General features: G+C 37.5%; 2 protein-coding genes and 1 long non-coding RNA gene across 9 annotated transcripts in view; 2 read left to right on the top strand and 1 right to left on the bottom strand.

The window, feature by feature from the left end:
- The window catches only part of IRAK4 (interleukin 1 receptor associated kinase 4), a 28920-nt gene extending 15069 nt beyond the window's left edge, over positions 1-13851 (top strand). For all 6 annotated transcript variants that reach the window (XM_081247915.1, XM_081247918.1, XM_081247916.1 and 3 more), the window contains 6 exons: positions 5857-5971; positions 6394-6503; positions 9905-10088; positions 10993-11055; positions 13465-13623; positions 13753-13851. In XM_081247915.1, coding sequence (XP_081104041.1) covers positions 5857-5971; positions 6394-6503; positions 9905-10088; positions 10993-11055; positions 13465-13623; positions 13753-13788 — 667 coding nt within the window. In that variant the 3' untranslated portion in view covers positions 13789-13851. The remainder of the gene's footprint in view (positions 1-5856; positions 5972-6393; positions 6504-9904; positions 10089-10992; positions 11056-13464; positions 13624-13752) is intronic.
- A 7348-nt stretch (positions 13852-21199) lies between these two features.
- TWF1 (twinfilin actin binding protein 1) lies at positions 21200-35606 on the bottom strand. Of its 2 annotated transcripts, XR_014016983.1 has the most exons (10): positions 35486-35606; positions 33741-33818; positions 31524-31702; positions 30258-30353; positions 29005-29109; positions 27201-27326; positions 26786-26936; positions 26493-26614; positions 23076-25125; positions 21200-21308 (listed from the first exon to the last, which is right to left on the bottom strand). XR_014016983.1 is itself a non-coding variant. In XM_081247921.1 (9 exons), exons 1-9 carry the CDS (start codon positions 35508-35510, stop codon positions 24955-24957), a joined length of 1053 nt encoding a protein of 350 aa, XP_081104047.1. In that variant the 5' UTR covers positions 35511-35606; the 3' UTR covers positions 23049-24954. The 2 variants fall into 2 exon arrangements, 1 of the variants encoding a protein (XP_081104047.1); XM_081247921.1 differs by lacking the exon at positions 21200-21308 and having other exon boundaries at positions 23049-25125.
- An 8002-nt stretch (positions 35607-43608) lies between these two features.
- Positions 43609-53990, top strand: LOC308625214. Its single transcript, XR_014017070.1, has 2 exons — positions 43609-43719; positions 53583-53990. It is a non-coding gene; the product is annotated as an uncharacterized lncRNA (long non-coding RNA).
- Positions 53991-72089: the final 18099 nt, after the last annotated feature.

Raw genomic sequence — 72089 nt, 5'->3', positions numbered from 1 at the left:
ATTTTTGTGTATGGTGTTAGGGAGTGTTCTAATTTCATTCTTTTACATGTAGCTGTCCAGTTTTCCCAGCACCACTTATTGAAGAGACTGTCTTTTCTCCATTGTATATCGTTGCCTCCTTTGTCATAGAGTATGTGACCATAGGTGTGTGGGTTTATCTCTGGGCTTTCTATCCTGTTCCATTGATCTATATTTCTGTGTTTGTGCCAGTACCATATTGTATTGATTACTGTAGCTTTGTAGTATTGTCTGAAGTCAGGGGGTCTGATTCCCTTTTTTTCCTTCAAGACTGCTTTGGCTATTCAGGGTCCTTTGTGTCTCCATACAAATTTTAAGATTTTTTGTTCTAGTTATGTAAAAAATGCCACTGGTAATTTGATAGGGATTGTATTGAATCTGTAGATTGCTTTGGGTAGTATACTCATCTTCACAATATTGATTCTTCCAATCCAAGAACATGGTATATCTCTCCATCTGTTTGTGTCATCTTTGATTTCTTTCATCAGTGTCTTATAGTTTTCTGCATACAGGTCTTTTGTCTACCTAGGTAGGTTTATTCCTAGGTATTTTATTCTTTTTTTTGCAATGGTACTGGGAGTGTTTCCTTAATTTCTCTTTCTGATCTTTTGTTGTTAGTGGATAGGAAAACAAGAGATTACTGTGCATTAACTGTGTATCCTGCAACTTTACCAAATTCATTGATTAGCTCTAGTAGTTTTCTGGTGGCATCTTTAGGATTCTCTATGTATAGTATCATGTCACCTACAAACAGTGACAATTTTACTTCTTCTTTTCCAATTTGTATTCCATTTACTTCTTTTTCTTCTCTGATTGCCATGGCTAGGACTTCCAAAACTATGTTGAATAATAGTGGCGAGAGTAGACGTCCTTGTCTTGTTCCTGATCTTACAGAAAATGCTTTCAGTTTTCCACCATTGAGAATGATGCTTGCTGTGGGTTTGTCATATATGGCCTTTATTAAGTTGAGGTAGGTTCCCTCTATGCCCACTTTCTGGAGAGTTTTTATCATAAATGGGTGTTGAATTTTTTCAGAAGCTTTTTCTGCATCTATTGAGAGATCATATGGTTTTTCTTCTTCAACTTGTTAATATGGTGTATCACATTCATTGATTTGCATATATTGAAGAATCCTTTCATCCCTGGGATAAATCCCACTTGATCATGATGTATGATCCTTTTAATGTGTTGTTGGATTCTGTTTGCTAGTATTTTGTTGAGGATTTTTGCATCTATATTCATCATTGATATTGGTCTGTAATTTTCTTTTTTTTTAGTATCTTTGTCTGGTTTTGATATCAGGGTGATGGTGGCCTCATAGAAGGAGTTTGGGAGTGTTCCTTCCTCTACAGTTTTTTGGAAGAGTTTGAGAAGGATGGGTGTCAGCTCTTCTTTAAATGTTTGATAGCAGTCACCTGTGAAGCCATCTGGTCCTGGACTTTTGTTTGTTGGAAGACTTTCAATTACAGCTTCAATTTCATTACTTGTGATTGGTCTGTTCATATTTTCTGTTTCCTCCTGGTTCAGTCTTGGAAGGTCATATGTTTCTAAGAATTTGTCCATTTCTTCCAGGTTGTCCATTTTATTGGCCTAGAGTTGCTTGTAGTACTCTTATGATACTTTGTATTTCTGTGGTGTTCTTTGCAACTTCTCCTTTTTCATTTCTAATTTTATTAATTTGAGTCCTCTTCCTCTTTTTCTTGATGAGTCTGGCTAAAGGTTTATCAATTTTGTTTATCTTCTCAAAGAATCGGTTTTTAGTTTCATTGATCTTTGCTGTTGTTTTCTTTGTTTCTATTTCATTTATTTCTGCTCTTATCTTTATGATTTCTTTCCTTTTACTAACTTTGGGTCTTGCTTTTTCTTCTTTCTCTAGTCCCTTTAGGTGTAAGGTTAGACTGTTTATTTGAGATTTTTCTTGCTTCTTGAGGTAGGCTTGTATTGCTATAAACTTCTTTCTTAGAACTGCTTTTGCTGCATCCCATAGGTTTTGGATCATCGTGTTTTCATTGTAATTTGTCTCTAGGTATTTTTTGATTTCCACGTTGATTTCTTCAGTGATCTCTTGGTTATTTAGTAACGTATTGTTTAGCCCCCATGTGTTTGTGTTTTTTACATTTTTTTCCCTGTAATTGATTTCTAATCTAATAGCACTGTGGTCGGAAAAGATGCTTGATATGATTTCAATTTTCTTACATTTACTGAAGCTTGATTTGTGACCCAAGATGTGATCTATTTTGGAGAATATTCCATGCACACTTGAGAAGAAAGTGTATTCTGTTCTTTTTGGATGGAATGTCCTATAAATATCAAGTAAATCTATCTGTTCTATTGTGTCATTTAAAGCTTGTGTTTCCTTATTAATTTTCTGTCTGGATCTGTCCATTCGTGTATGTGAGATGTTATGTGGTCTATTGTGTCATTTAAAGCTTGTGTTTCCTTATTAATTTTCTGTCTGGATGATCTGTCCATTGGTGTATGTGAGATGTTAAAGTCCCCCATTATTACTGTGTTACTGTCGATTTCCTCTTTTATAGCTGTTAGCAGTTGCCTTATGTATTGAGGTGCTCCTAGGTTGGATGCATATATACTTATAATTGTTATATATTCTTCTTGGATTGATCCCTTGATCATTATGTAGTGTCCTTCCTTGTTTCTTGTAACATTCTTTATTTTAAAATCTCTTTTATCTGATATGAGTATTGCTACACCAGCTTTCTTTTGATTTCCATTTGCATGGAATAGCTTCCTCCATCCCCTCACTTTCAGTCTGTATGTGTCCCTAGGTCTGAAGAGGGTCTTTTGTAGACAGCATATGTATGGGTCTTGTTTTTGTATACATTCTTCGAGCCTGTGTCTTTTGGTTGGAGCATTTAATCCATTCATGTTTAAGGTAATTATCGATATGTACGTTCCTATTACCATTTTCATAATTGTTATGGTTTGTTTTTGTAGGTCATTTTCTTCTCTTGTGTTTCCCACTTAGAGAAGTTCCTTTAGCATTTTTTGTAGAGCTGGTTTGGTGGTGCTGAGTTCTGTTAGCTTTTGCTTGTCTGTAAAGCTTTTGATTTCTCCTTCGAATCTGAATGAGATCCTTGCCAGGTGGATTAATCTTGGTTGTAGATTCTTCCCTTTCATCACTTTAAATATATCGTGCTACTCCCTTCTGGCTTGCAGTTTCTGCTGAGAAGTCAGCTATTAACCTTATGGGAGTTCCCTTGTATGTTATTTGTCATTTTTCCCTTGTTGCTTTCAATAATTTTTCTTTGTCTTTACTTTTTGTCAGTTTGATTACTATGTGTCTCGGCGTGTTTCTCCTTGGGTTTATCCTGCCTGGGACTGTCTGTGCTTCCTGGACTTGGGTGGCTATTTCCTTTCCCATGTTAGGGAAGTTTTCGACTATAATCTCTTCAAATATTTTCTCCAGTCCTTTCTCTCTTCTCCTTCTGGAACCCCTATAATGCGAATATTGTTGCATTTAATATTGTCCCAAAAGTGTCTTAGGCTGTCTTCATTTCTTTTCATTCTTTTTTCTTTATTCTGTTCTGTGGCAGTGAATTCCACCATTCTGTCTTCCAGGTCACTTATCCGTTCTTCTGCCTCAGTTATTCTGCTATTGATTCCTTCTAGTGTAGTTTTCATTTCAGTTATTGTATTGTTCATCTCTGTTTGTTTGTTCTTTAATTCTTCTAGGTGTTTGTTCTTTAATTCTTCTAGGTGTTTGTTAACATTTCTTGCATCTTCTCGATCTTTGCCTCCATTCTTTTTCCAGGGTCCTGGATCATCTTCACTATCATTATTCTGAATTTTTTTTCTGGAAGGTTGCCTATCTCCACTTCATTTAGTTGTTTTTCTGGGGTTTTATGTTGTTCCTTCGTCTGGTACAAAGTCCTCTGCCTTTTGATTTTGTCTGTCTTTCTGTGAATGTGGTTTTCCTCCCACAGGCTGCAGAATTGTAGCTCTTCTTGCTTCTGCTGTCTGCCCTCTGGTGGATGAAGCTATCTAAGTGGCTTGTACAAGCTTCCTGATTGGAGGGACTGGTTCTGGGTGGAGCTCAGTAAAACTTTAATCTGCTTGTCTGCTGATGTGTGGGGCTGGATTCCCTCCCTGTTGGTTGTTTGGCCTGCAGCAACCCAGCACTGGAGCCTACCCAGCTCTTTGGTGGGGCTAAAGGCAGACTGTGGGAGGGCTCACACCAAGGAGTACTTCCCAGAACTCCTGCTGCCAGTGTCCTTGTCCTCATGGTGAGTCATAGTCACCCCCTGCCTCTGCAGGAGACCCTCCAACACTAGCAGGTAGGTTTTGTTCAGTCTCCTATGAGGTCACTGCTCCTTCCCCCTGGGTCCTGATGCACACATTACTTTTTGTGTGCCCTCCAAGTGTGGAGTCTCTGTTTCCTCCAGTCCTGTTGAAGTCCTGAGTCAAATCCCACTAGGCTTCAAAGTCTGATTCTCTAGGAATTCCTTCTCCTGTCGTCGGACCCCCAGGTTGGGAAACCTGACATGGGGCTCAGAACCTTCCCTCCAGTGGGTGGATCTGTGGTATAAGTGTTCTCCAGTTTGTGAGTCACCCACCCAGCAGTTATGGGATTTGATATTATTGTGATTGTGCCCCTCCTACCATCTCATTGCAACTTCTCCTTTGTCTTTGGACCTGGGGTATCTTTTTTGGTGAGTTCCAGTGTCTTCCTTTCATTGATTGTTCAGCAGTTACTTGTGATTCCAGTGCTCTCGCAAGGCGAAGTCTATTCATTCTTAACTTAACCAAGTTTCTTAACTGTCCATTCATTAGTTTTCTCATCTGTAAAATGGGATAATTATTTTAATAATGAAATACTTCATTAAGTTATTGTAAGGATTAAATAAAACAAAGCAGGTAAATCACCGCAGTGCCTTGTTAGTATAAATTCAGCAAATGTTATCTACTCATTTTTAAAATGTGCCAATTTGTTTGTTATAAAGCAAAAAAATAAATAAATAAAATAAAATAAAATAAAATGTGCCAATTTGGTGGAAAATGGAGCACTTACTATCTTAATTTGCACTTCATAAAATATTCCTGGGCTCTCATATATATTTGCTCATTTAATTCTCACAGCACTCATGTTACATAATACATATTATTATCCACATTTACCAGGTAAAGTTGTTGAGGCTCAGTGAGGCTGTTAACTTGTGAAAGGTCACATTTCCAGGAGGTGGCAGAACTGGACTTTAAACTTAGGACTTTGAACCCAGGTTTCTTTCTACTGTCCACAGATGCCTGCAGTTTTGTTATACTTCAGCTCTATTTAGTTTTATTACTCTCAAGTATATAAAGAACTCAAATTAGGTTGTAAATAATCAGACATGATTAAAGATCAAAAATATATAAATTAGATGTAATTAAAAATCAGATGTCTATAAATCAGTGCTTTGGATGTGTTAAAGAATTCTTGAAAGGACTGTCATACAAGTTTCAACAAACTTCTTGAAATCTTGTTTGTGCTATCACTGAAAATTATACAAAACAAAGGTAAACATCAGCCTAGTTCTTAACCAAACTATTACAAGTACCAGTGATCTGAATTATTGTGCTTTTGCTATAAAATCAAAAGCAGTTTTGCTTCTAATGTTGATTAATATTGACTGAAAGGAGAACTGTTTGCAGAAAATTATAAGCAGTTATAGTAAACATATATAAAGATGTTAGAAACATATGTATCATATTACAGTGATATATAGCATATAATTATTTCTTGCTGTTTATTTTTAAAGCTCTAAATTGAATAACTTATAACCTATAGCTAAATATATGTATGTATCATAATAATTTTGAGTGGAAAATTATTTGTCACAGGTGTCAACATGAAAACTTAGTAGAACTACTTGGTTTCTCAAGTGATGGAGATGACCTCTGCTTAGTGTATGTTTACATGCCCAATGGTTCATTGCTAGACAGACTGTCTTGCTTGGTAAGATGTTTGTTCATCACATTGTTAGGCTTTATGTTTCTGTGTTGGAATACTAATATTTACTTTGTGACAGGATCATTTAAACTGTATCAATCTTAATATTTTTCCTGGTCTGTGAAAACTATACAGTTGGTATGTAAACAACTGGAATTGCCTAGCAGTGATAATCTAAAATGTAAAAATATCAGTCAAGGCTAGACTTTGAAGATGCTCTTATATATTTTTATTGTTAAATAAGAAATACTAATCCCCATTTGATCTTATTTAGAAATTGTTTTTTAACAACTTAAAAAGTGATATTTGTAAATTCTTAGCAATGTAATATAATTGTCAGTAGCTGCTTAGAAAAAATCTTATATATTTTCATAGTTTTTTTTTATCCTCCTCTTTTTTTTTAATTGGTTTGTTTCTTACTTCATAAGGATGATACTCCACCACTCTCTTGGTGCATAAGATGCAAGATTGCTCAGGATGCAGCTAATGGCCTCAGTTATTTACATGAAAACCATCATATTCATAGAGATATTAAAAGGTAAATGCTACCTTTACAAAGCTTTAGGAAAACTGTCTTAAAGAATAATTTTCTCTCTCTTTCTATTCACTATTCACATGCACGTCTTAACCTGGAGCATTCCATGAAAGCTCTCATCACTAAGGATGTCTGTAATCTGCCTTATTTCAACCCCAGTGACCTATTTCCAGCCTTCATCCTAATTTACCTTTTTTAAAAGAATAGTACGTTTTTCTGTTTTTCTTGACCATTTTTGCCATGTCAAGATTATTTTCCTTCTTATTTTCTGGATCACTGCTCTTTTCTGAATCACTTTTATCCTCCATGGGTGCATTTCAGTTATCTTTCTTGTTATGTATTTAGTTAGTTAACAAATATTAGTTGAACACTTATGACATGATAGGTACTGTAGATGATATAGTTAGCAAAAGTAGCATTTGTAGCATCTGACAGCAATCAAATAATCACAAAATATTAACAGAACTTTAGTGTATAGTCTGTAGTATTAGTATAAAGAAGAGTTCCCTGAGGAAATGATATTTAAGCTGAGATCCAAAGAATGAACAGGAAATAAGTAGGCACAATTTGAGGGCAGCCATAGAAAATGGGGAGAGAGCCTTCTAGGAAGAAGGAACCACATATGTGAGACCAGTGTTGAAAGGGAACGTGGGAGCATGAAGAATTACAGGAAGTGAAATAAATGACTGTAGTGCGGAAATTCAAGGGGTGATTGATGTAAGATAAAGTTATGGAAGTAGGCAGAGAGCTAAGCCCTGTAGGACCTAATAGACCAAAATAAGGACATTATGTTTATCACAGGTGTAATCAGATGCCATTGAAACATTGTAAGTAAGAATGTGGCACCATATTTAAGTTTTGAGAAGATCATTTTGACTTGAGTATAGAGAACAGTTTGTAAGGAGGGGTAGCTTGGAGCCTGTCATAGAAGGCTTGGTGGTAGCAGTTCATATGAAGAGACGTGAACAGGTTTGAGAGCTTAAGATGGCAAGACTTACTGATTCTTGGCTGCAGGGGCGTCAGGGAGAGTGACATATCAGGAGTGACACCGGGATTTATGGCTTCCAGAACTACATTCTGGAATGATTGTGACATGGTTCACTTACAAAGAAAGCACTGAAATAGGACCAGGTTGGGGGTGGAAAATGTGAGTTCTCTTTTGTGCATGTTGTGTTAGAGGTTCCTTTAAGATATAGAAGTGAGTAGAGATGTTAATCAGTGTGATGTACATGTTGGAGCTGAAAGAAGTCTGAGCTGAAGACATCAATTTGTGTATTACTTGCATATGGGTGTTAATTGAAGAGCTATCATATGGCTGTCTTCACTTTAAGAGAGAACTAGATTAGGAAAAGTTCCCAAGATTTAGTCCTGAGGAACTTCAAGACTTAATGGCCAAGTAGAAGAGAATGAGTCTAAAAAGGAATCTAAGAAAGTATTGCAAGGAAGCTGAAAACCAGGAGAGTGTGGTATCCCTGAGAACAAGGAAAGAGAGTTTCCCAAGAAGGACTAGTCAAAAATGTCAATTGCTTTTTTAGAGGTCAGGATGAGGACTGAAAAATATGGCATTTTAAAAAAAAGTTTTTAATGAGGTATTTGATTAGTGCCATGAAGGTCATTAGTGACTTTATGGAGACCTACTTCCATGTAGTAATGGGTCAGAATTCAGGTTGTAGTTGAGCAGAGAGTGGGAGCGAGAGAACTGAGAGGTGAGTATAGACAGCCCGATAAGACGTTTAGCCCATGAAGAGGGATAACTGGAAATCAGTGTGTCATTCAGGAAGCTTCTTTTTTAAGATGGCAGAGACTAAAGCATGTTTTTGTGTCTACGGGAGGAAGGAGGTGATAGAACAGAAGAGAGAAATTAGATAATTTATAGCATAAGTTTCCTGAGAATGTAGAAAGGAGTCCAAGTAGAGGGACTGGCCTCAGATAAGAGAAGAGACACCGTCTCCCATCCTTTACACATTGGTGTATTCCAGTTGGTGTGTTCTTACCTCATCGTCTCTTTGGTTCATCCTACATATTCTTGCTGAGTGATATATTGACTTTAACTTCTACCTCTATGTGGGCAACTCTCAAATCGGTATCATTAGCCTCCAGTCCTATATTTTCAGTGTTGACAGACAAAATCACCCCACTGAGATGTCCCACAGCAGCCCCTAAGTCAACATGTCAGAAATCACTCATTCCTCTTTCAACCCAAGTTCTTCCTTCTGTATTTCTTTCCTAATCAAATGAAGTCAGTATTCATCCTGTCTCCCAAGCTAAAGACTTTCTCATTCCCCATATCATACAAATTACAAAGTTCTATTGAGTGTGCCTCAAAATTTGCACCTCCTTTTTCTCCCCAGCCTTTATTTACACTCTATCTCTTGTTTGCTTTATTACAAACTTTCCTGGTCATCCTTTAACCAGTCTGTACCAGTTCTCATCTATGCACTACTATACTGACAGGTTGTGGTCCTAAAAATCAAGTCTGATAACATCAATTCCCTACTACGAACCCATTAGCTGGTATCCTGCTGCTCACAGGATAAAGTTCAAGTTCTCCTCATGTTCCACTGACACCAGTTTCTTCAAATTGATCATACGTTTTTATGTTTTCATCACTGTGTTCATGTTGCTCCATTTGCCTGAGATGCCTTTCTTTCCTTCTTTTAACCTCAACTTGTAACAATCCTTCAAGACTATGCACACTTTTCACCTTGTACTTGGAATTTTCTGCAGTTCTTCCAGACACATGGTTGTTCTCTCAGCATTTTGTGCCTAATATCACCATTATGAATACTTAATGGATTTTAAATATTATTCCTTACCTTTGTTACAGACAAGATTCGAAGATAGCCCCCATGCCCAGCCCTGAGCTTAAATACTATAAAACATTGGGGGTCCTCAATAAAGTTTTGTTGAATGAAAGTATGAGTGTAGGAGCACATGCATAAAATGAATGAATGAAGATCTTTTAGCCATATTCTTTCCTCTTCAAAAGATTTCAGATAATACCCCCCCAAGAAATGAAATAAATAATTAAGATACTTTGGTTGAAAATTTGTTTTTAAATGAATTGGGATATTTTAGGGAAGGAATTAAGAAGGGTGCTTTAGGACACTTCGAGGGAAGTTACCTTGTAATAAATTATTTGTGAAATAATAAAAATGTCTCTCACTAATATCAACAGTTTTATTTCACTTTTACTCTCCTCAGATTTTCCCTCAAGAAACAATGAGGAAAAGAAGACAATTTTATTTCTCTTTAGCTTTAATCTGAAATTCTCATTTATTTACACAAATTTCAAGCTTTTATGATGTATATTGTAAAATGGGATACTGTATAAATACAAACATTCATACACCTACCTACCTAAGGAACTATTTGATTTGCTTGAAAAGAAAACTTTTTTTCAGTGCAAATATCTTACTAGACGAAGACTTTACAGCCAAAATATCTGACTTTGGGCTTGCACGGGCTTCTGAGAAGTTTGCCCAAACAGTCCTGACAAGCAGAATTGTGGGAACAACAGCTTATATGGCACCAGAAGCTTTGCGAGGAGAAATAACAGCCAAATCTGACATCTACAGCTTTGGTGTGGTAAGTTTCATATATATATATGTACATACACACACACACACACACACACATGTAAAATAATATATATATAATTAGTAACAATAATCATCCTGGCTGTACTTGTGAAATTGAAATAGAATATTTTGAATACACCTATGTTGCTTAGCTCTCGTATGTAAAGATTAAAATTGTTCACTTTAACCTCTAGTTACATGAGAAATTTATAAAAACTACTCTGAATTTGTAAAACTTTTGATTTCTGAAATTACTGCAAGAAATAATTTTTGCCACATGAATTAGTATGAAACTTGAATTAATGCATAAAACAAATTGTGTCATACAGTATGCACTTCAATTTCATGTTTTAAAAATGAAATATTTTTTGAAGGAAATATGCTTTGTCATTTTCTGATCTACCAGTCTGTTCCTAATAACTTTTATGATGATATGAGGAGTGGATGGGAGTGGTTGGAGAAATTGGATGCTTCTTTATCTTATTTATTCATATATGTTTCATTTATGGATATTTATCTTCATAGTACTGTGAAGTTAAGGCACAGGGTTTTAGGGTATGCCTGAGGTTTAGAAAATAATATTCGCCTAAGAACCAGATAAAATTATTCTTGTGAAAAATCCTCTGCAAGACAGGAAAAGCAGTGTCCAGAACACATGTTGAGGGGGTGCTGATTGTTTAGTAAGTTGCCAGTAGAAAAGAACTGCTTGTGGGTATGGGTGGGATCCGAGGTGTCTGGGAAGAAAGAGTGGTGAGAAATGACCACAGCTCATGTTCTTTCCGCTTTCATGCCTAAAGGGCATAATGCAGTGTGTGGAAATTGTTCGTCAGATTTCATAATCAAGAGCCATGTTCCTCCTAGTTTCTATATGTTGTCTTGAGTCATATTAATGGATTTTACTTTCTTCTTAGGTTTTACTAGAAATAATAACTGGACTTGCAGCTGTGGATGAACACCGTGAACCTCAGTTATTGGTAATTGAAAGATTTCATTTTTTCCAGTCCTTTTCTATTTGCATTTAGAATCTAAATTTCTGTGGGCAAATTTGGCATCTAGAAATATCATTTTCTATTGGCAGTCTTTCTGTTGGCAATTACATAGTGGCATATGGAAAGAGCATCAAATATTTCTAATCTCAGCTCTGCCTTGAAATATTTGTGAAGCTTGGAAAAGACACTTATATATTCTATGTTCTAGTTTCTTTGTGTCTAAAATCACAATAGAGCTATATGATTTCTGAGGTCTCCTCCAGTATATTTTTATTTTGTTACTTTCATGGTGATTACTAACAGCAGAGAGAAAAAGCAACATTTGCTTCCTTTGAAATTTATATCAGAATAGAATTGCTAATAAAATTCTTTATCCATTTCTATTATGGAGTATTTTTTAAATAAAGTTATCATAGAAAACTTTACCTGTGTGTTATATTAGGCATTCATTGACAATTATATAAATAGACTAACTGAAGCTAAGACTATAGGAAAATTATGCATGCCTTTTTTTCCTATATGTTAAATTTTAAGAACTTGGAGAGTCTTTTAATAAAATTAAAGACTTACAGAAATACCTAGTATTTATATATATACCTATATATGTTTTTCTTAAAATTAGTTAAATAACTACACTGACTTTATTCTAATTTATGTGTTCTAATGGAACAAACCAGTGTGACAAATTCAGACAACATGTGTATACCAGATTATTTCCCTAGAATGAGGATTAGAAAGTCAAGAGGTATAATATATTTGCTCAAAGGCTTGGTGTCATACTTTTAAGAAATACCATAAGTATAATATCTCTATATTACAATATTGCTACAAGTGTCTCTTATAAAACTATACATTATAAAGCTTTCCATGGGTTCCTGGATATGTAGTAATGAATATTACATACTATATAATATTTCACATTAAAATATATTTATAAAACATAGTTGTGAAAAGTTAATATTTTTGTAATATTTCATAATATTTTACAGTAGCACATAGTGAAATTTTTCTTATCAGAGAAATAAAATCCTCTGTCCCATTGGTTCTTGGAGGTCAGGAAAGAAGCCTGGGCTGGAGTTACAATTTTTGAGCTGTTCGTGTACAAGCATGCCAAAGCTTTGTGTGTTGATTGGATTGTACAGAGAAAGTGTGTAGATTAAAAATATAGGAAGAAAAAATTACCGCAAAGTAGAGTTTTAAATGACAGATTTATTCTCTCATAGTTCTGGAAGCCAGAAGTCTGGTTTGTCAGGGCTACATTCCCTCTGGAGACTAGATCTAGGGGAGAGTCTTCCCTTGCCTCTTCCAGCTTCCAGTGGCTGTTGACATTCCTTGACTTGTACACACATCCCTCCAGTTTCTGCCTCTGTGATCACATTGTCTTCTCCTTTGTCTTTTTTTTTTCTTCTTTCTGTCTCTTAAACAGATGCTTGTCATTGGACTTAGGGCCCACCTGGGTAATCCAAGATGATCTCATCTCAAAATGCTTAGCTTAATTACATCTGCAAAGACCTTTTCTCCAAATACAGTCACATTCACAGGTTCTGGGGATTAGGACTTGGACATATCTTTTGGGGGGCCACCGCTCAACCCACTACACCATCCTAGTCCTCCACCTCTCTCCCTATTGATTATCTTTTCATCGTGTCCCTGCCCCCTTTCTCCTCCTCCCTCTTTCTCTTTGATTCAACAGTGTGAGTACGCATAGAGAAGTGTGCCTGTGCAGGGAGGGGGTCTGCATTCAGAAGCTGGAATTGCATCATCAGAAGCACAGCAAGGAAGCAGACCTCCTTGTGCTGGCCGCCAGTAAACACTGCTGAGTACATGAGAGCAATTAGCTCAGTCACATAAAAAAAAAACAATAGGCGGGCTTCCCTGGTGGCGCAGTGGTTGAGAGTCCGCCTGCCGATACAGGGGACACGGGTTTGTGCCCCGGTCCGGGAAAATCCCACATGCCACGGAGCGGCGGGGCCCGTGAGCCGTGGCCGCTGAGCCTGTGCGTCCGGAGCCTGTGGTCTGCAACGGGAGAGGCCACAACAGTGAGAGGCCTGTGTACCGCAAAAAAAAAAAAAAAAAAAAAACCCAATAGGTAAATGGCTGAAAGTTTCTAGGAGGGAGATATATATGTATGCATAAGTAAGTAAGTAAATAAATAGAGTTTCTCCTAGGTGTCTTCAATTCTTAATAAGGTTACAATGGTAGATAATAAACTAAGAGTAAATGTTATTATCATGTAGATTAAATAATTAAAATGTATTATTTTATAATATAATTGATAATATAAGTTAATTATAATATAAATATAATTTATATTTATTTATAAATACATTTATAAATTTATCTGATTTGTTTCCCTTTTATTTGACACTCAAAGTTTTAACATTTGTCTTAAAGCTGGATATTAAAGAAGAAATTGAAGATGAAGAAAAGAGAATTGAAGATTATATTGATACGAAGATGAATGACATTGATTCCACTTCCATTGAAACTATGTACTCTGTTGCCAGTCAATGTCTGCATGAAAAGAAAAATAAAAGACCAGACATTAAGAAGGTAATTTTTTTTACATATATTTAAAAAGTGAAGGAGGTGGGGTGTGTCATTTTTTCCTAAGTGTACATTTCAAACCAACTATTTAATGTGGTTCTTTTTGTTTTTTCTATCTTTCTTTCTTTATAAAAGGTTCAACAACTGCTGCAAGAAATGACAGCTTCTTAAAACTTTACTGGAATAGACTCTTGGCTTTTTATATACAGCTATCTAAAACATTTTTTAAACTAAGATTTTTTTGTAAGCATTCTTCTTTACCTTTTACAAGGCAGCATGATGAAGTGCAGTGGTTTTTAAAGCTTGTGTAGAACCCCCAATATATAGAACAAACAAAAGTAGAGCCGCCGTAGCAACACTTAGCCCTACTTTCACTCTGAGGTCTTACCATAATCCCTGAGATCTCCTTGGAACCTCACCATACACAGTAAGAAAGCTCAGAATTAGCAAAAAAGAGGACTGAACTATAGGGTGAAAAGACCCTGGCCTGAAGCCCGACTGCACTACTAATTTTCGGTAAAGCTTTCAGCAACCTCTTAGCTGCTTTGAACCTTGGTTTTTTCACCTGTAACGTTGGACTAATTATCTACTGTGCCTCTCTGACAGGTAGTCATGAAAATCAAATGATGCAGAATATGTACAGGCACTTAGTAACTTGTAAAGTGATATAAAATTTTATGTTTACATAAATGATTATAAAATCCTATTACAGTCATTTGTTTATAGGGTCATGTTCACAGTGTGCTATTTTGAGCAATCATTAACCATACACCAGTTATGCCCTGATGATACTCCCATGATGATATGGCCATTGTTAGATTATGTTATATGGCAAATTTGAAAGCATTTTGCAGATGCAGTTATAGTCCCTCATCAGCTGACTTTGACTGTCAATAAGGAGATGCTGCTTTGGGGGCTGGACCTAATAAGGTGAGCTTAGAAGAGCTTACAAGAAGTCCAAGAGATTCTCCTGTAGGCCTTGAGGTAAGCTACCATGTTGTAGGAAGGCCACATTGGCTAAGATCTATGGGTGGCCTTTAGGAGATGAGAGCTACCTTCCAGCTATCAGCCAGCAAGAAAAATTTGGAAACTTCATTGTACAGCCTCAAGAAACTGAATTCTTCCAACAACCTAAATTAGCTTAAAGGAGTGCTCCAAACTTCAGATGATACCATAACCCCCGCTGACACCTAAATTTCGGCCTTTTGAGACCCTCAGTAGCAAACATGGACTTCTGTGCCTGGACATGCAGAATTGTGAGGTAATAAATAAGTTGCTATAAGCTACCAAGTTTGTGGTAATTTTTTATGCAGCAATAGAAAATGAATACAGATATTCTCATGATGATTCTCCCACAGGGATACCCCATCATGTTCACAGGTTCTGTCCACAATACCAAGTATCTGCAATTATTCATTCATTCAATAATCTTGGTATCATTAGTTTTTTCATTAACACACTCAAAACAAGAGTATGTAGAGTGAGCTATAGTAGAAGATGATCATCCTCTATATTGTACTGTTTAGACCTTCCTAAATGCTTTCTTGGGAAACAGATAGTACTGTTTTCAAATCACCTTTATAAACTAAGCATTTAAGCAAAAAACATTTGTTAGTTGAAAAGCAAAATAAATAAAATGACTTGGTCACATTAATCTCAACAGGAACTCACATAATTTGAGGTTCAGTATGGCTTATAACCCTGAAAATAATAATGTTATTTTAAAATATAATGAGGGACTTCCCTGGTGTTCCAGTGGTTAAGGCTCCATGCTCCCAATGCAGGGGACACAGGTTCGATCCCTGGTTGGGGAACTAAGATCCCTCATGCCCCGTGGCATGGCCAAATAAAATAAAATTATATAAAAATTTTTTTTAATAAAATATAATGAGTTAACTATTACTTGAAATAAAAACATATATGTAAAATGCCATGGATGTAGCTGTGGTTATGGGCTGTGACCAAACCATATTAGAAATTTTTTAATGAGTAACCTGTTTCATTGATTTTAAAAATTTCACAGTATAATTTGGTAGATGTTTCCATTCCATCAAATGGAATTGATATCAGACTTTCCTAAATTAGGCATGGCTTTTCTCTCAGGATAAGACTGTACCTTAACTCTTTTGAGAGCCACAATACAGTCAATCCAAGATTCCAAAGCAAGATTCCACACGGTTTCATGCCTGATGGTGTGTGATGCATCGTGGACCCTTGAACTTGTGTGACTCACTTAACTCTAGGAATGAACAGCAGGGGGGTTGCCCTCAGCTTGCAGCTGAGCAGGACTTGACTAAAGTTCTGAGGAGAATAATGTACAGGATCTTCTCACTGTTTCCTCAAGGCAGAATTTAATGGCCTGTGGTGACATCTAGTTGAAGCATTTTCTTAACTGCATTTGGAATATACTTCCCCCTAATCTTTTATAGAAACAGAAAAAAAATAGATTTTTGAAAAAAATGTTTGACAGAGGTTTTGATGTGAACTTTTAATGTTGCCTCCAACCGATAAGTAATGAGACCACAATGGAGAACCACTGGCCTATCCCATTTCCAGAAAGAACAACTGCCTTTTCCCCCACATTTCTGACCCATTGATTTGCGAGCTAGCCAACTATAAGTTTTTAATTCTGAATTTCTCTCAATATGTCCTATGAGGAACAAGCAGATAATAGGAACAATTAGTCAATGTTTTGCTTTACTTTTCTGACATATAATTAAGACAAATTTAAGACATTCTAAAGCATTTATTGCTCTGGTCACTTTTTCTTCTATAGCTATATAAAATGGCTATAGATCCCAGCTATCTATGATCCCATTTTTCACTTTCAAAACAAGCATATATTTTATTTTTTCCAACTTTATGGCAGTATAATTGACAAATAAAAATTGTATATACTTAAGGTGTTCAAAGTGATAGTTTGATATATATCCCTCAGTATCCCCAGGGCATTGGTTCCGGAACCCCTGTGGATACAAAAGTCTATAGATTCTCAAGTCCCTAATATAAAATGATATAGTATTTGCATATAACCTATGCACATCCTCCTGTATACTTTAAATCGTCTTTAGATAACTAATAATATCCAGTACAATGTAAATAGTTGTAAATACAATGTAAATATGTAAATAGTTGCCAATGTGGCAAATTCATTTTGCTTTTTTGAACTTACTGGAATGTTTTTCAAATATTTTCAATCCACAGTTGGTTGAATCCACAGACACAGAACCCATTGATACAGGGGGCCGACTGTACATTGTGAAATGATTACTACAATCAAGCTAACTAACACATCCACCACCTACCATAGTTACCTTTTTAGTTATTTTGATGTGGTGAGGCTACTTAAGATCTACTGTCTTAGCAAATTTCAAGTATACAATGCAGTGTTACTAACTATAGTCACCATGCTCTACTTTAGATCCCCAAAACTTACTTATTTTGTAACCAAAAGTTTAACCCTTTGACCAACCTCTCCCCATACTCCTTTAAAGTTTGTACTATTCAACTCTATGAATGGACACAGATAGGACTGGCTTTTTAATCATTCAAATTGTAGTCTCAAAAATAGTATGGAGGCAACAACAGTGAATCTCCAAAATTAATGCTAAGATTTCATTTCGCGGATGAAATTAGGAAAAATCATTTTATGAAATATTCTCACCTAAAACAAAAATCAGCAAATTAATTCATCAAATATTTATTGATTGTTTTCTGTGGTCCAGACACTTGTAAAAGTAATGTACATATCCAAAGTCCCTGTTCTCCAGGAGCTTGTTCTCAAGAGAAAGTCTCTGTTCAGATGGAGATGATAATATACAAGTAAATAAGTAAGACAACATCAGGTAGTGAGAAGTGTTAAGGAAACGTTAAAACTATGTATTGTGATAGATTCCCTTGGCTAAGAAGGTTTAACAACACCCAAGCTAAAAAAAAAAAGGAAAGAAAAGAAAAGAAGGAAGGGAAGGGAAGGAGGGAAGGGAGGAAGAAGAAGAGAAGAAAGAAAGAAAGAAAGAAAGAGAAAGAAAAAGAAAGGAAAGAGAAAAAGAGAAAAGGAAAGAAAGAAAAGAAAGAAAAAGAAATTTAGGGCCCACCCAGATAATCTCCTCATCCCAAAATCTTTAATTTAGTCATATTTCCAAAGATCCATTTTTCAAATAAGCCAACATTTACAGGTTCCAGAAAATAGAACAAATCTCAGTGAATTTCAAAATATTTAAATCGTACAAAGCATGTATTCCAACCACAGGAGAATGAAATTAGAAATTAATAACAAGGAAATTTGGGGAATTCACCAATATGTGTAAATTAAACAAAACTCTTTAATAGCCAATGAGTAAAGAAGAAATCATGAGGCAAATTATAAAATACTTTGAGAGGAATGAAAAACACACAACAAAACTCATGCAGCAAAAGCAGTGCCCAAAGTAGACACAAAAATTTCCCCCCAAAATTATAGCAAGCTGAATCCAGCAACATATAAATAGGATTACATAGAAAAACCAAGTAGAATTTATCCCAGAAATGCAAAGTTGGTTCAGCATACAAAAATCAGGGACTATAAAACACCATTTAAATAGAATAAAAGACAAAACCCACATGATTATATCAATAGAGAAAGCATTTGACAAAATCCAACACTCACCGATTAAGAATAGAAGGTAACTTCCTCAATCTGATAAAGGCCATCTAAAACAAAATAAAACAAACACCCCCTCCCCCCAGTTAATATCATATAGAATAGCCAAGAATAGCCAAAATATTATTTAAAAAAGAAGTACAAAGTTGAGGACTCACATTTCCCAGTTATGAAAATACAGTAATCAAAACAGTGTGATGCTGGCATAAGGACAAACATATAGATCAATGACATAGAATTGAAAGTCCAGAGCTAAACTCTTACATATATGGTCAATCGTTTGCCAAGACCATTCCATGGAGGAAAGAATGTTTTTTTCAATAGATGGTGCTGGGACAATTGGATATCTACCTGGAAAAGAATGAGTAGGACCCTTACCTCACATCATATACAAAAATTAACTCAAAATGGATGGAATACCTAAAGGTAAGAGCTAAAATTACACACAACTCTTAAAAGAAAACAGGTGTAAATATTTGTGACCCTGGATGAGGCAACTATTTCTTAAATCTGACACCAAGAGTACAGAAAAAACAGAAAAAAAAAGGATAAATTGGACTTCACCAAAATTCTAAACTTTTGTGTATCAAAGGACATCACCCAAGAAAGTGAAAAGACAATCAATAGAATGGCATATGTGAAAATAATATGTGATTAGAATCTACGATCCAGAATATACAAAACACTCTTACAAGGCAATAATAAAAATAAAAATAATTTCAAAATAGGCGAAGGATCTGAATAGAAATTTCTCCAAGGAAGATATACAAATGGCCAATAAGCACATGAAAAGGTGCTCAGCAGCATTAGTCATTAGGGAAATGCAAATCAAAACCACAAAGAGATACCCCTATAGCTATTACAAATATTGGTGAGGATGTGGGGAAATTGGGAACTTTGTACATTGCTGATGGGAATATAAATGGTGCAGCCATTGTGGAAAACAGATTGGTAGCTCTTCACAAAGTTAAACATAGAATTACCAATGACACAGCAATTCCACTGCTGGGTGTGTATCCAAAAGAACTGAACACAGGTACTAAAAAAATACATGTACACATCTGTTCATAGCTTCTCCCAGAACTGGCAAATGGCCCCAAGGAAGTAGTAGCCCTACATACTGGGTTCATCTCTTTGGATTTATGTTTTCTCCCATGTCTTGGCTCTATATTTCATCACTACCTTAGTAGCACACTGATGCCTTTGAGCAGAATTTTTCCCCTAGTTTTCCTCAGGGAAAGGTTTGATCTGAATTACCTGATATTTTCCTAGTTTAAGTAGAATAATATTGATTCTATCCTGGATACTCTTCTTTCTAGACCTTTGTATCTTATCTACTTATGGAGTTTCAAATATCATCCATATGCATTTGGATAGATTCTTGTAGTTCTCATCTTTAGCCAACCAGTCTGAAATATATTATACTTTTCTCCCAAACAACTGCACTTCCTGGAATTTCTTGAACATGACATCTGTGTCTTTGGGCATATGGTCGTCCATCTTTCTATTCTGCTTTGAATGCTCTTCCCTCTGCTGTCCACCTGGCAAACTCATAACAGTTTTTTAAAATTCAATGCTGGTATCCACTCCACAGTCTTTTCTGATTCCCCGTGCAGAAGTAGGTGCCTCTCCTCTGTGTTCCCATAGTATCCCAAGAATAATAATAATAATGATGTTATGTACATTAATTTATAAACTTATAATTTAAAAAAATTATATGTTGCACTGTTTTTATTAAATAATTATAAGGACTATTCAAAATGCTTCCCCTATATTAACTTATCTCTCATAATAATCCTATGAATCTGATAATATTATTATTCACATTTTATAAATGAGGAAATTGAAGTGAAGTAACTTGTCCAAGATTATGCAGCTATTAAACTGCAGAGCTGGAATTTTAACTCAGGCATCTGACATCAGTCTGTAACCTTTATTATGCCCTCTGTCATCATATTGATCATAATCATCTTCTCTGTCATTTGCTGAGCTAACTGTTAATGCCAAGCATTATGTTAAGGGCATGATCACATTTTAGAGCTCTATAATGTAGGTCCCTTTTTTTTTCTTATTGAGGAAATTGATGCCCCCAAATTTAAGTAACTTCTCCCTTATGTTCATTGTGTTAGATTGCAATTCTCCACTCTTCCCTAGATCCATGCCCTTTGCAATATGGTTTTGTAATTCTTCCCATCAAGAGGTAAATTTCATTTCCCTAGTCCTTATATCCAGAATGGCCTTGTAACTTGCTGTGGTCAATAGACTGCAGGAAAAGTGACGTTTCAGTTCCAAGCCTGGGCCTCCAGAGCCCCTGTGCACCACCTTTCTCTTTCTCTGTCATGGAACGCTGCCACTGCCATGAGAACAAGCCAGGGCTAACATGCTGCTGCTGAAACCATGCTCAGCAGAGACAAGTCATCTCACATGAGGTCATCCCAGACCAGCCAACCTGCCAGCAGACCACAGATGTGAGAGAGGTCAGCCAACAGGAGACTTATAGAAAATAATTGCTATTTTAAACCCCTACGTCTGGGGGTAATTGGTCATGCATTAGTATGGTTGCAATACACAACTGATTCAGTCATATAGCCAGGAAGTGACAGCGTCTCTCTCTCTCTCTCTCTCACACACACACACACACACACACACACGTGTGCAAAAATATGACCCGTGTGCTCTTATCCATACAGCTTGATAATAGGAGACTAAGAAATTAACTTAACCCCCATTCACGAAGGCATGAATGTGGAGGGGGCACAGGGAAACCAGCACAGGAGGTAACGTAGGAAGGAAGAGGAGGGGAGGGGCCCCGGAGAACTTTCCAACCCCTTCAAACTGACTTGCCCCCTCTCTGTCCCTTTCTTAAGAGACCCATCCCTCGACCCCTCCCTCTTCCCTCCCCCTCCCCCTCCCCCAGACCTGGAGGATCCTTCAGAGGGAGGTTCAGACCTCTTTCTCTTCCTTTGCTGGTGTAAGCCATGGTGGGTGCGTGCTTCTATGTGGGAAGTAGGTCTTTGAAGTTCCTGTTCTTTCCGTTCCCAAGTCTCTGGGGCTGAAAAAGAGGAAGAGATGTTAGTTATCAGATTTTTTAAATGTAAATAAAAAATACTCCCCCCCACCTCAGAAAAACACCTCTTCCTGTTAAGCATCCGGAGGTTTATAAGGCACTACTGCCTGACTGAATTCTAGCAAATGCAGATGGTGGTGGATCAGCAGTAGCCATTGAGTAGAACTTAGTCTTTGGTCTTTCCAGAACAGTCAGCTGAATGAGAATCCCCACGGGAAGACACTTGCTGCTCAGGAATGAGTCAGTACTGGAGTCTCCTGGGGTAGAAACTATAATCTTCCGAGGGCAAGAAGTTGTGTCAGTGCTAGTGATGTTTGCTCTGCCCAGAAATACAGCAGCGGAGGCCAGAGCCTCTGTACTGAACCTACCACTTCTTCAATGTGCTCCCTTCCCCACTGTCCAAGGAAAGGTAAAATCTCACTTTTATTTATTCAACAAATAAAATATCCACTATGTCCTAGACACTGTTCCAGGTGCTGAGGATGCATCAGTGAATAAAACCAAGTCTCTTTCCTCCATCAAACTTGTATTTTAGTGGAGGAGACAACCAATATATACATAGATATATAATTCCTAAGTGCTTTGAGGAAAAATAAAGCAGGATTAAGGTGAGAGGACAGGGAGTACAATCAGACTGGGAGGTCAGGGAAGACCTTTCTGGGGAGATGACACTTGAGCAGAGACCTGCATTAAGTGAGGGAGGAAGACATGTAGATATTGGGATAGAGTAAGCCAGTGTGAGGAACAGCACACTTAGCATTCCTGAGGCAGCAATGTGCCTGGTCCTTCAGAGGTCCAGCCAGCAGCTGAGCTGAAGCAGACTGATCAAGGGAGGTGGAGATACCCATGGGCCAAGTCATGCAGAAGTTAGTGGGCAAGAGTGAGGGCTACATTTTATTCTATATGAGATGTTACCTTTCATCGTAACCACTATAGGCCAATATACAGGAATACTTAGAAAGTTTGTTGACTGAATGGGGGGAAACCCTCACTTTATATCATTTAAGACAAACTGTGCCCAGTCATGGCTACACATGAATCATTTGTGTAACTTATGTGACTCCTGGGCCCACTTACTCATCAAAATCTCTGGAGATGAAGCCCCAGAATCAGTACTTAAAATAAAACTCCAATCCTCGTAACATATGGTTGTATATGCAAAGAAAACGTGTGAAAGGATATATACCAAACTATAATATGGACCTCAGGCACATGATTTTAGTTCTGAGTAGAAATGCCATAAAGAATTTAACTTTTTAAAATAGTTCTCAAAATCAGCCCTTTTAAGGACAGTTCTGTCTTCGTGAAACTGCTACCAAAGACATCCATCTTGTAATATAGCCCTAATAAAAAGGATCAATTTGATACTGAATTGCAAACTGGAATGCACTCAGTATTTGCTGGGTGAATGTCTTTTAACAGCTTACTGTCAAGTATGTTGGTCACCCTATTGTACTGGGTTGCTGCTATCACAGTAGGAACTAACTCATGACGTTTCCATTATTGCTGCAGTAGTGGAAAAGTTCTAATCTACTAAAGCACTCTATTGACACAACTTGCTTAGGTTTCAAACTATTTAAAATCCTTTTTGATTTAGATAGGTTAATTAACAAATAGATGAATGGGATTTCTAATCTGTCACCAAGTATTGCATTATGCAGACTTATCCAAACAAACAAAAAAAGGTTATACTAGAAAACCAACTTAGTACACAATTTAGAGAAAAAAATTTTATTGCAATATAAAACGCACTTATAAAATGTCCACAGAAGGCATGTGATTCTTCACTGCTATATAAACTCACTGGGAATACTTTATTCACCTTCTATTGTTATGATGACATCACCTAAAACATAAACGATGAGTTATACTCTACAACAAATGCATCATTGATTTTCAACAATCATTGGTTTAATAATAATTAAGATAATATAATCACATCTATATTCTGGAATGTCCACTTACTTTCATGTAGTGTAATAGAGTTTAAGAGCATAATTGCACATGGATGGTAGAGAAAAACATTCACTACTAAATTATTTTATACCTTCACGACAGGTTAACTTTCTTCCTGACCGAAAATAACAGCTTCAGCAGCTTGGCCTATGGTCAACAACACAGCTCCAGAATTCTCAATGCAGTAGTTTGTGTGTATGTGTGTCTATGTGTGCACCCACAGAAAAACTTAAAAGTATATCTTTCATAAACAAGTGCAACATTACTGTCAATTATTTTGCATTATAGTCTGATTATTTGTAAACAAACAAAACCCCACACAAATACTCTTAATTCTAGAAAAAAAAAATCTGTCAACTCATAATTATTCTAACATGCTTTTAGTTGAACACACATTGAATTTCTGAAAGGTGCATATATTACCTTAGATAATAAAGTGTACAAATGAGTGTTTCATATTTTATACTATGAAATGTACATTTCTGGTATTTGTTTTATGCAGCACAAAGTTTAGATCAAGAAATTCTAAATCCCGGATCCCCACAGTTCGTTTAGAAAAGTCCTCTAAAGTATGGCTCTTGCAGCAGGTTTATCAGATTAAACACGATGAAGTTTTCTAGCTCCCTCTATTTCAAGTATCAAAGAAAACGAGGCTCAAAATCTCTGTAGGTTGTAATTGAAAATGCAAAGCTTTAGAAAACAGTTAACTGTGTTTTGAAATAAGATATAAATTGAAACAAGATTCATTTATCTGTGTTAGGCTGATGAGTACTAGGACTTTAAAATAATTTTGTTAAATCTGAATATTTGCCTATAAATATACGGTTTTAGAGAGAAATCAATCGATGTTTAAAACTTTTTCAATATTGTTGACTTTAGTTTTGCTTTTGAATGATATTAATTTAATATTCAATTGGACATAAATATTTGGTCTCACACTACATATAATGAAATGACTTACTTTTGAAATGGAAAATTTTTAAAGCACTAGAAAGAGCATTTACTAAAGCAGTTTCAACGTGTCTTTCAACATCATCAGAAATCCTGCAGTATATATCTGGTACCCTTAATGTTTCAGAGTGAGTTGATTTTCTGAAATTTTAATGCCATTTAAAAAACAAAAAAGTCAAATAGAAAAGACTGCTGCAATAAAGCACTGTTTCTAAAAGTTGTAGACATGATCTCACAGTCTGAGTGAGCACTGCTCTTCAGAGCACCTTTTCCTAGGCACATGAAGTTTTCAGCTTAGAAAATAATCTAATCTGGTCCTTAACATATTCATTAAGTGGAATGAATATTTTAAGGTCTTTCTCTCTCCCTTAAAGAAAAAAAAGTGATGTATCACCGAAGAGTAATAAGAATTGTATCTTACTTTAGATGTTCTGGAATTGGCCCAACTCTATAAAATTTTAAGAACTATGTGAAAGTGTGGAATCATCACTCTATGAAAACTGTGATGAAATTAAACATCATTATGTCGAACCCTTTTCTAGCTTTAACTCAAAAATAGAAATCATGAGTCTTCTATAACATTAATTTTAAAAACACACAGAAGTGAAAAGTGCTGATTTTCAAAAAGTACAATTTTTTCCCCTACTATACATCAATGTGGAATGATTTCAGTTCTCCTGTACTAAAAGCTGGACTTTAAAAAAAAACTAGTATTGTAATAATTTTAATCAGTAGTGGCTTCAGTTTCAGCTGGACCCCTAATTAGTCTTCGAATTCCTCTCTTTCCTGAAGGACCTTTTGGTTTTGCAAAACTTTGTTTATGTGCATGCTGCTTGGGGTGTACTTCTTCATAAAGGAAGTCTGCAGTCAACTCATCCCCATCGTCTATCTCGATCTGTAAGAGAATAAAATTAGCAAGGTGTGATGCAATGTGAGAAAACACAACAATCAAAACCTAATACAAGTAATGAGCCAGTTTTCAGGTGTGAACGCTCACCAATAAGTGCATAATACTCATTCCAGCAAGAGAGAACCAAGGACCATATGAAAATTGTTCACCTTCATCTTATTTGGGGGGAGGAGGAGGGAGCTAAATGAGTTGCTTGAATATATAATTAGCTATACTCATTTTCTATTTGGTTCTCTCTTTCTACTCCAATTTAACTAATGTTTAAAAGTAGTATAGTAGGAATCACCACTATATTCTTAAGTTGTTCTGCTTTGGTACACTACATATTTTCAAGAAACATTACTCATGGCCCTTTCATCACTTGGGTCACTTGAAATCACGCTATAACACGGGTTGACGAACTATGGCCTGCAGGCCAAATCTGCTCAAGTTAAGAGTGTGTTTTACATTTTTAAAGGGTTGTAAAAACAAACAAAATAATAAAACGAAGAATATGTGACAAAGACCATATGTGGCCTGGCAAAGCCTAAAATATCTACTATCTGGTCTTCTGGTAGAAAAAGTCAGCCAGCCCCTGCTATAGAAAGTGATTCTTAAGAACTTAAAAAGCTCTTAAAGGGCCCAGTACCTACAACACTGGTAACTTGTAAGGACCTGTGTTTTAAGAGTTGAAGGGCTCAAGAATAAACAATATCTTTTCCCATGCCTCACCTGCATTTAAGAAAATAAATTTAAGAAAACTTGTAACTTAGCTCCCGAAATGCAAGTTTATGCCCATTCTCTCCTTTCCCAACAACTGGAAAGATTCTCAACCATCCCACGGTTCAGTTATAAATAGAGACTGTAGTTCCTTATTAATAAAGTCTTGAGACAATCACAAGTATGCAGCTTTAGTAGCACCGTCCAGCAAAACTTTCTGCAATATGGAAATGTTCTCTAAATTCTGCACCATCCAATACAGTGCCATTGGCCACATGTGGCTAAAATGAGCACTTGAAATGTGGCTGGTGCTTTTAAGGAACTGAATTTTTAATTTCGTTTAATTTTTATGTATATTTAAATTTAAATAGCCACATGTAGCTTGTGGCTACATATTGGAGAATACAGATCTACAGGGAGACTGGGGTCATGATAGGCCATCCTCAAGCACTTAGAGGAGTTCCTAAGGATTTATGATGAGTATAAGAAAAAAAACCCGTTCATTTATAAACCATAACACATCACGAACTACACAAAAGACAATAAAAATGTGACAAAAACTAAAAAATTTAAAATAAATAGGTAGGTATTAAATATATTAATAAGATAAATTAGATAAAATAAATTAGATAAATAAATAGATAGGTAATTACCTTTCTAATGACATCCATTTGTAGTTGTCTTTCTACAATCTCTAGCAGAGGGCTCTTGCAGCTAGAATACAGCATCCGTTCTCTTATACTGCATGTGTATCCAGGCATTGAATAAATAAAAACTGTAAATTAAAATAATAATAAATCCAATTAGCAGCATATCAATTAAAGCACATACTAAACCTCATAAAGTTACAACTAAGCCCTCTGGCCAAGAAATAAGAAAGAATACAGTGATGAAATATCAATCAGCAAACTTAAAGTATTATGTTAAAAAAAAAAGTATCATATACCTATAGACTCCAAATAGTCTCCTTCATGGGAATGTTTATACAGAAAGAAATGATAACGTGCTGAATCTCTGGGAATCCTCTTTGGCAAATCTTTTAGTTCTGTATTTATTGTGTTGGCCAAAATTATAATTTCATTTTTTATATCTATTTCCTGTCAATAAGAAACAAAATACATTTATTAAGACAGATACACAGAAATTTAAAATTTATAAATTAAAAAACAAGGAGACAAGGGGAAACTTACACAATTTCACTTTTTCCACAGTGAATATATATTGCTTTTGTAGTTTAAAAAAAATGAATAAAAAATAAAAAGGAAGCAAATAAAGATTTAAAATCCATTAAAAACAAACGTTATGCAAGCCACAGATACCAAGAAGTGAAGCCATTTCATAATAATCATTATATCTCTTACCAATTGCACATAGTTGAGCTGTCTGTTATTCAATTTTTCCAAAGCCTGAAAAGCTTCTCGAGAGATAGGAAATGCTACTCCTTGTAGTGTTTGATGCTTAGTGTCCACACTCACATCAGTTTGTACCTAGTATGACAGATTCAATTTACTGATGAAGTTTAGCATTTAGCAGTGTCAGATGGCAAAGAGAAGAAAACCCAACCTCTACAGAGTGAGGGTCATTCTACCCTTGCCCATTTTAATATAATTAAAATTAACACTTAAAACACTATGAACTTAAAAAGCAAATAATTTTCACATTTGTTTCAGGTTCTGCTAGCACTTTGTCAACATGCAGAGTGTACGCCACATTTTGATGAAAATGCCAGAAGTGAACATCTGAGTTGAGTGTGCAATGTTAGTGGGGCTTTGCTTATATGTTTGGTTTGGCACAATTGCCACGAGCTACGTAAGCTCTCTGAAGTGTCTTCAGATTACGCTTTTAATTACAAAATTTTACTTGATAAAATTTATGAGCAGTGTGATATAAATACAATATGCATAGAACTTTACTTTGTTCTGCTAGATATAAAATGCAACACAAACACCATGCACTGAGTTGAAAGGAGTACAAACAATATACAAAGACACAACACAGCTCAACAAATTATACTACTGCAGAAGTTCCAGACTTAGAGCTTTCATTACTAAGAACATGGGTGTGCATGTATCAGAAGAAGAGAAGAGTACGTCAAGAAAGCTTTCAATGCACATATTTAAGACTTTTATACTCAGTAAATGACAGCATAGTATAGGGTCTCATTTGCAGTGTTGCAACAAAGTCAAATAGAAATTTTAGTTAAAAAAAAAATGAATGGAGATTCTACAGCATAAATGGTACTGGATAATGAAAACATCATAGAACATATGCAAATGCATACCCCAATAAGATCCTCTGGGTTCTGATTGCAAGGAATAAAACAAACTATCAAACTTGTAAAAAAAAAAAAAAAAAAAACCATGTAAAAATCCATACTCAAATAACTTGAGTTAAAATAATATAAAGATAAATCCTTGCTATCAGGTCAATATTAAATAATATCCAATCACTTTTCAGACTGATTCTTATTAGTCTGTTACTCAGACAAGTGAATAGTAGTTTCTGCTACTTGTTCTCTTCTATAAAATTCTGGTAGAAATACAGTAGCTATTCTAACTTAGAATTGTTGCACTAAACACATTAGAAATATGATAAACTATAATATGGATGAAATTTATTGACTCTAATATGCTAAACAAGTACTCAAATAACCATCTCCCATATATATATATGCACACATCCATCCAAGTAATGTCCATAGAAGTTAATTTATAGAGCCTCTAGAAATCCTAAACACACTACAGCATTTATGTTTTACTCTCTTTAGTCATCAGTATTCTCTGAAATAACAAAACAAACCTTCTTCAGGCAACCTCATTAGATATAATATCCCTCACACTAAATGGGTAACATACTTTTCCCATTTATCAATATTTAGTATTCAAAGTACAAAGTTAAAAACAGTTGTACTTATCACAGGAAGATTACTAATCTATAACCTACATTATAAAGACAGGAGAAAGCTATTTATGAAACTGACATGAAGTTTAATATTCACTTTTAACTTTTTCCTGAAGACACATTGAGCACAGTCTTGTCTCTAAACTGAACAGAATGTAAGCTATCTAACTTATTTATTCTCTAGTTACCTCTTCATCAATTAATTAAAAATGCAATATTTTTAAGCACTTAGAGTCTTGCAAGGTTTCAAAATGGTAATAATACCTCATTAATTTTAATCTGTCGTAATTCTTCTTCAGCTGCAGTCAGTGGGGCAGGAGAAGACTGTGACAGCAAATATTTCTTATATCCATGTAATGACACATCTTCCTGTGAGCACAGAAACTGACTGTTACTAGTTGTGAGGCTACTTTAGGAAAACAAAGTCATTAATTTAACAGAAAATATTTTAACTAAAAATAAATAGTAACAATAATTTTATTACTTCTTTTTTTAATATTCTATTCTACAGGTTTCAAAAAGTTTTAAGGGGATTAGCTACACTTCATTTCCTAAAGCTTTATAATTACTAGATCTTTTGTGTGAGTGTGATGGTGGTAACGCCAGCCACATGACGAACCTGATCATGCTTCAAGTCTATAGGACAATTATAATTAACCTGGGGAAGCCTGCCCCATAGTTATTCAATAATCAACATATTCAGATTCTGAATTCTGTACTGTAATGAATTATATATTTTCTCTATAATTATTCATAGAAAATAATTACAGTTCTTATTTAAAATAAAAAGTATTCCAAAGAAGTTTACTTCTCATCAAAATTTTGTGGTTTGGAAGACTGAGAATAGAATTAAGAAACCAGGCCACTTCACAACTGATGTGAATAAGCAAAGGATACCCATCTAGTCTTGTGCTCTATCCACCAGAATATATTACTCCCTGAATCATAATAAAAGCTCTAAAAAACAAAAAACCGGTTGAAAAAATACACTGTAATTTTCTTAATTTTGGGGTATATCTACATACATGTATTTACCATATAAATTTTATAATAAATTCTTAATCATAACTTAACTAAATTTATTAATTAATCAACAATTACCCCAATTAATTATGAATCAATTTACCTGCCTCAGTGTTCTAGTTCAATTAATACAGCTATTGCTTCCACAGCATAAGTGTAAACGTCCAAAATATCTAAAACCTACTATCTCTTTTAAGTAGTCTCTCATTTTTCTGAGCCTATCTCCCCATCCTTAAAATGAAAAGGTTGAACTAAATGAGGGGGTGAACTAAATGATCTCCAAGGGATATTCTAGTGTTTGAAGACTAACAGACGAGATTCCAACATATTTTTAAAAGTGTAAGTATGAGGTTTCAGTTAACTTGCATATCATCTGAAACATAATATTTTCTCTTATTCTTTATGTTTACCGATTCACCAGTCATAATTCACATTAACTATCCCACTACCTCGGTGCGACATGCAGAATCTACATAAAAGTATAAGTTTTGTACCTTTACTGTTCCAAACACTTCATCTTTAATGTGGCCACCTCCAAACTCCTTTTTCAGAGTTGCTCTTGTTGCTGCATACAACATTTTTTGACGAACCTAGTAATTGTGAAAGTTTACTTATAAGTTTATAGGTGAAAACTATCATTACAAAAGAAAGCACTTTATAAATGTATGAAAATCTTCAAGCACATTAAAAAGAAAATAAACTGTGACAAAGCTGAAGTCCGTTGACTGTAACATGCTAAAATATGTGTATACAAATAACCATCATAACATCAGCATCTAAAATATCAACAGCTACTTAGGAGGACTTCAATTTATAAGTCATATTTTTTGAAAAGTAGAAAAAAACTAAATTTTAGAAAATCATTCATTTTTTTCAAAGTATAAAATGAATTCAGGATTTAAAAAAACTACTTAAAACACTATTGTAAAATCACTGAAATGAAGTAAACTTGATAATGACATTTTACTCAAAGCAAGTCTAGGTCAGACACTACTTATTAAGTTGTTTAAGAATCAAATATTCATGGCATAACTATGGCATAAACCATTCTATGAGGGACAAAGTAGAAAAGAACTACAATATATACTATTATTAAAGAGTCTGATAGCATCTATGGAAAACTACTAAAGATAACTGCCAACCAATAGAAATCATTTCATAATTTTGCAGTCAAATCCAGTATTTCTTTCAGACAGCATATACAGAATTAAATAGGAAGTGATGACTTTTGAGAATGATATCTACATAACTTTTAAAATTATTATTTGTCTACAATAAACAAGAGAATTAATTTTTAAAATATTGGGCAGTATCCATATACTAGTTTTTTATTTTATTCTATTAATCAGTGTACTAACTCTCCTAAGAGAAATACGTGTTTGTGTGTAAGCCCATCACTTGAATGGTAGCTATTGAGAATATTTAATAAAATGTTCAGTTAGTTCTATAAAAATTATTTCAATTATTACTCTCAAAGTAGTAACCTTCATTCTTCAGAGGTCCACAGAGTCATTCATAATTGCCACAAATTTTTAAATTTAAAATCAATAATAATTCTACTGATTTCAATGAAGGTCAAGATTTATGAATCTAAGTACATTACCCCTGATTCTACATTACCAATCACAAGGATTTTTTCCATGATCATTCCCATCTATGAGATATGACTGTTGCTTCTTAACTTTCTCTTGGCCTAGGAATATTTCAGAAAAATTTTTTCTAGCTTTTAATGTTAAATAAGTAACCAAAAAATTACTTACATGAGAATGGTCTGGAGACCACGCAATGAATATCCATTCATATCCCTGGGCATTCTGAGAATCTAACCTGAATAATACGTAGCACGGTTGTTTGTCCTCCAACAGGGGTAAAACAAAGGAATCATAATCCTTATCCCAGGAATCTAAAGGCTGCCTACACGCTCCAACCACAAGTTTCTCTATGAAGAACAATTTTTAAAAGATATATAAATGGTTTAAAATGCCAAATGGTAGAATAATGAAGAATAGAAGAATAAATTAATAGTTAGTTCTTAATTGCTATTATTCACATCAAAATATAGAAAGGGCAAAGGTTGTAACACAGAAAATAAATATAATATAAAGCAATATTAAAAACAGTTATAAAAATTCTAACCAACATAGTTAAAATAATGTTATAAACACAAGAAAGGAACATACAAAAATGATTATAAATAGTTGAGTTGCATGGTTGAAGAGAGGGTGATTATATTCTATTGTCCAAATATTTATGCTATAAATTATCAACAAAATATATTTAACTAAGTGTCCTACCGCTCAAAGGTATAATTTCTGAAATTAAACACTGAATTGTACAGTTAAGAAATACTAAATAAAGACAGGTTTAGCTCCTATTTGGCCATAATGCTACAAATTTTAATATTTGTCCAGAAACATAAATTGGTACAGCCACTTTGAGGCATTATTGGGCGAATCAAGTGAAACTGCTAATGTACTCTGCATAGAGAATCTCTTGCACATATATACCAAGGTGTTCAATGCAGCACTATAAAATAACAGTGGAAACTGAAAATAGCCTAAATATTCACCAATAAGAGAATGGACATATAATATGTGGCATAGTCATATTATACAATTCTATTCATATTTTAAAAGAATTAGTGAGCCTCTATCAAAACTAATTATAAAAGCAATGTTTACAGGAAAAGGAATGATGCAGAAAAAGATGTCAGTTTATGTGAACTTAAAAACTCAAAACAGCACTATATATTATTTAGGGATACATATAAAAAACAGATTGAATAAAAATAAGGTTCCTAATATAGTTGCCTCAGGAGAAGGTCAGGAAGTAAAACTGTTTAAAGCGAATGTTCTTATATCACAACAACATTAAATTACAAAAGGCTTGAAGCAAATATGATAAAAATGTTAGCAGTTATTAATTTAAGAAGAAATGGAAGTATTTGTTATATTATTTATTATTCATAATTTCCTTATTTAAAAAATTTTCTCAAAACAAAAATAAAACCAGAAAATAGTGATAGAGGAAATATTGTCATTTTCTTGCTGTAGAGATGTTATATAAACTTTCCCATTTTACTTACTTAACTAGTCAGTTAGGAAGTGATGACATTTAAAATTTTAGTTCAATAGTTCTAAAATATGCTGCTTTCCAGTATATGTTTATTCTTGTTGAGTGTGTTAATATATGTAGAACTGCCTCTTTTTCAAACTATTTTGGTATTTTTAATATATAAGAGAAAATGGAAAGCAAATTAGATTTACTTCCAGTTTATAAAAGAAAAAGATATTTTCCCAAAGCAAAATATTTAAATTATTTAAGAAATTAGGTCAATGGAATATTTTAACATATTCATTTGAAATTAAGTAGTTATAATATTAATTATTCACACTCAAACCAGCTGAATTAAAAGACTCTCCCACCCAGTGAATTTCCTTACGTACAGCTTTATTTTGAAAGGATCAATTTATAGTTTGTTACACTCAGAACTTTTTCCCATAACAAGAAAGGGGAATCATTTCTGCAGCACACACTGCAATCAAGTTGAGAAAATGGGAGAGTTTAAAATCCTTCCTTTCTACCTCAAAACTAACTTTACTGAATAACAATTCACAAGTAACTTTTCTTTTGTGTGGGATAATCACCTGTTACTGATTTTCATTCCAGAGATGCAAGCACTGATATTAGATACAAATTGTGGTACAGAAACTGAGACACAAAAAGTGTAAGAGGAAGATGTCACACCAAAAACAACATCTCTTTGTTTCCGTGAGAGTCAACTACAGAATGCACAAAGTAAGGTAAGCAGGGGCCCGTAGGACATGTCCAAAATGTAGAGCCAAGTTAACTAAAGGCGAGCTCTGAACCTGCTTCACATTTATTAATAGTCCAAATCACTGACAATGATTTAGAAGTTTAAAAATACAACAGCCAATAATCCAAGGACAAACAACATTTAAAAATGCTTAACTAACCATTTTCAATCGATATCTTCAGAAGTCTGTATTTTCCATTTCTTGCTCTGGCAAAAATATCTTTAACATCCTCACTTGCTGTGGAAAAAGATACAGAAAAGTAAACCTATTTTTAATACTTATGTATTAATACTTTCTGATGCTACTTGAATATGGAAAAAATGAAATGTAATACAAAGAAAACATCTTGAAGATGCAGTATTCTCTTATCAGTAATTTAAATTACAAAAATTAAAAGGTGTAACAGTAGACATTGTATACAGCTAAGAAACATAAATATTAACATATTTTAAAAGTATATTAATTCTAACCTGTTTTACCTAGATAATTCCATAGCAGAAATTTACACTTGGAATGAATATATTAAAGTTTCTCAAACTCAATAATCACAAATCACAATTTTGAAAAACACCTTTATTGCTTGTTTGAAAAATGCTGAAAACCTGCTTTCACTCTCTTCTGGTCCAATTTCAAGCTTATAATAAACAAACACACCTCCTTCATCAATTCATTTTTTACATTTTCACCTTTAAAAACAACAATTAATGTCAAATACCCTATCCCGATTAAAGAAAAAGACAACACAATTCATTCAAGCTCGTACTTCTGGTCATACTTCTCTAATTCGTATTTCTTAAAAACCTGGAGTAATCTCACTGAGCAAATATATATTTAATAACCTAGCCCTTGTGCTCCTATTAAAGCTTCAATTTCGTTCTAATTTTATTCTTGAGTTGTATATTGAGAGCAAGAACCACTGTTTAGTAGTGCTTGCTATAACGCTCAAGCATGAAAGTCAATAATTATATATATCAAAACTAACGCAGACAAAACAATGCTTTTAGATTTGCGACTGTTTTGCTTGTGTTTGTGCGTGCAGGAGGAGGTGTGGGGTGGTGTCAAAGACCCTTAAGAACAAAACACAATTAGACGTTCATCTGGGGAAAAGATTCGTTGTCCATTAACAGGAGGAGCTGTGTTTACATTACAATTCGTTAAGTGATCGCGAGTAACCCGGGACGTATTATTTGATTCTGATGAGGTGAGAGCTTTCAGACCGCCCATTTTCAAACCAGGAAACAACACAGGTCAATTATAACTGCACATTCAACTGTCTGCCCGGGACGATTAAACGCAACCACACAGATCAAACTTTTCAGTTCCCTGGGTAGTATCTAAGAACAACCAAGACGCCTCATACTCAGGATACAGACAACGGTGTTGATGTTCCAATTTTGGAAGAAAATGCGGAAGAGTTTGGGAAGCACCCTTACTGGAAATGAAAAAGATTCCCTCATCTTTCTTTTGATAATCCAAATCGTGTAACAACTCTAAAGTTGGACCGTGAAAAAGAAAATTCGCCCGTCTCTCGACAGCAAAAAGAGCCCCAATCGCCTCCACGGTTCCAGGTCTTCCCAGTCCGATAAAAAAGGGGAAAGTTGGGTTAACGGCGGCGGCGGCAGGCACGCCCCCTTCACCCCGGCCGCCGCGGAAAGCCATTTCCTTCGCTCCGGCGAATTTCGGGTCCATCGGCAACGTGGCGGCGGCCGGCCCGGGCTGGGAGGGTGGCAGGCCGGGAGCGCCCGAGACACGAGAGCGCGGAGAGGCGCAGAGGCCCGGTTCGTCCCCGAGACCGACTCCCTGTGTTCCGGGACCGACTCCGGCCCTGCCCATCCCACCGCCCGCCCGCCTCGCCGGGGGCCTCCCAAGAGTCCCTTCCCCGCAGGCAGCACCGGCGCCGTTACCTTGGATGCCGGTCTGATGGGACATGGCGGCGGCCGCGGGCTCCCGGCTCCGGCGCTGAGTGCAGCGAGCGGCCCCGGCCGGCGGCTCCAGGAAGTGGCGGCTACTCCACCAGCCCTGTCGCGTCATCAGCCTGCGACCCGCCCCGCCCCGCCCCCGCCCTCGCCCCCGCCCCCGCCCCGCGAAGCCCGCGGCGTCCTCGCGCGCCCCGGTCGCTCTCGCCACCTGCCTTCTGACAGCCGCGCAGTCTCCGCGCAGCCGGACTGCTGGTCCAGGCCCCCGGCCCTCAACTTCAACTCACTGAGGGGGGTCACAGTCCACGGTATTTGCCGCCGTTTCTCCCCCTCCACCTCGGTGAAACACTGCTGGCCCAGCAGGATGAGTTTGCCCTCTGGGGTCTGCCCTCCAGTGACCCTGCCGACACCGCCTTTCACTGGTTCAGCAAAAACGTTGCTCAAAAGCAGAAATGAACGTTTTACTGAACACACGTTTTCAGCTTTAAAAAGATGTGCATGATACCCTTCTTGGTTTACTCTTCCTGTAGTCTATACAATTTAATGTAAGCGGTCACTCCCCGCCCCTTTTTTATAGAAAGAATTAATAGATAGGCAGTCTCCCATGAAAATCCCCCACGCTTTTAAATTAAGTTAATCTCAGACTGTTAACTATCCTTTCTTTAGTTGGGCACATTTAGACACCAGGTTTTCCTTTCTCTTCATTCCAAAAAGAGACAGCCACTGAGAGTGAGATTAGCTGACTTGAGTACTCCTCTGTGGTCAGTTCTATCATTGCAAACTGTAGTACTGCTCTGCTTCAGGTTGGCGGTTTATTCTTTAATCAGGTAATTACTCAAGTTTCATTCGTAAGGATGAATTTGTAAGGTAACAGCAGATATTATTAAAAATTATTTTTAATTTTCTGCTTTTATGAGCACGTATTTCCCTTTCTAAGGATAATTTTAGTAGTTATTTTTGTTCTACTTTTCTAGGACTCCTAGATTATAGTTTCCTAGGTAGCAAGCTGGGTCTTTTGTTTTTAGGGCCTTGAACTGACAAGTATACAAAAGTACAATCTGATTATCAACAAATACTCTGAACAGGCCAATAATATAAATGCATGTTAACAAAATCACTCTTCAAATGCAATGTATTTTTAATTAGTTAACTAGCCGCTGGGTAATTGATTTCTTTACGAGGGTCACAGCAAACAACGTTGCTATGCCCTGTTTCTTGTTACTTAAGCCTTATTTCTCAAACACTTCCTCATATTCTGGAATAAGCAAAATGTAATCTGAGTTTTATAACTTGTTTGAATTTAAGAAATGTAGGGAGGTGTTTCATGCTAACCAAATTCTTCCTGACACAACAGTTCACCCAGTTGATTTACCAGTTTTGATAGCACTGTTGAGCACAGAGGGTTCATCTACAATTTTTTGACTGATTGATGTTATGGTGACTAGGGAAAATTGCTTAAGGAGGTTAGCACTACTCAAAAGTACTGATGAGAAAAAAATAATTCTCCCATATTCATGCTTAGAAAAGACCCCGGTATGTTCAGCCCTGGAGACGAGGAAAGTCCAGGTGGGTTGGATAAGACCACCTCGGCATCCACCAGAAAATGCTTATTTTCTGCCACTACAGTAGTTTGACTTAAAACTGCAAGGGGCTTGGGTGCATTGTTTATGCAGCAGCAAAGTTCCTCTAGCAAAACAGGAAATCTGAGAAGGGAAAATGTTTGCTAAGAGGTGAACAGCATGGCCAAAATGATCTTTTTTACTGTCCATCAACATTTCTACATATAGTTAGATAATTTCCTCTATTTTACTGTATTTTCGTATGTGCAACAACTGGGTTCTTGATGCTTTCATAGGATATTGTTTTATGAAATGTTTCTGGTTGATATTGACCATACACTTAAATCTCACTAATTTATTATGCCTGATGTTCATTTCAGATTAGATCATTGTACTAACTTTAGAGAAATGGTTTATTGAGTATAAATAGTGCTAGTGGTGCATATATTTTACCTATCTAAGAGAACAGATTGTGATAGAAATCCTGTTTATTTGGTTAATCTCTTGTGCTTACATCTTTAATTTGATCCCAGTCATATGACTGCTCACCTTATCTTTTTAAAACATTGTGTTAAAATACACATAACAAAAAATTTACCATCTTAACCATTTTTAAGTGTTCAATTCAGTAGCGTTAAATACATTCACCTGTTGTGCAACCACTCTCCAAAACTCTTTGCCTCTTGCAAAATTAAAACTTTATATTAACATTAAATAACTTTCCATTCCAACCCAACCTCCAGGTCCTGGCAAACAACATTCTATATCTGTTTCTATGAATCTGACTACTCTTAGTACCTCATGTAAGTGGAATCATACAGTATTTGTCTTTTTCTGACTGGCTTATTTCACTTGGCATAATGTCCTCAAGTTTCATCCATCTGTAGCATGTAGAATTTCCTTCCTTTTAAAGGCTAGATAATATTCCAGTGTATGTATATACCACATTTTATTTATCCGTTCATCCATCGTGGGCACTCAGCTTGCTTCCACTTTTTTGGCTATTCTGAATAATACTGCTATGAACATGAGTGTACAATTATCTGAGTCACTGCTTTCAGTTCTTTTGGGCATATGCCTGGAAGTGGAATTGCTAGATCGTATGGTAATTCTGTTTTAATGTTTTTGAGGAAACTCCATACTGTTTTCCATAGTAGCTGCACCATTTTACAATCCCACCAACAGTGCACAAGGTTCCAGTTTCTCCACATCCTTGCCAACGCTTGTTATTTTCTTTTTGGTTTGTTTTTATAATGGTCATCCTAATGGATGTGAGGTGGTATCTCATTGTGGGTTTTATTTACATTTCCCTAATGATAAGTGATGTTGACCATCTTTTTATATATTTGTTGGCCTTTTGTATATCTTCTTTGGAGAAATGTCTATTCAATTCATTTTTAAATTAGGTTGTTTGTTTTTTTTTATGTTAAGTTGTAGGAGTACTTTATATATTCTGGATATTGACCAGATATATGACTTGCAAGTATTTTCTCCCATTTTGTAGGTTTCCCTTTCATTCTGTTGATTGTGTCTTTTGATGCACAGAAATATTTAATTTTGTCCAATATATTTTATTTTTGTTGTTTCTCCCCTTAACTTTAGAATATCTTTCCTAATCTTTTGAATATCTTCTAGCTTTCCTTCCCTAAGTTTCTACTAAATGTCTTGTAAATATCATCTACACTTTCTCACCTCTTACTCCTTCAATCCATGGTTTCCAAACTGTGTGCAGAGATGCCCCAGGCACAGTGAACTCATGGAAGCACCTGGGGGATATTACACAATTCTGAGGGAGACACAGTAGTACTTGATGTCTTTCTGATAGCACACAAAATATTAGCTCGAGATATTTTACAGTTTCAACATTAGATCGCTCTACGTTCCTTTTCATAATGTCATATCTTTTTTTTTCTTTTTTTTTTTGCGGTACGCGGGCCTCTCACTGTTGTGGCCTCTCCTGTTGCGGAGCACAGGCTCCGGATGCGCAGGCTCAGCAGCCATGGCTCACGGGCCCAGCCGCTCCACGGCATGTGGGATCTTCCCGGACCGGGGCACGAACCCGTGTCCCCTGCATCGGCAGGCGGACTCTCAACCACTGCGCCACCAGGGAAGCCCTATAATGTCATATCTTTGAAAAGCTGGATATTCAGTGGTTGCTGTGATAAAAGCAATTACAGGGCAAAAATCAGTGTTGAACAGGAAATGACAGTGGCTAGCATCTAATTCCAAAATTTAGGAAGTTCTGTAGTGTGTAACAGGTGCATGCATCCCATTAGTAAGTAACTGTGATTATTTAAAAATAAAATCAAATATTTTTTCTTTCCATTTTTATGTATTACTTTTCAAACAGCATCTAAGTTGCTAGTACATAAATACTGATTAAGCTGTTTGGAACTGACTACTTAATAAACTGAACTATTAAGTATTTCTTTTGACTTAGGAATACTATGAAAAAATCACTGAGTTATGAAAGACCCCATGAACTGAGAAAGTTTGTGAACCTCTGTCTTAGAACCTTTGCATATGGCTTTCTCCATACCACTCTGTTGAAAGCATTTTCTTGAATATGACCAATGTCTTCCTTCTTGATAGCAAAATCGATTATATTATTCTCAGATGTTTTTATTAGTTTCCTGTAGCTGCTAATTAACAAATTAGCACAAAGTGGGTGGCCTAAGACAACAGAAATTTATTCTCTAACAGTTCTAAAGGCCAGAAGTCCAAAATCATAGCTGCCATCCCTCTGAAGGCTCTAGGGGAGAATCTTTCCTTACTTCTTCCAGCTTCTAGGGGCTGTTGGCATTTCTTGATTTGTGGCCATACCACTACAATCTCTGCCTCTACGGTCCCATTGCTTCTTCCTCGTCTGGGGGTCTCAAATCTTCCCCTGCCTTACTTTCTTTTTTTTTTTTTTTTTTGTGGTACATGGGCCTCTCACTGTTGTGGCCTCTCCCGTTGCGGAGCACAGGCTCCGGACACGCAGGCCCAGTGGCCATGGCTCACGGGCCCAGCCACTCCGCGGCATGTGGGATCCTCCCGGACCGGGGCACGAACCCGTGTCCCCTGCATCGGCAGGCGGACTCTCAACCACTGCGCCACCAGGGAAGCCCTGCCTTACTTTCATAAGGACGCTTGTCATTGGATTTAAGACCCACTCAGATAATCCAGGATGATCTCTTCATTTCAGTATCCTTAACTTAATTGCATCCGCAAAGATCCTTTTTCCAAATAAAGTAACATTCACAGGTTCCAAAATTAGGATGTGGACATATCTTCTGGAGTGTCACCATTCAACCATCAACCTGCTACAGATGTTTGAGGCTTTTGATACTGTTGATCGTTGCTTCTTTTTGACATACTCCTTTTTCTCTTCTTTGACACTGCACTAAACTGATCCCCCTCTTATCTTGGCTGGGCCACAGTGTCCAGAGTATTATTGTTGTACATTACTCTGGATGTTACTGTGAGGGTGTTTTGGGGATGAGATTAAAGTTTAAGATGGTAGACTTTGAATAAAACTGATTGTCCTCCACAATGTGGATGGGCCTCTTCCAATTAGTTGAAGACCTTATTAGAACAAAGACTGAACTCTCTAGAGCAAGAAAGAATTCTGCCAGCAGACTGCCTTTTGAATTGAATTGAAACTCTTCCCTGAGTCTCCAGTCTGCAGAATTACCCCATCAGATTTTGGACTCGTCAAGTCTCCACAATTGCCTAAGCCATTTGCTTAAAATACATCTCTCTTTCTGAATATACACACATCTCGTTGATTCTGTTTCTCTGGAGAACCCTGACTAATACCCTTTAACTCCTTCTCTGTCTTCTTTACCTCATTCGTCGACATATGTGAAAAATGAATTCATTATATCTTCATCCAACTAGCCCTACTCTAGACTTCAGTGTTTCTCAATGTGATATCATCACTTAAAAACAGGTCCTTCTAACCTGCTACACAGCTGACTCCAGACCTGGGAGGCCTTGCTTATATTAACCACATTGCATGTATCAGATACAAAATTAACATAGATCGTAATTAAATTGCTCAAATTTGGAACTGTGAGGCTGAACTCTTCCATATCAAATCTATATTGAGTGAATCACTCTTGTCAATTACCTAGCAAAGTTCAATGAAGTAGGCAATTAATGTTAAAAAAAAGAAAAAGAAGACAGAGTAGGCAATTAATCTTAAAAAAAATAAAGTATCCCATTTACCCAGTCCCTCACTTATACCTCTTTCAAATCCTCACATCTGATTATTTTCCAAATCTTATAGATTCAACCATTTTACTTTCAGAAGCAAAACATCTTTGGGTTCCCTTTTTTGTGTCTTGTTGCTCTACTCTTCTTACCTTACCTTATATTATTTTCTATATTGGCCCCATATGAACAAATCCATGCTCAGGTGTCAAGTTCATTTCCTGAAATGCTCTTGGACTGGTCAATCCCCCACATGCTGACTCTCAATGCCTCCCACTACCTACAGAATATGGTCCAAGCTTGTCAGCCTGGCACCCAAGGCCCTCTGCCATGTCTTTTCTAACTGTGCCCTATGTCCCAGTCCAACTACACTGCACTGTCTTATGCTGTTTTACTGATCTGGCAGACAACTCCTCACTCCCTAGTTACACACCCAGCACTTTTCTGCTGTCTCTGCCTTTTAATAGTTAACCCATCCTTTGGAGCCATATCAACTTCCATGAAACCTTTTTTCAATGTCAAATATGTAAGAAGTCTTGTTTCTTTAAATGCCTTTAGCATTTTGTGTGTCTGTTCTAGCACCTCTCTTAATCTTTTCTGTAGTCATAGATGTACTTGAACTTACTGCAGTCTTCCTATTAGACTGTGTAATCCTTGATATCAAGGACTTCATCTTGCTCCTTTTTGCATCTCACATGTATTTATTACTTATTTATTCATTTGTTCTTCCATTCAATACACTGTTTCTCAAATTGGGGATATAATCATGATCACAGTGCTCTGTAAACATTTCTGGAATTTAAAAGATCTTGATGACTTTTATTATACATGTGGAAATGAATGTTGATAAGTCACTTATCCTCAGTGGAACTGCAAAATAAGGATGCTGAACAGTTTTCCAAGAAGGCTTTTTTTAAGCTATCAAACTGTATGACTCTTTGGTAATTTAAATGATTGTATATCCACTCAGTAAAACAACTGTTTGGAAATAGTTCCAATTAGTTTATGCAAGTCAACCAAATTTCTTTTGAAAAATCTGCATTGCAAGATTTTTCCTTAAAAAACCTTTATTTTTATGGTAACTATTTTTATGTTTTTAGCAGTGACTACTCAGACAGTTATAAAAATTGCCTCCTCTCACCCTACCTCTTTCTTTAAAAACTGATGTAAAACAGTGGCACCTTATTGTCGGCCCTATCAAATTATGTATTCTTATTCCTATAATTTATATATATGAATCCTTTGCTCTAAGCATGAATATTTTCCCACTTTTCCTCATCTATTATGTCTCCAGATGTTAAACATTTGTCAGAACTGTCATAATAATACTATCTTTGATTTGTATAACGGTTTAAAATTTTGAAAGAACACAGGTAGACTTATTTGAGCACCAATATAATCCCATCTGACAGGCTGAATGATGTATTATCAGGTTTTATTTTTTAACTTTCAGATATTTGAAAATCTGAGGGATAGAGAGAGGAAGTCAGCAGCTTTTAAGGCTAGGGCAAGTGTTTACAAGAGATGGAAACCATTTAAGCCAATGTATGCAAATAACAGGATTTATTATAAGGATACAGGAGAATCTCATGTATCCCAAGAGCCTGGCTTCATTTCTGCTTCTCTCTTTTTCTCTCTCTCTCCTAACAGGATCTCTCTACTTGTGCACTCAAAATGACAGAATATGGCCACTTTACCCTTCCCAATTGACAGTCACAGTTCTAGCCATATGCAGAGATTGAATAGTTGTTTCTAAGTTCCACATTCCTAGGAGAGCATATGATTGATCCTGCTTGGCTCAGGTATCAAATCATCCTTGGCCAAGTTGGCTGGTTTACCCAGTGCACACTGCTCCATGAATGAAAGGCAATTACTGTAGGAGGGGAGATGGATCTTGGATCTGAAAAATAGTCTTAGAATTTATACTTTTTACAATTTGGTGGAGCTGGTGCTTAGAACCTCAGAAGTCACAAATCAAATGCATCCCAAGGGCAGTTAAATAACATAAATGAATAAAGGTGACAGATGGAGGCTGCAGTACCCGGATGGACCACAGGCTCAATCTAAAGGGAGCTGCTACTACTCAACTCCAACTCCATGGGAGTCTGGGCCTGGGCAACCAATCCTCTGGTTTTCAAATAAACTCAGAAATTGGGATTTTATGTAAAATCTCTGTTTAAATTTTTTAAAATCCCAATGAGTGAGAAAAGAAAAAAAAAGCCATGACTACAGGTCATATCTGAACTATCAACTTGTAGTTTAGTACTTCTGACCTAGATCTGTCTGGTCAATTGTCAAATAATGACATTTAAAAACTCACATCCAAGGCAGCTTCAAGATGGTGGAGGAGTGAGACGTGGATATCGCCTTCCTCCCAACAAATACATCAGAAATACATCTACCTGTGGAACAACTCCTACAAAACACCTACTGAACGCTGGTAGAAGACCTCAGACTTCCCAAAAGGTAAGAAACTCCCCACGTACCCGGGTAGTGCAAAAGAAAAAAGAAAAAACAGAGACAAAAGAATAGGGACGGACCTGCACCAGTGGGAGGGAGCTGTGAAGGAGGAAAAGTTTCCACACACTAGGAAGCCCCTTCACTGATGGAGACGGGGGCATGGCGGGGGAGAATCTTCAGAGCCACGGAAGAGAGTGCAGCAACAGGGGTGCAGAGGGCAAAGCAGAGATCCCTGCACAGAGAATCACTGCAGACCAGCACTCACCAGACCGACAGGCTTGTCTGCTCACCCGCCGGGGCGGGCGGGGGCTGGGAGCTGAGGCTCGGGCTTCAGAGGTCAGATCCCAGGGAGAGGACTGGGGTTGGCGGCGTGAATACAGCCTGAAGGGGGCTAGTGCGCCACAGCTAGCTGGCAGGGAGTCTGGGGAAAAGTCTGGACCTGCCGAAGAGGCAAGAAACCATTGTTTCGGGGTGCGCGAGGAGAGGGGATTCAGAGCACCGCCTAAACGAGCTCCAGAGACGGGCGCGAGCCACGGCTATCAGCGCGGACCCCAGAGACGGGCATGAGACGCTAAGGCTGCTGCTGCAGCCGCCAAGAAGCCTGTGAGCATGCACAGGTCACCATCCACACCTCCCCTCCCGGGAACTTGTGCAGCCGGCCACTGCCAGGGTCCTGTGATCCAGGGACAACTTCCACAGGAGAACACATAGTGCACCTCAGGCTGCTGCAACGTCATGCCGGCCTCTGCCGCCGCAGGCTCGCCCCTCATCCGTACCCCTCCCTGCCCCTGGCCTGAGCGAGCCAGAGCCCCCTAATCAGCTGCTCCTTTAACCCCATACTGTCTGGGCCAGAAATGATGCCCTCAGGTGACCTACACGCAGAGGCAGGGCCAAATCCAAAGCTGAACCCAGGAGCTGTGTGAACAAAGAAGAGAAAGGGAAATTTCTCCCAGCAGCTTCAGGAGCAGCAGATTAAATCTTCACAATCAACTTAATGTACTACCCTGCATCTGTGGAATATGTGAATAGACAACGAATTATCCCAAAATTGAGGTGGGGGACTTTGGGAGCAATGATACACATATTTTTTTGCCTTTTGCCCTTTTTGTGAGTGTGAATGTGTATGCTTCTTTGTGTGATTTTGTCTGTATAGCTTTGCTTTTACCATTTTCCTAGGGTTCTGTCTGTTTTTTTTTTTTTTTTTTTTTTTTTTTTTTTCTTTTTGCGGTATGCGGGCCTCTCACTGTTGTGGCCTCTCCCGTTGCGGAGCACAGGCTCCGGACGCGCAGGCCCAGCGGCCATGGCTCACGGGCCCAGCCGCTCCGCGGCATATGGGATCCTCCCAGACCGGGGCACGAACCCGTATCCCCTGCATCGGCAGGCGGACTCTCAACCACTGCGCCACCAGGGAGGCCCGTTTTTTTTTTTTTTTAGTACACTTTTTAACACTTGTTATCATTGATGGATTTAGTTTTTGGTTTGGTTGTTCTTTCTCTTCTTTATTAATTTTTAATTTTTTAAATTTTAAATAATTACTTTTTATTTTTTATTTTAATAACTTTACTTTATTTGTTTATTTATTTTCTTTCTGATTTTCTCCCTCTGCTTCTGAGCTGTGTGGCTGACAGGGTCTTGGTCTTCCAGCCGGATATCAGGCCTGTGCCTCTGAGGTAGGAGAGTCGAGTTTAGCGCATTGGTCGACTAGAGACCTCCTGGCTCAATGTAATATCACATGACAAAAGCTCTCCCAGAGGTCTCCATCTGAACGCTAAGACCCAGCTCCACTCAACGACCAGCAAGCTACAGTGCTGGACACCCTATGCCAAACAACAAGCAAGACAGGAACACAGCCCCACCCATTAGCTGAGAGTCTGCCTAAAATCATAATAAGGTCACAGAAACCCCAAAACACACAACCAGACATGGTCCTGCCCAACAGAAAGATAAGATCCAGCCTCATCCACCAGAATACAGGCACCAGTCCCCTCCACCAGGAAGCCTACACAAACCACTGAACCAGCTTTAGCCACTGGGGACAGATATCAAAAACAATGGGAACTACGAACCTGCAGTCTGCGAAAAGGAGACCCCCAAACACAGTAAGTTAAGTAAAGTGAGAAGATAGAGAAACACACAGCAGATGAAGGAGCAAGGTAAAAACCCACCAGACTGAAAAAACGAAGAGGAAATAGGCAGTCTACCTGAAAAAGAATTCAGAGTAATGATAGTAAAGATGATCCAAAATCTTGATAATAGAATGCAGAAAGTACAAAAAACGTTTAACAAAGACCCAGAAAAACTAAAGAGCAAACAAACGATGAACAACACAATAAATGAAATTAAAAATTCTCTAAAAGTAATCAATAGCAGAATAACTGAGGCAGAAGAATGGATAAGTGACCTGGAAGATAAAGTAGTGGAAATAACTACCGCAGAGTAGAATAAAGAAAAAAGAATGAAAAGAATTGAGGACAGTCTCAGAGACCTCTGGGACAACATTAAACACACCAACATTCGAATTATAGGGGTCCCAGAAGAAGAAGAGAAAAAGAAAGGGACTGAGAAAATATTTGAAGAGATTATAGTTGAAAACTTCCCTAATATGGGAAAGGAAATAGTTAACAAGTCTAGGAAGTGCAGAGGGTCCCATACAGGATAAATCCAAGGAGAAACACACCAAGACACATATTAATCAAACTATCAAAAATTAAATACAAAGAAAAAATATTAAAAGCAGAAAAGGAAAGACAACAAATAACACATAAGGTTAACAGCTGATCTTTCAGCAGAAACTCTGCAAGCCAGAAGGGACTGGCAGGACATATTTAAAGTGAAGAAAGGGAAAAACCTACAACCAAGATTATTCTACCCAGCAAGGATCTCATTCAGATTCAATGGAGAAATTAAAACCTTTACAGACAAGCAAGAGCTAAGAGAATTTAGCACCACCCAACCAGCTCTACAGCAAATGCTAAGGGAACTTCTCTAGGCAGAAAACACAAGGAAGGAAAAGACCTACAATAACAAACCCTAAACAATTAAGAAAATGGTAATAGGGACTACATATCAATAACTACCTTAAATGTAAATGGATTAAGTGCTCCAACCAAAAGGCATAGACTGGCTGAATGGATACAAAAGCAAGACCCGTATATGCTGTCTACAAGAGACCCACTTCAGACCTAGGGACACATATAGACTGAAAGTGAGGGGATGGAAAAAGATATTGCATGCAAATGGAAATCAAAAGAAAGCTGGAGTAGCAATTCTCCTATCAGACAAAGTAGACTTTAAAATAAAGACCATTACAAGAGACAAAGAAGGACACTGCATAATGATCAAGGGATCAATCCAAGAAGTGGATATAACAATTGTAAATATTTATGCATGCAACATAGGAGCACCTCAATACATAAGGCAATTGCTAACAGCCATAAAAGGGGAAATCGACAATAACACAATCATAGTGGGGACTTTAACACACCACTTTCACCAATGGACAGATCATCCAAAATGAAAATAAAAAAGGAAACACAAGCTTTAAATGAAACATTAAACAAGATGGACTTAATTGATATTTATAGGACATTCCATCCAAAAACAACAGAATACACTTTGTTCTCAAGTGCTCATGGAACCTTCTCCAGGATAGATCATATCTTGGGTCACAAATCAAGACTTGGTAAATTTAAGAAAATTGAAATCATATCAAGTATCTTTTCCGACCACAACGTTATAGGACTAAATATCAATTAAAGGAAAAAATTTGTAAGAAATACAATACATGGAGGCTAAACAATACACTACTTAATAACAAAGAGATCACTGCAGAAATCAAAGAGGAAGTCAAAAATACCTAGAAACAAATGACAATCAAAACACGGTGACCCAAAACCTATGGGATGCAGCAAAAGCAGTTCTAAGAGGGAAGTTTATAGCAATACAATCCTACCTTAAGAAAGAAGAAACATCTCAAATAAGCAACCTAACCTTATACCTAGGACAATTAGAGAACAAAGAACAAAAAAAAAAAACCCAGTAATACCAGAAGGAAAGAAATCATAAAGATCAGATCAGAAATAAATGAAAAATGAAAGAAACAGTAGTCAATAAAACTAAAGATCAATATTGATCAAAGATCAATAAAACTAAAAGTCCTTTAAGAAGATAAACAAAATTGATAAACCATTAGCCAGACTCATCAGGAAAAAAAGGGACAAGACTCAAGTCAATAGAATTAGAAATGAAAAAGGAGAAGTAACAACTGACATTGCAGAAATACAAAGGCTCATGAGAGATTACTACAAACAACTATATGCCAATAAAATGGACAACCTGGAAGAAGTGGACAAATTCTTAGAAAAGCACAACCTTCCAAGACTGAACCAGGAAGAAATAGAAAATATAAATAGACCAATCATAAGCACTGAAATTGAAACTGTGATTAAAAATTTTCCAACAAACAAAAGCCTAGGGCCAGATAGCTTCACAGGCGAATTCTATCAAACATTTAGAGAAGAGCTAACACTTATCCTTCTCAAACTCTTTCAAAAGACAGCAGAAGGAGGAACACTCCCAAACTCATTCTACGAGGTTACCATTGCCCTGATACTAAAACCAGAAAAGGATGTCACAAAGAAAGAAATCTACAGGCCAATATCACTGATGAACATAGATGCAAAAGTCCTCAACAAAATACTAGCAAACAGAATCCAACAGCACATTAAAAGGATCATACACCATGATCAAAGTGGTTTATCCCAGGAATGCAAGGATTCTTCCATATACACAAATCAATCAATGTGATACACCATATTAACAAATTGAAAGAGAAAAAACATATGGTCATCTCAGTAGATGCAGAGAAGGCTTTCGACAAAATTTAAGCCCGATTTATGAAGAAAACCCTCCAGAAAGTAGGCAGGGAGGAAACATACCTCAACATAATAAAGACCATATATGACAAACCCACAGCCAACATCGTTCTCAATGGTGAAAAACTGAAACCATTTCCACTAAGATCAGGAACAAGACAAGGCTGCCCACTCTCACCACTATTATTCAACATAGTTTTGGAAGTTTTAGCCACAGCAATCAGAGAAGAAAAAGAAATAAAAGGAATCCAAATCGGAAAAGAAGAATTAAAGTTGTCACTGTGTGCAGATGACATGATACTATACATAGAGAATCTTATGGATGCTACCAGAAAACTACTAGAGCTAATCAATGAATTTGGTAAAGTAGCAGGGTACAAAATTAATGCACAGAAATCTCTTGGATTCTTATACACTAATGATGAAAAATCTGAAAGGAAACACTCCCATTTACCATTGCAACAAAAAGAATAAAATACCTAGGAATAAAACTACCTAAGGAGACAAAAGACAAAAGTATGCAGAAAACTATAAAACACCAATGAAAGAAATTAAAGATGATATAAACAGATGGAGAGATATAACATGTTCTTGGTTTGGAAGACTCAACATTGTGAAAATGACTATACTACCCAAAGCAATCTACAGATTCAATGCAATCCCTATCAAACTACCACTGGCATTTTTCACAGAACTAGAACAAAAAATTTCACAATTTGTATGGAAACACAAAAGACCCTGAATAGCCAAAGCAATCTTGAGAAAGAAAAACGGAGCTGGAGGAATCAGGCTCCCTAAGTTCAGACTATACTACAAAGCTACAGTAATCAAGACAGTATGGTACTGGCACAAAAACAGAAATATAGATCAATGGAATAGGATAGAAAGCCCAGAGATAAACCCACTCTCATATGGTCACATTTTTGATAAAGGAGGCAAGAATATACAATGGGGAAAAGACAGCCTCTTCAATAAGTGGTGCTTGGAAAACTGGACAGCTACATGTAAAAAAAATGAAATTAGAGCACTCCCTAACACCATACACAAAAATAAACTCAAAATGGATTAAAGACCTAAATGTAAAGCCAGACACTATCAAACTCTTAGAGGAAAACGTAGGCAGAACACTCTATGACATAAATCACAGCAAGTTCCTTTTTGACCCACCTCCTAGAGAAATGGAAATAAAAACAAAATAAGCAAATAGGACCTAATGAAACTTAAAAGCTTTTGCAAAGCAAAGGAAAACATAAACAAGATGAAAGGACAACCCTCAGAATGGGAGAAAATATTTTCAAATGAAGCAACTGACAAAGGATTAATCTCCAAAATTTACAAGTAGCTCAAGCAGCTCAATATAAAAAAAAAAACAACCCAATCCAAAAATGGCAGAACACCTAAATAGACATTTCTCCAAAGAAGATATACAGATCGCCAACAAACACATGAAAGAATGCTCAACATCACTAATCATTAGAGAAATGCAAATCAAAACTACAGTGAGGTATCACCTCACACCAGTAGAATGGCCATTCATCAAAAAATCTACAAACAGTAAATGCTGGAGAGCATGTGGAGAAAAGGGAACCCTCTTGCACTGTTAGTGGGAATGTAAGTTGATACAGCCTCTATGGAGAACAGTAAGGAGGGTCCTCAAAAAATTAAAAATAGAACTATGAGTAATCCCGCTACTGGGCATATACCCTGAGATAACCATAATTCAAAAAGAGTCATGTACCACAATGTTCATTGCAGTTCTATTTACAATAGCCAGGCCATGGATGCAACGTTAAGTGTCCATTGACAGATGAATGGGTAAAGAAGATGTGGCACATATATATAGTGGAATATTACTCAGCTATAAAAAGAAACGAAATTGAGTTATTTATAGTGAGGTGGATGGACCTAGAGTCTGTCATACAGAGTGAAGTAAGTCAGAAAGAGAGAAACAAATACCATATGCTAACACATATATATGGAATCTAAAAAAAGAAAAAAAATGGTTCTGAAGAATCTAGGGACAGGACAGGAATAAAGACGCAGATGTAGAGAATGGACTTGAGGACACGGGGAAGGGGAAGGATAAGCTGGGACGAAGTGAGAGTGGCATGGACATATATATACTACCAAATGTAAAATAGATAGCTAGTGGGAAGCAGCTGCATAGCACAGTGAGATCAGCTTGGTGCTTTGTGACCACCTAGAGGCGTGGGATAGGGAGGGTGGGAGGGAGACGCAAAAGGGAGGAGATATAGGGATGTATGTATATGTATAGCTGATTCACTTTGTTATAAAGCAGAAACTAACACACAATTGTGGAGCAATTATACTCCAATAAAGATGTTAAAAAATAATGAAAAATAAAAACTCACATCCTCCATAAAGTTTTTATACAATGGAAGAGAATACAGTGTGTACAGCATTAACATAAGTAGTACACGTTTGTATATAATGGGTATATACATAAAACATAAAGAATCATTCATCCACCTTGTCTCTGAATGAGAAACTTGATGGAAGCAATAATTTCTTCTTTACTTTGTGAGATAATTTATTGTAAAGAGCTGAACTGTTTGCTTTAGGCTTTCCTAAAGAACAAACCATGTTACAGGATAAAAAGCCATGTAGAAGCTATATATCCCTGAACAAAAATTTTTAACCTGAGTCTCAGTTTTCTCTTATGTCAATACTGATGTCTCATGATTGTCATGGACATCAAGTAAGATACGATTTTATAAAGCTTTTGACATGTATTAGGTGCTCAGTGTGTGTTAGGCTTCATATCTGCTAGTTGGAATTAAGTTCAACACAATACTGTACTTTTGAAGTATACAATATGAAACATACAGTATGTTTCAAAATAATGTCATTAAAAACAGAGCAAGTAAAGTTAGATTGAATTTCCAAACATCAAAAGCAATGATCCAGGGCCTCCCTGGTGGCGCAGTGGTTGAGAGTCCGCCTGCCGATGCAGGGGATACGGGTTCGTGCCCCGGTCTGGGAGGATCCCATATGCCGCGGAGCGGCTGGGCCCGTGAGCCGTGGCCGCTGAGCCTGCGCGTCCGGAGCCTGTGCTCCGCAACGGGAGAGGCCACAACAGTGAGAGGCCCGCATACCGCAAAAAGAAAAAAAAAAAAAAAAAAAAAAAAAGCAATGATCCAATGTTGGTTTCTTATATAGGTTCATAAAACCACAATATCACTGTTAACTGCTTTGTCTCATATACATTTCCTTAGAGCTATAAAGCATCAAATAAGAAAAATAACCCTTGGTCATAAAAAAAAAAGATCAAGCATTAAGCAACTTTTTATATGCATGTAATTATAACCCCCAGCAACCTGTAATAAACACCTGGCAATATTGCTGAAACTTTTAACACAATAGAGTATACCACAGAAGATTCTTCCATTTCAGTGGGGCTCTGTGTGTTTGAATGAATCACCAAGGAAACAGGGCAGTTTGGGTTAAAGATCAGTTCAAGCAAATAATATTGCTTTGTTACTCTACCTGAGTGAAATCTGGGCTGAAGTAATCTTAAGTGATATGTACTTTCTAATGAAACAGTGAATGCTTTGGTTCAAAAGAGCTGTTTATAATGACAAGGATGCATATTGGAATCAAAGTGCAGGAAAGCACAAGGCAACCAGCTTTTTAATGCATTATTTAAAGTGGGATTTTTTTACCCTGCTTTGGAGAAGTGCCTTGGCAACAGGATCTTGAACCTCAATCTCATTATCTCTAATGTCTTCATGTGAGTAGGATGGTTTAAATGGCTAATGGGGGTATTTGCAAACTACTTGGAAAATACAGTGCTCTTTCCTTCCCTGTTTCTTTGTCTTTTCTAGGGATTCTAACTCACACCTAAAAGCTCACCTAACATTTTAAGAGCACGCATGAGAAAGCCTCTCTAATACTAAGTCCAAAATGGGGGACAACCTTCTATGTCCTTTAAGTATTTTCGTAGTCACAACAGAGGCAACTTCAGCATTTCCATATTAGAGGAATTTGGGGCTGGAATCTGCAGTCTAGTTTGAAAGCAGTGCAAGGGATTGTGAAGCTGAGCTAACCTAGCAGGGGGGTTTGTGCTTGTGTATGTGTATCTGTGTGTGAGATAAACTTGAGAAAACCATTCATATCAAATAATTGAGGGGGGGTGTGGAGTTAGAGCTGAGCAAGATTATGGGAGGGTTAAGGCCCCTTCACCCTCATCCTAAACTACTCTTTGGAGATGTCTGAAAACCATAATTTCATTGTTGGGATCCAAAACGGATTAACATTTTACTAAGTACAGCTCCTTAACAAAGACTATACTAAAGCTTCAGTGTATCGTATTCTGTCTTTTAGGGGTAGACTAGATTCATGTGGTGACTTTTATTTAGGGATGTGCCAGTAAAGGAGTTAACTTACATTTTATATGTTAATGATGGGCACAGTAGTACAATGAATTCCAGGAAAGGGAATGTTTAAAAGTCATTGAATAGGGCTTCCCTGGTGGCGCAGTGGTTGAGAGTCCGCCTGCCGATGCAGGGGACACGGGTTCGTGCCCCGATCCCGGAAGATCCCACATGCCGCGGAACGGCTGGGCCCGCGAGCCATGGCCGCGGAGCCTGTGTGTCCGGAGCCTGTGCTCCGCAACGGGAGAGGCCACAGCAGTGAGAGGCCCGCGTACCGCAAAAAAAAAAAAAAAAAAAAAAAAAAAAGTCATTGAATAATATATTGGATCATATGTATTTTTAATAACTTTCGGTGAGACTGGTGGGTACTACACAATATTCTTTTTTCTTAACAAGAAAGCTCAGATTTTATTTGGTATGGCAAGGTACCCAGATAAAAGTTTGCATTTCTACCTCACTTGCAGCTTGATGTGACCTTGTGATTAAATTCTGGCCATGAGATGGAAAAGCTGTTGGGTGAGTCTTGAAGGCTTCTTAAAACAAGGCTAAATAGCTGGTGAGAACCCTTTTTAATTTCCCACTTCCTCCTGTTTCTTACTAGAATGAGGATGTGAGGGCTGAAGTTTTAGCTGCTGTCTTGGACCTGAGGCAACCTTGATGAGAAAAGCCACAAATCTGGAGAGTGGAAAAGAAAGACAGAGGGGAATCTCTCTCTCATATCAGACCTGGCACGCCTACCTTCAGACTTCCTTTACATGTAAGAAAAACATCTTCCGGGACTTCCGTGGTAGCACAGTGGATAAGATTCCACGTTCCCAATGCAGGGTGCCTGGGTTCGCTCCCTGGTCAGGGAACTAGATCCCACATTCATGTCGCAACTAAGAGTTCGCATGCCATACTAAGGAGCCCGTATGCTGCAACAAAGGAGGCCGTGAGCCACAACTAAGGAATCCTGGAGCCGCAACTAAGATCCGGTGCAACCAAATAAATAAATAAATATTTAAATATTTTTTAAAAAAAGAAACATCTTCCATGCTATTTAAGCCACTATTATTTCCAGTCTCCGTTATTAGCAGCCACGTATATTTCATAAGTGAGAGATTTTGTTTCACCAAAACTGTTCCGTTTAGTTCATAGAGACCCAGGAGAGCAGGTTTGTAAAATGAGAGATGTTGTTATCCAAATCCCTTTGGTTTCTGAATTTTGGATAACAATGAGCAAGAATTTGGTTAGCAAGGGATACATGTAGTTTTAAAGGTGAATCACAGCTAGTTGGTATTCTACATTCCCTGTAATCACAAGATAGAAAGTGTCAAAGTTTTCCTTTAACTTTGCTAAATAAGAGAAGCAAATCCTCCTAGACCTAAAAATATTCCTTTGTACAAAAGCAGATAAATATGCATTCTTTATCAGATTTAGAAATACTGTAGACCTTACAAAATATATAAATGTTTCTCTATTCTTTAAAAGACATTTTTAAACTTTAGCAAGACTCACTTCTATAATAACTGAAACATTTGGCATATAGTTTTTGAATTTCAACATTTTCCTAAATATTGACTCAGTGTTATTTAGGAATTCAAAGAGTCTTCACTGTCTTGAAAAAATATTTAGGAGCCTGTTTGTTGCCTAGCTTTGCCAAATAACATTGTAAACAGGTATCAATATTCCCTCTCTGAATTTATGATGTCATCTTACAATCCTGGTCTGTACCTCCTTCTTTGTTACCTACCGCCTTAGATTGGACATTATTTTATCTGTTCTCTCTTAAATGAGTTCTCAGAGACAGCTCCTAAAAGAGAAAACTCTTAGGAACAATTTCTCTCTGGTGTTTCATGTCAGTTATGTCTGACCTGTTGTCAGTAGAGAGTCAAGCTTGTTGGAGAATTGAGTGGAATGTGACCAAGGACTCCTCAGGAGCATGGAGACTCATCTCACCTTTTCTTTCTCTTTACTCACTGCAGTGCAGCACATTTTAATACAAGTCATGTGCACCTTGGATTTACTGCAGTAAAAGGAAAGTGAAGGATATATTGATATACCAGAGAAAGAAATGGCAAATTCTTACCTTTGTGCTTGCTATTCAGTTATCAGGTTGGCAAAGTTTTCACTAGTTAACGGATTCTTCCATGTACTTCTCATTTCTACCTACCAGTTCATTCATCACTAGCCTTTTCACCTGGCAATTCTGATCAATCCTTTTTTTTTTTTTTTTTTTTCTGGCCACACCACACGGCTTGTGGGATCTTAGTTCCCCAACCAGGGATTGAACCCGGGCCCTCGGCAGTGAGAGTGCTGTGTCCTAACCACTGGACTGCCAGGGAATTCCCTGATCAATCTTATTAAACCAGTTTACTTCGATCCTAGGACTAGGCTGGTCTCTCTCATTAAGAGCAAGCTGAATCTGCCACTCAGCTCCCAGGTCCAGTTCCATTTGGCCTCACTATTAGAACTGTGCTGCTTGGAGTCACGTGACTCACTGGCTCAGTGGGCCCATCCCACCTACACTCATAATAATACCTTTACCAGTCTTCCCGATGATGCTGGGTGCTGGGTTTCATTCAAGTTTTCTGAACTGTTTTTCCTTTTCACCTTTCACATCCTGAAATCTTCTTTTTTTTCCTTCCTCAGAAATAAAGCACAGCTTATTTCTTTATGCAGTAGTCCTCTGCTGTGGCAGCCCACATCAGCCCACATCAGTCCATTTCTCTTGCCAGGGTTCATTAGGCTCCCTCTCAAAGAAACTCATTTCACAGCCCTTACTCATTGGCTGTTGTTTCTTCCTGAACCATTCTTTCACAGGACAACAGCACCAGTTAAACAGGTCCAGTTAAATCACAGTTCACTTTCCCTGGCTCTAGACACGATAACCTCCAATCCACTTTAACTTTGATCCTGTTTGTTTTTAAAGATTGTTTTTCTTCCCTCCCTCACTCTATCCCTTCCATCCCATCTTTCCTCCCTCCTTCCTTCCTTCACCCCACAGCCATTGTCAGTGCCCTTGTGTTTTCCATGTCACTATCCTAGCTGGTTAACAGTGAAGTGGAGCAGAGGGAGAGACTCCCCAGGGGATCCTCAGGTATATTCTCATTGTTGCGGCACATCTTAGATGTCTATAATGGGGCTAGAATAAGTGTTGTGGGCTGCACCCCACAGCACTGCAAGCCCTGTACTTGCCCAGCCTCAAGACTGCAGAGCCTAGAGTCAACGACTGAGCCATCTATGGTTTAACGGATGGTGGGGAGGGGGGCTTACGTGTCTGAGGCGAGGTCCTGGAGCAACACCGCACCACCGATGGCAGGCAGGACATGACAGCCGTCTTCACTACTGGGGAGGGGGCGAAGTTATAGGGAGAGCTGACGTCAAGTTGGCTCTTCGGTTACCAGGGAAACCAGCAGAGGAGCAGGCCCCTCACCTCCCCTTTGATAAGCTATCACAGAGGAGTTGTTCTGATCTAAAGATTAGAACAATCACTAGCTGGAGCCAGGGCAAGTATGTAGGCATTTACTGATTAGGCTCTATGATTAAGAGAGAAGGTCAGTCATGTGAGTAGGGTGTAGGTGAGGCAGGGACTGGTGGAGCAGGGGTGTACAGAGAGCAAGAGAACAGCCATCTTGGGTGGCCTGATCATACAGTGTTCAAAAGGATGTAGATCTTTCTGTTCTACAGTTCAAGTCTGGATAGAAATACATTTGAGAGAATGGGTAATGTGCCTGAGAAAAATACAGCTCAAAGTGAGGTAAATTGCACCTCCAAGAATTTAAAGTCTGAATGTGCAGATGGGAGGCTGTATTTCCCAGCGGGAGAAGCTCTGGGTTCTACTCTCACATCCATGACTGCCTAGCTGTGTGATGTTGTATGTGAGATGTTAAAGCGGGTAAAGAAGGGATGAGAGCAGCATAGTCATCTTTGAGCAACAATAGATCCCCGAGTTGTTTTGGTACTTTCTTATCTTGCTGGGTTTTTTCTTTCCATTCTCCTCACTGCTGTCCTTCTAACATTACAGTAATTTTGTGATTCTTCCCTGGTTTCTCTGGGTGGTGTCTCACCCCAGCCTGCTGGTGCTGGGCCCTCTGCTCTAGACTGTTCCTTTCCTTCCTCCTACCACAACGAACTTGTCCAGGCTCTCACTTGCTCAGAATACCTGCCAGGTAACCGGAAGCCAGTCTGGTAAACTAATTCACAGCAAGGTGCTCATTCACAGATTCATCAAACATTTACGGAGCATCCCAGCTCCTGTGCTCAGTGTGAATGATTGACCAAGGCCATTCCTCTGCATTATCAACATACACTGTGGCAGCCTTGAGCTTTGGGGTCAGACAGTCCTGGATTTGAATCTCACCCTGTCACTTGCTAGAAAATCTTCCATCCTGAAAAAGTTACGTAGTCCTTCTGGAATCTCACTTTCTTCATCTGTATAATGGATACAAGACAGTAATAACTCCTTGCAGGAGTTTTTGGGTTTTAAGGACAATTACATACAGTGGCTAGCTCAGAGTAGATGTTAAAGATATAGTGACTATTATGGTATTATTGGTTATTGTTTCCGTATATCATTTATGGGGACCTTTCACATTTTAACTGTGGATGTAAATTGACAGTGCCTTAACAATAATAAGAATTACAAGTCATATGACAGGTTGTGAGAGACATTTAGTGAGTCAGAAGTCTTTCCCCGCCTCTCACCCACACCAGTTGTCTCAGTTCTGACACTAGAATACGCAAGTATCAGCTGTCTGAGGAACTGAAGCAGAGCGAATTGCTGAAGACACAGGAGAGGTGTTAAAAGGATACACAGAGGTATGTTTTCAAATGAGGCAGCCTGGCTCTAAAATGCCAGGAAACAGCAACAGCAGATCATGAAGTGAAAAGTAGGTCACTTGTTTGGAGTCAAGGTGTCAGGTAGCATGCAAGGTGAAGAGCCCAAAGCCATAAACAGTAACACGCTGTGGAGATTGCTGCAACAGCCGTAAACCAAATGGCTGCCTTCCTGCATATGCCTTATGGATAGAACTCCTGGTCACTGCAGCCGTCTTTTTACCACACTTTCACACATGTAAAACAACACCGTCAGCCATCAGCAGTATCATTTTGAACGTAGAGGACAGTGATAAATCAAGAGACCAGATAGCTGGTTATGCACGTGGGCAGGAGGGCAACACAAGAGAAAGTGGAAATAAAGCTCTCGATTTATTTAGTTTGCCACCTAAATGTGTGTTGTACTTTTCAACTGTTTATGGCTTCAGATTTTAGGGTGTCAAATTTCAGAGTGCCTAAATGAAACACCTGCTTGTTTGCATATTCTTGTATGTTGAGTAGGCCTCCTACTATTGTAGGATGTTTCTGTGTTGTGAAATTTTTTTTAAAAATACTGGTTTTGTGTGCAGGTTATAAAGGATTTTAAACTCAAAGCCTGGGGCTACCACTTCAAATGGCATTTGAGCAGTCATATGGGACTGTCAGCTTGAGGGGAAGGGAGGAGGGAGACAAAGTGCTGTTTGGATGGTGAGGGACACTAGTGGGCCGTACATTCTGCTCCATTACACGCATTGTCATCCCACAGTTCTCTCTTCTTACATTTGTCTCCTGCGCACGACAGTCTAAAACTCTGGAGAGATGATTGAGATAAAAGAGTAGCTGAGGGAACAGGGATTTTGGTGAACCCCGGATTTAGGAACTCGATGCAAAGAAAGAAAGGACTTAGCTATCATATGCCAGTGAGTCATTTTGGCCATTTGATTCAAGCAGAATCCTCCACATTTCTTAGGCTCCTGATATTAACTGCATTATGATTATTACTTTCTAAAAATGACTTATCTATCATGAACTAAAGAGTTCTTTACAGTGATATATTAATATTGTTGAAGTTACTGAAAATAAACTGCTTGAGACCCAAACTATGATGCTAGCATTATTTTCTCTGACATCTGATACATATTAATTTTACTGCAAAAGGGTGTAACTAAAATTTCACACAACCTGAAGTCCATGAAGAGTTTAAAATAAATTGAAGTTACTTGGACACTAGGAGCTGTGAAAGAATACAGAAATATCCTAGCTTCCCTAACCCTTTCAGTTGTCAAGGAGCACACAGGATTCTGGAGCATTCGAGCAGATAAAGGGCCTTCGAAAAGTCAACAAGTAAATGAATACAAATATTGGTTCAAGTATGCTCTTTAAAAATAAGAATAAATGATGGAATTGAATAAAACTTCATATAATTTAAATTGCTAAGAAAAGCAATTTGTGTAGAAAGTGTGGCTGTTAATCTACTCTCAGAAAGTAATTTTTATGGATCTCTGTCAAAGGCATTGGCCTCACCTGAAAGGATAACAGGCTGATAAGGGAAATATATTCCTGTTAGTAAGAGTTATGTTTAAAACTTAATTATTGAATAAAAATTCCTCTTGGGGGAAGAATTGAGGGTGATTTAGGAGATATTCCCTTTGTTGTATAATTGAGAAGAATACGTACATTTGTTTATTTTTTATTTTTTTTGGAGTCCTGACTTGACAAGAGCAAAATTTGAATTTATGGCCTTAAATGACTGGAATGGGTTTAGGATTTTCATAAATCTAGACAGCAACTAAGGAACGCTTCCACTCTTCCCAAAGGCTGTGGAAACTATTTAAATATGTTAGAGTCAACTGACAAGGACCTACACCATTCTTTGGAGTTTTTTAAAAAAACGAACTTTTATTTTTCAGATTATAAATTATGTTAGTATATGAACATCATTGTCCTGGAGTATTTTGGATGGAACACTCATTAAATTGGTTGATTCCACTTAGCATCAATGCAGAATATATAAAAGCACAGTTTTTTATAAGCTCAGGCTTACCCTGAATTATTTCTTTATTTCCCACTAGCATAAAATTTACTTATATCAGCTATATTAATGCAAACATAAGAGCTTTATTCTTCAGAGAGGTTAGTTTCATGATCTAAATTTAGAGCTGCTTCTCAGTTTATCTCATGAGTGATTATGCTATTTAAAAAAATAATAGAAGCAAAGAAACTTTATGGCCACTTTTGACTTATCTTCTTGAAAATGTGTTCTTAGTGGTAGAGCAGGTATATGCTTGCACTTACTTAGCAGCTCAAAAAAATGGGGGAAGAAGGTCTCGCTTTTCAAAGATGCCTCTCTCATGAGTTTGTAGAATCTTAAGCACACCTTCAGAGTGTTATTTTTAAAAAGGACTTTGGTTCTTTTCCTATATGCACTTTAAAACTTGCAAGTAAGTTTATACAAATAGATTCTCACTTCTACCCATTTATGTATGATTAGTTCTAGGTGTCTGAGTGAATCAAGTTTCTTGTGGAGAATAGAAAGTACATAAAAGTAACTGCTGACATTTTTTTAACATTCCATTTACTGGAAAATAAAATGAACTTTTCAACAAATGTTTTTCTAATTTATAAGGAATCTGCACTCCCCCCTCCCCATCTTAGCCTTCTCTTACTTTTTGATTTTGTATCAGTTCTCTTAATCTTAACATTTTAATATCACCCTTATGGGCTCAGTTCAGATTTTGATATATTTTTTGACGGAGTGAGAAAAAGCGATTAGAGGGATGTATATGTCCATAATATGTTAAAGAACTACATATCTTCATAATACCTCTCCACTTTTGATTTCTTTTCATCACTTTCCTTTTCCTTCCTTGTTCTTTCAACTTGAGATACCTCTCAGTATCACATCACTCTAGTGAAACTGATGGGGTTTCCATAATTCTCCACGATGGACTGCATAAATTGAGAACACGGGGTTAACATGAAGCCAAAGATTCTGAATTGTAGAGGAAGAGGCAGCACTAGTTCACAGCTACTGATTAAGTCACTAAATAAGTGGGGGGGAGGAGGCCTTGTTGAACCAGTTGTTTGTTGACCTAATCATTCACTTCCTATGACGTGGTATAGATACAGTCTATGCCAAGCTTTTACTTGGTTCCTTGCTTCTTAACTATGGTCAATGAAGAAAAGAATAAGGGCCTCTACCTGTCTCGGAGTCTTTCTATTTATTGCAGGTTTTTCTGATTTTCAATTCTAAAGCTTGATTGGTGGCAGACTCCACTGTAAGATGAACTTCCCTATCTTGTTTCTCGGAATAGTATTGCATTTCCTCTTATGATATTTCAGAAGGGATGTTTGACCCAACAGCATTGATTTTCTCTATCATCCTAGTTGTGATGGGGTGGTTAAATTGCAATATGCATAATTACAGCACATAACTCTGTAGGCTGATGCTGAATTCTAGAAAGAGTTGTATCGCCATTCTAATCATTTTGTGGTCCTTTTCTGTATGGAAAAGATCTAAGCTTATATTACCCAGATAAAGGCAGTTGCATAAATATGGTAAGATAAAATTAGAAAAAGAAAAAAAAAAAAGCCTATGTTTTTCAGATATTCCAGCTCTCTAGTCCTTACCAGTATGTCAATGCAGAGGCAATGCATTGCTATAGAAAAATAAGCAACAAACATTCTTTATTCTGCAGATGTGCAGAATCTGCATCTTGCCCATGTTATTGTCCTCATAATCAAAAGACAGCGGGAGGAAGAGCACTGTTCTCTCATAAGTATAAGACAATTACTCTCAAACATACAGAGACAAATAAGTGATTTAAATCTTTACCAAACCTGTCAATCTATCTATGTGCAGTTTTAAGATGCAAAATGAATAAAATTTGCATTTATTACCACTTGGTATAAATTATTTATAACTAGAATCTTAGGGATTAAATAGGCTTAATTATCTGTGTCCAGTACCCTTATTGTTCACATGAAGAAATCTTGTGTATGTGTATTGGTAAAAATACACGTAAGTACATGGAGTATAAACCTTGGGTGCATTAGGCCCTGAAGGCACAGAGATTAATGAATTATCCAAGGTGGTACAGATTGGCAGTGGCAGAGCTGACTAAAACCCACCTTTCCTGACTCCCCTTTTAATTCTCCTTTTGTTAGATTTCAAATGTGATTATTTGCAAGAGTACTGAATTATTAAATTGTTGTGTTTCTTTAGTGGGGAAAGGCAGGGATTTGGACCTCCTCAAGGAAGATACATTTTTATAGTAATTTATTTTATTTTGTGTATTTCTTGAGTGTCAGCCATGAGAGTATAGAAGAAGACCACTCAGGGTGAACAAGCCAGAGATGTGCCCATGTGGGTGTGGGCCTACCATGATCCTGTTTGTGTTTTTCATGGAGACAACTACAAAGAAGTAAAAGATGATGGGTCTCAAAGTCTTTCCATAAACTTTAGGAGATCTGGGCATTTGTGGATATGGAACTGATATTCAAGATTTCAAGACTTCTCTATGGGCACCCAAGGTTCAACCTACATGCGTATGTGTATCTTTACTAAGGCACAAGTGTGAGTTGACTTCTGTGAGACCAGTTTCAGAAAGATAGTCACTGAGCTATTGTGTGAACCCTGATAACCACCCCCACATTAAAACAAGATGTTTATTTTCTTGCTGTTAAATCCTGCAGAGGAACTCATATGAAGTATTAGAAACTTTGGTTTTGCAGATTCAAGTAAATTCATGATTACTGCTTGTTCAGTAATGATAATATTGTAACATAGGTCAGTTACATGACAAAGCTAACTTTAATAATTTTAAAAAGGGCTATAACTTAGTATTTATAACATCATTAAAGGTCTAAAGAGCTCTTTAACATTTTTATTATGTTTTACAAATATTTTATGAAAAAGTTATATGATATAATGATATTTTGGAAATGAGGGAATCTTTTTTATAAGTTCCCTGGATTTCTCTCTCTTAAATGCAGGAGATCAGTGTGCCCTAGTGGCGCAGTGGTTGAGAGTCCGCCTGCCGATGCAGGGGACACGGGTTCGCGCCCCAGTCCGGGAAGATCCCACATGCTGTGGAGCGGCTGGGCCCGTGAGCCATGGCCGCTGAGCCTGCGCGTCCGGAGCCTGTGCTCCGCAACGGGAGAGGCCACAACAGTGAGAGGCCCGCGTACTGCAAAAAAAAAAAAAAAAAAAAAAAAATGCAGTAAATCTTTTTGGGGACAAGGCATTCATACACAAAGCAACCTATGCATTCACAGAGAAGAACGCAAATTAACATAAAAGAATGTACAAGTAAAACGCCATTAAAACATGCTCTATTTGTAATGATAAAATTATTTTCATAGTAATCTTATACTATCGCCTGTTACTACTTCTGTGGATCCTACTATGTCTCTAGGCAAAGCTGGTGGTTCATAGGATACTAGTTCCTCAGTTTCTATGTTGTAATAGAATGATATGTATACTGGTCTTTTTCTCTATAAGATAAGCAGGATAATGCTATCTTAGTTGTTCCTACAGTACACAGTAAATACTTGCTAAAAGAATGAATTAAATATTGTTTGAAGTGGCGATCCATTGAAATTTGAAAATCTTTTTCTCTACAGAGAATTCTATTGTACAAATTGAACATATAACATGCATAAGAGGTACTGAGTAAAAGTCATGGACCCAAAGGGGTTCATGAGTTTCTCCATTAAAAGTTTGGTGAAACATTCATATAGGAATTTTTTGGTAAAAATGTGAGGCCTTTCACTAAAGCTATTACCCATGGAAATGAAACTTAAAAAGAAGGAATAGAAAATGTACAAGGATATACCATATGTTTTACTATTTTGTTTAATCCTTCCTGTGTTCCATAACTTACATATTATTAGCCAGATATTTTAGACAAGGATATCTGTTTTATATAGAGTATGTAGCAAAATACTATTTGAACCCAGGCCTGTCTATCCAACTCCAAAAAATCTACTATGTTTTCCTTATACTACACGTTTACTCAAGGTAAGAGATGAGATGGTCAAGAATATTCTTTTGAGTAAGGCTGAAAACTATTTCAGACAAAATTGTATGAGTGAGTTTTATTTTTAATTTTTGTGTGCTAACAATAAATTAACTGAAACACTTTCTGCATCAGTTCAAATGCTGATTTTCAAGTTTTCCCGTTATTGTAGAGAGAAAACACTTTGTGCCAGCTTAGCAGTTTTTTTTTTTTTTTTTTAAAGTGTAGTTTGGGGAAGCACTTTTTTTTTTTTTTTAAGTTTATTTATTTATTTTTTTAATTAGTTTCTGCTTTATAACAAAGTGAATCAGTCATACATATACATCTGTTCCCACATCCCTTCCCTCATGCATCTCCCTCCCTCCCACCCTCCCCATCCCACCCCTCCAGGCGGTCACAAAGCACCGAGCTGATCTCCCTGTGCTCTGCGGCTGCTTCCCACTAGGTATTACGTTTGGTAGTGTATACACGTCCATGCCTCTCTTTCGCCTTGTCACAGCCCACCCTTCCCCCTCCCCATATCCTCAAGTCCATTCTCAAGTAGGTCTGCGTCTTCATTCCCGTTTTGCCCCTAGGTTCTTCATGACATTTTTTTTTTTAATTCCGTATATATGTGTTAGCATACGGTATTTGTCTTTCTCTTTCTGACTAACTTCACTCTGTATGACAGACTCTAGGTCTATCCACCTCATTACAAATAGCTCAGTTTCGTTTCTTTTTATGGCTGAGTAATATTCCATTGTATATATGTGCCACATCTTCTTTATCCATTCATCCGATGATGGACACTTAGGTTGTTTCCAGCTCCGGGCTATTGTGAATAGAGCTGCAATGAACATTTTGGTACATGTCTCTTTTTTTTTTTTTTTTTTTTTTTTTTTTTTTATGGTACGCGGGCCTCCCACTGTTGTGGCCCCTCCCGTTGCAGAGCACAGGCTCCGGACGCGCAGGCTCAGCGGCCATGGCTCACGGGCCCAGCCGCTCCGCGGCATGTGGGATCCTCCCAGACCGGGGCACGAACCCGTATCCCCTGCATCGGCAGGCGGACTCTCAACCACTGCACCACCAGGGAAGCCCACATGTCTCTTTTTGAATTATGGTTTTCTCAGGGTATATGCCCAGTAGTGGGATTGCTGGGTCATATGGTAGTTCTATTTGTAGTTTTTTAAGGAACCTCCATACCGTTCTCCATAGTGGCTGTACCAATTCACATTCCCACCAGCAGTGCAAGAGTGTTCCCTTTTCTCCACACCCTCTCCAGCATTTATTGTTTCTAGATTTCTTGATGATGGCCATTCTGACTGGTGTGAGATGATATCTCATTGTAGTTTTGATTTGCATTTCTCTAATGATTAATGATGTTGAGCATTCTTTCATGTGTTTGTTGGCAGTCTGTATATCTTCTTTGGAGAAATGCCTATTTAAGTCTTCTGCCCATTTTTGGATTGGGTTGTCTGTTTTTTTGCTATTGAGCTGCATGAGCTGTTTATAAATTTTGGAGATTAATCCTTTGTCAGTTGCTTCATTTGCAAATATTTTCTCCCATTCTGAGGGTTGTCTTTTGGTCTTCTTTATGGTTTCCTTTGCTGTGCAAAAGCTTTGAAGTTTCATTAGGTCCCATTTGTTTATCTTTGTTTTTATTTCCATTTCTCTAGGAGGTGGGTCCAAAAGGATCTTGCTGTGATTTATGTCATAGAGTGTTCTACCTATGTTGTCCTCTAAGAGTTTGATAGTTTCTGGCCTTACATTTAAGTCTTTAATCCATTTTGAGCTTATTTTTGTGTATGGTGCTAGGGAATGATCTAATCTCAAACTTTTACATGTCCCTGTCCAGTTTTCCCAGCACCACTTATTGAAGAGGCTGTCCTTTCTCCACTGTACATTCCTGCCTCCTTTATCAAAGATAAGTTGGCCATATGTGCGTGGGTTTATCTCTGGGCTTTCTATCCTGATCCACTGATCTATCTTTCTGTTTTTATGCCAGTACCAGACTGTCTTAATTACTGTAGCTTTGTAGTATAGTCTGAAGTCAGGGAGCCTGATTCCTCCAGCTCCGTTTTTCGTTCTCAAGATTGCTTTAGCTATTCGGGGCCTTTTGTTTTTCCAAACAAATTGTGAAATTTTTTGTTCTAGTTCTGTGAAAAATGCCATTGGTAGTTTGATAGGGATTGCATTGAATCTGTAGATTGCTTTGGGTAGTAGAGTCATTTTCACAATATTGATTCTTCCAATCCAGGAGCATGGTATATCTCTCCATCTATTTGTATCATCTTTAATTTCTTTCATCAGTGTCTTATAGTTTTCTGCATACAGGTCTTTTGTCTCCTTAGGTAGGTTTATTCCTAGATATTTTATTCTTTTTGTTGCGATGGTAAATGGGAGTGTTTTCTTGATTTCATTTTCAGATTTTTCATCATTAGTGTACAGGAATGCCAGAGATTTCTGTACATTAATTTTATATCCTGCTACTTTACCAAATTCATTGATTAGCTCTAGTAGTTTTTCGGTAGCATCTTTAGGATTCTCTATGTATAGTATCATGTCATCTGCAAACAGTGACAGCTTTACTTCTTCTTTTCCAATTTGGATTCCTTTTATTTCCTTTTCTTCTCTGATTGCTGTGGCTAAAACTTCCAAAACTATGTTGAATAAGAGTGGTGAGAGTGGGCAGCCTTGTCTTGTTCCTGATCTTAGTGGAAATGGTTTCAGTTTTTCACCATTGAGGACAATGTTGGCTGTGGGTTTGTCATATATGGCCTTTATTATGTTGAGGAAAGATCCCTCTATACCTACTTTCTGCAGGGTTTTTATCATAAATGGGTGTTGAATTTTGTCGAAAGCTTTCTCTGCATCTATTGAGATGATCATATGGTTTTTCTCCTTCAACTTGTTAATATGGTGTATTACATTGATTGATTTGCGTATATTGAAGAATCCTTGCATTCCTGGGATAAACCCCACTTGATCATGGTGTATGATCCTTTTAATGTGCTCTTGGATTCTGTTTGCTAGTATTTTGTTGAGGATTTTTGCATCTATGTTCATCAGTGATATTGGCCTATAGTTTTCTTTCTTTGTGACATCCTTGCCTGGTTTTGGTATCAAGGTGATGTCGGCCTCGTAGACTGAGTTTGGGAGTGTTCCTCCCTCTGCTATATTTTGGAAGAGTTTGAGAAGGATAGGTGTTAGCTCTTCTCTAAATGTTTGATAGAATTCACCTGTGAAGCCATCTGGTCCTGGGCTTTTGTTTGATGGAAGATTTTTAATCACAGTTTCAATTTCAGTGCTTGTGATTGGTCTATTCATATTTTCTATTTCTTCCTGAGTCAGTCTTGGCAGGTTGTGCATTTCTAAGAATGTGTCCATTTCTTCCAGGTTGTCCATTTTATTGGAATAGAGTTGCTTATAGTAATCTCTCATAATCTTTTGTATTTCTGCAGTGTCAGTTGTTACTTCTCCTTTTTCATTTCTAATTCTATTGATTTGAGTCTTCTCCCTTCTTTTCTTGATGAGTCTGGCTAATGGTTTGTCAATTTTGTTTATCTTCTCAAAGAACCAGCTTTTAGTTTGGTTGATCTTTGCTATCGTTTCCTTCATTTCTTTTTCATTTATTTCTGATCTGATCTTTATGATTTCTTTCCTTCTGCTAGCTTTGGGGTATTTTTGTTCTTCTTTCTCTAATTGCTTTAGGTGCAGGGTCAGGTTGTTTACTCGAAATGCTTCCTGTTTCTTAAGGTGGGATTGTATTGCTATAAACTTCCCCCTTAGAACTGCTTTTGCTGCGTCCCATAGGTTTTGGGTCGTCGTGTCTCCATTGTCATTTGTTTCTAGGTATTTTTTAATTTCCTCTTTGATTTCTTCAGTGATCACTTCGTTATTGAGTAGTGTATTGTTCAGCCTCCATGTGTTTGTATTTTTTACACATCTTTTCCTGTAATTGATGTCTAGTCTCATAGCATTGTGGTCGGAGAAGATACTTGATACAATTTCAATTTTCTTAAAATTACCGAGGCTTGATTTGTGACCCAAGATATGATCTATCCTGGAGAATGTTCCATGAGCACTTGAGAAAAATGTGTATTCTGTTGTTTTTGGATGGAATGTCCTATAAATATCAACTAAGTCCATCTCGTTTAATGTATCATTTAAAGCTTGTGTTTCCTTATTTATTTTCATTTTGGATGATCTGTCCATTGGTGAAAGTGGGGTGTTAAAGTCCCCTACTATGATTGTGTTACTGTCGATTTCCCCTTTTATGGCTGTTAGTATTTGCCTTATGTATTGAGGTGCTCCTATGTTTGGTGCATAAATATTTACAATTGTTATATCTTCTTCTTGGATCGATCCCTTTATCGTTATGTAGTGTCCTTCCTTGTCTCTTCTAATAGTCTTTATTTTAAAGTCTATTTTGTCTGATATAAGAATTGCTACTCCAGCTTTCTTTTGATTTCCATTTGCATGGAATATCTTTTTCCATCCCTTTACTTTCAATCTGTATGTGTCTCTAGGTCTGAAGTGGGTCTCTTGTAGACAGCATATATATGGGTCTTGTTTTTGTATCCATTCAGCCACTCTGTGTCTTTTGGTGGGAGCATTTAGTCCATTTACATTTAAGGTAATTATTGATATGTATATTCCTATTCCCATTTCCTTAATTGCTTTGGGTTCGTTATTGTAGGTATATTCCTTCTGTTGTGTTTCTTGCCTAGAGAAGTTCCTTTAGCATTTGTTGTAAAGCTGGTTTGGTGGTGCTGAACTCTCTCAGCTTTTGCTTGTCTGTAAAGGTTTTAATTTCTCCATCAAATCTGAATGAGATCCTTGCTGGGTAGAGTAATCTAGGTTGCAGGTTTCTCTCCTTCATCACTTTAATTATGTCCTGCCACTCCCTTCTGGCTTGTAGGGTTTCTGCTGAGAGATCAGCTGTTAACCTTATGGGGATTCCCTTGTGTGTTATTTGTTGTTTTTGCCTTGCTGCTTTTAATATGATTTCTTTGTGTTTAATTTTTGACAGTTTGATTAATATGTGTCTTGGTGTATTTCTCCTTGGATTTATTCTGTATGGGACTCTCTGTGCCTCCTGGACTTGATTAACTATTTCCTTTCCCATATTGGGGAAGTTTTCAACTATAATCTCTTCAAATATTTTCTCAGTCCCTTTCTTTTTCTCTTCTTCTTCTGGAACCCCTATAATTCGAATGTTGGTGCGTTTAATGTTGTCCCAGAGATCTCTGAGACTCTCCTCTGTTCTTTTCATTCTTTTTTCTTTATTTTGCTCTGCATCAGTTATTTCCACTATTTTATCTTCCACCTCACTTATCCGTTCTTCTGCCTCAGTTATTCTGCTATTGATCCCATCTAGAGTATTTTTCATTTCATTTATTGTGTTTTTAATCGATGCTTGATTCATCTTTAGTTCTTCTAGGTCCTTGTTAACTGTTTCTTGCATGTTGTCTATTCTATTTCCAAGATTATGGATCATGGAAATAGAATCTTGGATCAGCTTTACTATCATTATTCTGAATTCTTTTTCAGGTAGACTGCCTATTACCTCTTCATTTGTTAGGTCTGGTAGGTGTTTATCTTGCTCCTTCACCTGCTGTGTGTTTTTCTGCCTTCTCATTTTGCTTATGTTACTGTGTTTGGGGTCTCCTTTTTGCCGGCTGCAGATTCGTAGTTCCCGTTGTTTTTGGTGTCTGACCCCAGTGGCTAAGGTTGTTTCAGTAGGTTGTGTAGGCTTCCTGGTGGGGGGGACTAATTCCTGTGCTCTGGTGGTTGAGGCTCGATCTTGTCTTTCTGGTGGACAGGTCCACATCTGGTGGTGTGTTTTGGGGTGCCTATGGCCTTATTATGTTTTTAGGTAGCCTCTCTGCTAATGGGTGGGGTTGTGTTCCTGCCTTGCTAGTTGCTTGGCATAGGGTGACCTGCACTGTAGCTTGCTGGTCGTTGACTGAAGCTGGGTGCTGGTGTTGGGATGGAGATCTCTGGGAGATTTTCGCTGCTTGATATTATGTGGACCAGCTTAGCAGTTTTAAGTGACAAATTGCTTACATTAATATATATATTCTCCCAGCAGTAAAACACTAAAAATTACACGCAAAGGTCTAGCATTGCTATTTTCAAAAATAACGACCAACCCATTAGCTAATATCTGTGGATATAAGGGAAACAAGAGGCTTGAGAAAGTTCATTATTACAGGGAGGAACATGCTTCTCAAATTCCTCTCACCAAACCCAGCCCTCCACAGACCTAAGGAAGCTCTCTGGTTAAACAAACCAGCGCTGCTCCCTCCCAAAGAAGAGTGATTTCACTGCGGTAAGGGACTTGCCAGGGTTCATTCCGGGGAGCCCAGGTGTCCAGCTGATTTGTGGTAGCAGGGAGCCTAGCCCTGCTGGTAGAATGCAATAGTATCCATATTGGTGTCGGGCTTCACCTTGGCCTGAGGTGAGTGCTGCTTCCAGGGCAACTGCCCCAGTTCTCACCATGTGACCTGAGATGCTGGCAACTACGTCTCCAAGAAGTGCACTTTGAATCAGAGGATAAAACCAGCAGATGAGGTAGGGCCTGTTTCACATGATTTCCCCATCTATGTGCCATGCTCAGGGGGACTTTGAAATCTGTGACAAGAGGCTAGGGAGATTGGGATGCAGGGGGTGGGGGAAGCTGAGAGGATAGAGCCCCTTGATAGAGTGCATTATAGGCCTCAAATGTCTTCAGAGGTCAGGGGTCCAGGCATGTAACTCAAACGACTGCAGAGGGCCATTTTGGGGCAGCTGTTTTGCCAATCAAGAATGTAGGTCCAGCAAAGCCAGTTCTTCAAGTTTTCATGAGAAGCTAGAAATTCTTTTTTTTTTAAATGTGAAATCTGTTGGTTTTTAAATATTGCAACTAAGTTAGAGTTTTTTGTTTTTTTGTTTTGTTTTGCTTTTTTGGTTTTGCCACACGGCATATGAGATTTTAGTTCCCCAACCAGGGATGATCCTGCACTCCCTATAGTGGAAGCTCAGAGTCCTAACCACTGGACCTCCAGGGAAGTCCCCAAGTTAGAGCTTTAAAGTAGTGTGAGGTCAAAGAAAATAATTCCACAGGCCAAATTGCCACCAGTTTGTAAGCTTTGGTATAGGACATCTATCTGGGACTCTGGAGGGAAAGGACCTGCCTCATTCCCTCTAAGAGAGATGGATTTCATTGGTCTGGGATGCGTCCCAAGCATCAGATTACCCTAATGTGAAGTTGATGTTGAGCCCTACTCACTTAATAGGTGGCATGAAGTGATGGAATTCCAAGAGCTGCAGGGCCGTATCAACAAGGCTTCCCTGGCTGCCTTTTCTCCTACATTCTCCTATGCAACTTTATCAACAGAGCCATAACTTCAATAATTCCTCTACCTGTGTTTCTCCAACTTAAATGTGCATAAGAATAACTCAGGAACTTATTAAAATAGAAATTACTAAACACACTGCAGGAGATTCTGATTCAGTAGATGGGTTCTAGAATTTGCTCTTAACATCCACCTTAGTTTACTGTAACACAGATGGTCTGGAGACCACACTTTAGAAACACTGACTCATGATGGATACTGATGGCTGGCACATCTGTTATTTCAGCCCTAGTTTCTTGCCTAAGTTATAGATCTGTATACACAACTGCCTGCTGGAAATCTCCACCATCTTTACTGGATATCTCAAACTTACTGTCTGAGTCCAAGTGTATTATTTTCTTCCAAAGCCTGCATACAGACATATTTTTTATTTTATTGAAATACATCGTCATCAACTTAGTTTCCCAAGCCAGAAATCTGCATTTGCACCTTTGATGGGTGGGGACTAGCATTCAGGGTGTAAGGGGTATACGGTGGGCACCAGCGTGCCCACCAAGCAGCTGCTTTCCTATCCAAGCTTTGCCGCGTCTGCTCAGTTACTCTACCTTGGCTTTCTAAGTGTAATCCAGTTCTTCTGGGACAAGACAATAATAGTAGCAGCTTTATTTATTGAGGTTTACTCTGTACCAGGCACCCTTCTAAGTGTTTCACATGTATTAATTCAATATTTTCTTGAAGCCACTGAATTCTCTGTCTAGTTTTTGCCAGCTCCATACCCCCTGAAGCTAAATCTGCTCCCCATCTTTCAATTTGCTGGCTGCGACCTCTGCTTCAAAATAGATAATGTCATCTTTTCCCCACAATCATACCACCCACTTAACTACAGACCCTGGGATCTAGGATCCCTGCTATTATTTTCTACTCATGATTCCAGGGATATTGATGCCTTCCTGAATTGAAATCATATTTAAC

The sequence above is a fragment of the Mesoplodon bidens genome, assembly GCF_964165515.1.
Source record: "Mesoplodon bidens genome assembly, chromosome: 11".
NCBI lineage: Eukaryota > Metazoa > Chordata > Mammalia > Artiodactyla > Ziphiidae > Mesoplodon > Mesoplodon bidens.
The sequence above is the reverse complement of the archived record's forward strand: the minus strand, read 5'-3'. Positions and strand labels throughout refer to the sequence as shown.

Excerpts from the sequence above, each read along its gene's own strand:
- TWF1 (XM_081247921.1), bottom strand. The coding sequence starts at position 35,510 with ATGTCCCATCAGACCGGCATCCAAG. Across the intron at positions 33,819-35,485 it reads CCATCAGACCGGCATCCAAG|CAAGTGAGGATGTTAAAGAT; the intron begins GTAACGGCGCCG and ends CTTTTTCCACAG. Across the intron at positions 26,937-27,200 it reads AGCTCAACTATGTGCAATTG|GAAATAGATATAAAAAATGA; the intron begins GTAAGAGATATA and ends TCTTATTGACAG.